The sequence below is a fragment of the Pelophylax lessonae genome (genome assembly GCF_965119305.1).
Source record: "Pelophylax lessonae genome assembly, chromosome: 4".
Classification (NCBI taxonomy): domain Eukaryota; kingdom Metazoa; phylum Chordata; class Amphibia; order Anura; family Ranidae; genus Pelophylax; species Pelophylax lessonae.
Genome location: NC_138771.1, coordinates 655,646,263 through 655,718,351, shown reverse-complemented (window position 1 = coordinate 655,718,351; position 72,089 = coordinate 655,646,263). Strand labels below are relative to the sequence as shown.

The 72,089-nt window shown below is 45.7% G+C and overlaps 1 protein-coding gene across 1 annotated transcript; it reads right to left on the bottom strand.

Moving 5' to 3' along the window:
* Window positions 1-24,930: 24,930 nt before the first annotated feature.
* Window positions 24,931-61,240, bottom strand: LOC309553053 (uncharacterized protein). Its single transcript, XM_082253951.1, is given in 4 exon segments — window positions 24,931-26,661; window positions 26,664-26,754; window positions 55,586-55,641; window positions 59,633-61,240. Coding segments are annotated over 4 exon segments (3,354 nt in total). The 5' UTR covers window positions 61,235-61,240; the 3' UTR covers window positions 24,931-25,056.
* Between the last annotated feature and the right edge of the window lie 10,849 nt (window positions 61,241-72,089).

Genomic DNA, 72,089 nt, shown 5'->3' with positions numbered 1-72,089 from the left:
CATCACAAGCCACGGCCCCCGACAGTTAGAATCACACCCCTAGGGACACACTTAACCCCTTGATCACCAATAAAGTTAACCCCTTCCCTGCCAGTGTCATTTTTACAGCAACAGAGCATATTTTTAGCACTGATTACTGTAGTAATGTCATTGGTACTCCCAAAAGTGTAAAAAAAATGTCAGTCAGGGGTCCGATCTGTCCGCCACAATGTCGCAGTCCCGCAAAAAAAAAAACGCAGATCGCCGCCATTACTCGTTAAAAAAAAAAACAATAAAAATGACAAAAATCTTTGCCGTAGTTAGTAAACGCAATAACTTTTGCGCAAACCGATCAAAATACACTGATTGCGATTTTTTTTTTTTTTTTTTTATAAATATGTAGCAGAAAACAAATTGGCCTAAAATTTTAAAAAAATTTGATTTTTACATTTTTTTTGAGAATTTCATATAAAAAAATGTGAAAAATATTGTTATTTTTTCAAAATTGTCGCTCTTTTTTTGTTTATAGAGCAAAAAATAAAAATCGCACAGGTGATCAAATACCACCAAAAGAAAGCTCTGTTTGTGGGGAAATAAAAGGACGTAAATTTTATTTTGTTACAGGGTCGCACGACCGCGCAATTGTCCGTTAAAGTCACGCAGTGCCGAATCGCAAAATAGGGCCTGGGTCTTTGAGCAGCCAAATCCTCCGGGGCTTAAGTGGTCAACTTACTGTAAGGCTCCATGTACACGGGACGCTGGAAATGGCCGTTTAGGAGCAGTTGGGCGTTTTTTTCAGAAGCCCCTGAACCCATCTACATTTTATCTTATCTGTCCATGTACACCGGGTCGTTTACAGTCATTTGCAGGCAGTTGCGTTCAGGGACTGTTTTTAGAACGCAATTATTTGCGTTCGAACGTGTGTTTCCCGGCGTTTCAAATGCACAAATGCGTCCGAACGCGATGACCCGCGTTTAGCGTTCGCGTTTTTCCATTTTAAAGGGGAATAATTTTTTTGACCGGGTACAAACGCGACCGAACGGACATTTCAAACGTCCTAAAAATTCCAGCATTCAAAGGGACTTTTTACAACGTCCCGTGTACATGGAGCCTAAGAGTCAAGAGTAACTTCAGGATAGGACATGGTCACATGACAGGTCACATGACAGGTCACATGACAGGTAACAATGATAAGAATGGACCTGGAAAATATAAAGAACAACCATAAACCAAGGAGATATATATACATGCATTGGACAAGGTTATAGTCAAAGATCCACATTACAATGAGATATTTAGAGAGGTAAAATATAACATGTTGGATGAGATGAATGAGTAAAATATAAACACTGTACATGTACAGACACACACAAACTTACTACAAATCTTCACAGAGGTGGAAGAGAATCTTCAATAAAAAAGGGTCCACAACACGGCCAACAATAACACCTTCAACTTTAGAAGAACTTAAACTATTTCACACATTTAACTTTGTTTCTGTGAAGGAAGACCTATAAAATAGAAATGTAGATATATTAGCACGGTTTACTGAAACTCGCATGGATTCATCTCAACTGGTTGGTTTAACTTGGAGCCAAGCATGCAAGGTTCAACCATACAAATAGGTCGGTGTAACTGGTAACAAAACTGGTGACAAACTGAATGAAAAACTGATTTATTTATGTCCATTCAACGATTTATCGTTGGAAATTCGGTCATTCCATGATGGAACGATCGTCTGCTCTCACCGCTGATTTTCAGTTTTTTCTAAAATGGGTTGGCCCGTTATTTCGGCTAGTGTATGGCCAGCATTAGATCCTCTCTGATGATTTATGTAAATAGTTTTCAGAAAATGATTTTGGTATTGGACTATGTATATATTGTATATATTCTGAACATGGATGTGTATTCCCGGAGAATTGTACTGTGGTTTTGTTTTTTACTTCTGTATACAATTTGTTGCTGGATTATTTTCAATAAAGGATCAGCAGAGTTCTCCAGCAGTGCAGAGTATTTCAGGAGAGGAGAGTTATAGAGGAAGGAGCAGAGTCCTCCAGCAGTGCAGAGTATTCCAGGAGAGAGGAGTTATAGAGGAAGGAGCAGAGTCCTCCAGCAGTGCAGAGTATTTCAGTAGAGGAGAGTTATAGAGGGAGGAGCAGAGTCCCCCAGCAGAGCAGAGTATTTCAGGAGAGAAGAGTTATAGAGGAAGGAGCAGAGTCATCCAGCAGTGCAGAGTATTTCAGGAGAGGAGAGTTATAGAGGAAGGAGCAGAGTCCCCCAGCAGTGCAGAGTATTTCAGGAGAGGAGAGTTATAGAGGAAGGAACAGAGTCCTCCAGCAGAGCAGAGTATTTCAGGAGAGGAGAGTTATAGAGGAAGGAGCAGAGTCCTCCAGCAGTGCAGAGTATTTCAGGAGAGGAGAGTTATAGAGGAAGGAGCAGAGTCCTCCAGCAGTGCAGAGTATTTCAGGAGAGGAGAGTTATAGAGGAAGGAGCAGAGTCCTCCAGCAGTGCAGAGTATTTCAGGAGAGGAGAGTTATAGAGGAAGGAGCAGAGTCCTCCAGCAGTGCAGAGTATTTCAGGAGAGGAGAGTTATAGAGGAAGGAGAAGAGTCCTCCAGCAGAGCAGAGTATTTCAGGAGAGGAGAGTTATAGAGGAAGGAGCAGAGTCCTCCAGCAGTGCAGAGTATTTGAGGAGAGGAGAGTTATAGAGGAAGGAGCAGAGTCCTCCAGCAGAGCAGAGTATTTCAGGAGAGGAGAGTTATAGAAGAAGGAGCAGAGTCTTCCAGCAGAGCAGAGTATATCAGGAGAGGAGAGTTATAGAGGAAGGAGCAGAGTCCTCCAGCAGAGCAGAGTATTTCAGGAAAGGAGAGTTATAGAGGAAGGAGCAGAGTCCTCCAGCAGTGCAGAGCATTTCAGGAGAGGAGAGTTATAGAGGAAGGAGCAGAGTCTTCCAGCAGAGCAGAGTATTTCAGGAGAGGAGAGTTATAGAGGAAGGAGCAGAGTCCTCCAGCAGTGCAGAGTATTTCAGGAGAGGAGAGTTATAGAGGAAGGAGCAGAGTCCTCCAGCAGTGCAGAGTATTTCAGGAGAGGAGAGTTATAGAGGAAGGAGCAGAGTCCTCCAGCAGTGCAGAGTATTTCAGGAGAGGAGAGTTATAGAGGAAGGAGAAGAGTCCTCCAGCAGAGCAGAGTATTTCAGGAGAGGAGAGTTATAGAGGAAGGAGCAGAGTCCTCCAGCAGTGCAGAGTATTTCAGGAGAGGAGAGTTATAGAGGAAGGAGAAGAGTCCTCCAGCAGAGCAGAGTATTTCAGGAGAGGAGAGTTATAGAGGAAGGAGCAGAGTCCTCCAGCAGTGCAGAGTATTTGAGGAGAGGAGAGTTATAGAGGAAGGAGCAGAGTCCTCCAGCAGAGCAGAGTATTTCAGGAGAGGAGAGTTATAGAAGAAGGAGCAGAGTCTTCCAGCAGAGCAGAGTATTTCAGGAGAGGAGAGTTATAGAGGAAGGAGCAGAGTCCTCCAGCAGAGCAGAGTATTTCAGGAAAGGAGAGTTATAGAGGAAGGAACAGAGTCCTCCAGCAGTGCAGAGCATTTCAGGAGAGGAGAGTTATAGAGGAAGGAGCAGAGTCTTCCAGCAGAGCAGAGTATTTCAGGAGAGGAGAGTTATAGAGGAAGGAGCAGAGTCCTCCAGCAGTGCAGAGTATTTCAGGAGAGGAGAGTTATAGAGGAAGGAGCAGAGTCCTCCAGCAGTGCAGAGTATTTCAGGAGAGGAGAGTTATAGAGGAAGGAGCAGAGTCCTCCAGCAGTGCAGAGTATTTCAGGAGAGGAGAGTTATAGAGGAAGGAGAAGAGTCCTCCAGCAGAGCAGAGTATTTCAGGAGAGGAGAGTTATAGAGGAAGGAGCAGAGTCCTCCAGCAGTGCAGAGTATTTGAGGAGAGGAGAGTTATAGAGAAAGGAGCCGATTCCTCCAGCAGTGCAGAGTACTTCAGGAGAGGAGAGTTAAAGAGAAAGGAGCCGATTCCTCCAGCAGTGCAGAGTACTTCAGGAGAGGAGAGTTATAGAGGGAGGAGCAGAGTCCTCCAGCAGTGCAGAGTATTTCAGGAGAGGAGAGTTATAGTAGAAGGAGCAGAGTCCTCCAGCAGTGCATTGTATTTCAGGAGAGGAGAGTTATAGAGGAAGGAGCAGAGTCCTCCAGCAGAGCAGAGTATTTCAGGAGAGGAGAGTTGGATAGAGGAAGGAGCAGAGTCCTCCAGCAGTGCAGAGTATTTCAGGAAAGGAGAGTTATAGAGGAAGGAGCAGAGTCCTCCAGCAGTGCAGAGCATTTCAGGAGAGGAGAGTTATAGAGGAAGGAGCAGAGTCTTCCAGCAGAGCAGAGTATTTCAGGAGAGGAGAGTTATAGAGGAAGGAGCAGAGTCCTCCAGCAGAGCAGAGTATTTCAGGAGAGGAGAGTTATAGAGGAAGGAGCAGAGTCCTCCAGCAGTGCAGAGTATTTCAGGAGAGGAGAGTTATAGAGGAAGGAGCAGAGTCCTCCAGCAGAGCAGAGTATTTCAGGAGAGGAGAGTTATAGAGGAAGGAGAAGAGTCCTCCAGCAGAGCAGAGTATTTCAGGAGAGGAGAGTTATAGAGGAAGGAGCAGAGTCCTCCAGCAGTGCAGAGTATTTGAGGAGAGGAGAGTTATAGAGAAAGGAGCCGATTCCTCCAGCAGTGCAGAGTACTTCAGGAGAGGAGAGTTATAGAGAAAGGAGCCGATTCCTCCAGCAGTGCAGAGTACTTCAGGAGAGGAGAGTTATAGAGGGAGGAGCAGAGTCCTCCAGCAGTGCAGAGTATTTCAGGAGAGGAGAGTTATAGATGAAGGAGCAGAGTCCTCCAGCAGAGCAGAGTATTTCAGGAGAGGAGAGTTATAGAGGAAGGAGCAGAGTCCTCCAGCAGAGCAGAGTATTTCAGGAGAGGAGAGTTGGATAGAGGAAGGAGCAGAGTCCTCCAGCAGTGCAGAGTATTTCAGGAAAGGAGAGTTATAGAGGAAGGAGCAGAGTCCTCCAGCAGTGCAGAGCATTTCAGGAGAGGAGAGTTATAGAGGAAGGAGAAGAGTCCTCCAGCAGAGCAGAGTATTTCAGGAGAGGAGAGTTATAGAGGAAGGAGCAGAGTCCTCCAGCAGTGCAGAGTATTTCAGGAGAGGAGAGTTATAGAGGAAGGAGAAGAGTCCTCCAGCAGAGCAGAGTATTTCAGGAGAGGAGAGTTATAGAGGAAGGAGCAGAGTCCTCCAGCAGTGCAGAGTATTTGAGGAGAGGAGAGTTATAGAGGAAGGAGCAGAGTCCTCCAGCAGAGCAGAGTATTTCAGGAGAGGAGAGTTATAGAAGAAGGAGCAGAGTCTTCCAGCAGAGCAGAGTATTTCAGGAGAGGAGAGTTATAGAGGAAGGAGCAGAGTCCTCCAGCAGAGCAGAGTATTTCAGGAAAGGAGAGTTATAGAGGAAGGAACAGAGTCCTCCAGCAGTGCAGAGCATTTCAGGAGAGGAGAGTTATAGAGGAAGGAGCAGAGTCTTCCAGCAGAGCAGAGTATTTCAGGAGAGGAGAGTTATAGAGGAAGGAGCAGAGTCCTCCAGCAGTGCAGAGTATTTCAGGAGAGGAGAGTTATAGAGGAAGGAGCAGAGTCCTCCAGCAGTGCAGAGTATTTCAGGAGAGGAGAGTTATAGAGGAAGGAGCAGAGTCCTCCAGCAGTGCAGAGTATTTCAGGAGAGGAGAGTTATAGAGGAAGGAGAAGAGTCCTCCAGCAGAGCAGAGTATTTCAGGAGAGGAGAGTTATAGAGGAAGGAGCAGAGTCCTCCAGCAGTGCAGAGTATTTGAGGAGAGGAGAGTTATAGAGAAAGGAGCCGATTCCTCCAGCAGTGCAGAGTACTTCAGGAGAGGAGAGTTAAAGAGAAAGGAGCCGATTCCTCCAGCAGTGCAGAGTACTTCAGGAGAGGAGAGTTATAGAGGGAGGAGCAGAGTCCTCCAGCAGTGCAGAGTATTTCAGGAGAGGAGAGTTATAGTAGAAGGAGCAGAGTCCTCCAGCAGTGCATTGTATTTCAGGAGAGGAGAGTTATAGAGGAAGGAGCAGAGTCCTCCAGCAGAGCAGAGTATTTCAGGAGAGGAGAGTTGGATAGAGGAAGGAGCAGAGTCCTCCAGCAGTGCAGAGTATTTCAGGAAAGGAGAGTTATAGAGGAAGGAGCAGAGTCCTCCAGCAGTGCAGAGCATTTCAGGAGAGGAGAGTTATAGAGGAAGGAGCAGAGTCTTCCAGCAGAGCAGAGTATTTCAGGAGAGGAGAGTTATAGAGGAAGGAGCAGAGTCCTCCAGCAGAGCAGAGTATTTCAGGAGAGGAGAGTTATAGAGGAAGGAGCAGAGTCCTCCAGCAGAGCAGAGTATTTCAGGAGAGGAGAGTTATAGAGGAAGGAGCAGAGTCCTCCAGCAGAGCAGAGTATTTCAGGAGAGGAGAGTTGGATAGAGGAAGGAGCAGAGTCCTCCAGCAGTGCAGAGTATTTCAGGAAAGGAGAGTTATAGAGGAAGGAGCAGAGTCCTCCAGCAGTGCAGAGCATTTCAGGAGAGGAGAGTTATAGAGGAAGGAGAAGAGTCCTCCAGCAGAGCAGAGTATTTCAGGAGAGGAGAGTTATAGAGGAAGGAGCAGAGTCCTCCAGCAGTGCAGAGTATTTCAGGAGAGGAGAGTTATAGAGGAAGGAGAAGAGTCCTCCAGCAGAGCAGAGTATTTCAGGAGAGGAGAGTTATAGAGGAAGGAGCAGAGTCCTCCAGCAGTGCAGAGTATTTGAGGAGAGGAGAGTTATAGAGGAAGGAGCAGAGTCCTCCAGCAGAGCAGAGTATTTCAGGAGAGGAGAGTTATAGAGGAAGGAGCAGAGTCCTCCAGCAGTGCAGAGTATTTCAGGAGAGGAGAGTTAAAGAGAAAGGAGCCGATTCCTCCAGCAGTGCAGAGTACTTCAGGAGAGGAGAGTTATAGAGGGAGGAGCAGAGTCCTCCAGCAGTGCAGAGTATTTCAGGAGAGGAGAGATATAGTAGAAGGAGCAGAGTCCTCCAGCAGTGCATTGTATTTCAGGAGAGGAGAGTTATAGAGGAAGGAGCAGAGTCCTCCAGCAGAGCAGAGTATTTCAGGAGAGGAGAGTTGGATAGAGGAAGGAGCAGAGTCCTCCAGCAGTGCAGAGTATTTCAGGAAAGGAGAGTTATAGAGGAAGGAGCAGAGTCCTCCAGCAGTGCAGAGCATTTCAGGAGAGGAGAGTTATAGAGGAAGGAGCAGAGTCTTCCAGCAGAGCAGAGTATTTCAGGAGAGGAGAGTTATAGAGGAAGGAGCAGAGTCCTCCAGCAGAGCAGAGTATTTCAGGAGAGGAGAGTTATAGAGGAAGGAGCAGAGTCCTCCAGCAGTGCAGAGTATTTCAGGAGAGGAGAGTTATAGAGGAAGGAGAAGAGTCCTCCAGCAGAGCAGAGTATTTCAGGAGAGGAGAGTTATAGAGGAAGGAGCAGAGTCCTCCAGCAGTGCAGAGTATTTGAGGAGAGGAGAGTTATAGAGAAAGGAGCCGATTCCTCCAGCAGTGCAGAGTACTTCAGGAGAGGAGAGTTATAGAGAAAGGAGCCGATTCCTCCAGCAGTGCAGAGTACTTCAGGAGAGGAGAGTTATAGAGGGAGGAGCAGAGTCCTCCAGCAGTGCAGAGTATTTCAGGAGAGGAGAGTTATAGATGAAGGAGCAGAGTCCTCCAGCAGAGCAGAGTATTTCAGGAGAGGAGAGTTATAGAGGAAGGAGCAGAGTCCTCCAGCAGAGCAGAGTATTTCAGGAGAGGAGAGTTATAGAAGAAGGAGCAGAGTCTTCCAGCAGAGCAGAGTATTTCAGGAGAGGAGAGTTATAGAAGAAGGAGCAGAGTCTTCCAGCAGAGCAGAGTATTTCAGGAGAGGAGAGTAATAGAGGAAGGAGCAGAGTCCTCCAGCAGTGCAGAGTATTTCAGGAGAGGAGAGTTATAGTAGAAGGAGCAGAGTCCTCCAGCAGTGCATTGTATTTCAGGAGAGGAGAGTTATAGAGGAAGGAGCAGAGTCCTCCAGCAGAGCAGAGTATTTCAGGAGAGGAGAGTTGGATAGAGGAAGGAGCAGAGTCCTCCAGCAGTGCAGAGTATTTCAGGAAAGGAGAGTTCTAGAGGAAGGAGCAGAGTCCTCCAGCAGTGCAGAGCATTTCAGGAGAGGAGAGTTATAGAGGAAGGAGCAGAGTCTTCCAGCAGAGCAGAGTATTTCAGGAGAGGAGAGTTATAAAGGAAGGAGCAGAGTCCTCCAGCAGAGCAGAGTATTTCAGGAGAGGAGAGTTATAGAGGAAGGAGCAGAGTCCTCCAGCAGAGCAGAGTATTTCAGGAGAGGAGAGTTATAGAGGAAGGAGCAGAGTCCTCCAGCAGTGCAGAGTATTTCAGGAGAGGAGAGTTATAGAGGAAGGAGAAGAGTCCTCCAGCAGAGCAGAGTATTTCAGGAGAGGAGAGTTATAGAGGAAGGAGCAGAGTCCTCCAGCAGTGCAGAGTATTTGAGGAGAGGAGAGTTATAGAGAAAGGAGCCGATTCCTCCAGCAGTGCAGAGTACTTCAGGAGAGGAGAGTTATAGAGAAAGGAGCCGATTCCTCCAGCAGTGCAGAGTACTTCAGGAGAGGAGAGTTATAGAGGGAGGAGCAGAGTCCTCCAGCAGTGCAGAGTATTTCAGGAGAGGAGAGTTATAGATGAAGGAGCAGAGTCCTCCAGCAGAGCAGAGTATTTCAGGAGAGGAGAGTTATAGAGGAAGGAGCAGAGTCCCCCAGCAGTGCAGAGTATTTCAGGAGAGGAGAGTTATAGAGGAAGGAGCAGAGTCCTCCAGCAGAGCAGAGTATTTCAGGAGAGGAGAGTTGGATAGAGGAAGGAGCAGAGTCCTCCAGCAGTGCAGAGTATTTCAGGAAAGGAGAGTTATAGAGGAAGGAGCAGAGTCCTCCAGCAGTGCAGAGCATTTCAGGAGAGGAGAGTTATAGAGGAAGGAGCAGAGTCCTCCAGCAGAGCAGAGTATTTCAGGAGAGGAGAGTTGGATAGAGGAAGGAGCAGAGTCCTCCAGCAGTGCAGAGTATTTCAGGAAAGGAGAGTTATAGAGGAAGGAGCAGAGTCCTCCAGCAGTGCAGAGCATTTCAGGAGAGGAGAGTTATAGAGGAAGGAGCAGATTCCTCCAGCAGTGCAGAGTATTTCAGGAGAGGAGAGTTATAGTAGAAGGAGTAGAGTCCTCCTGCAGTGCAGAGTATTTCAGGAGAGGAGAGTTTTAGAGGAAGGAGCAGAGTCATCCAGCAGTGCAGAGCATTTCAGGGGAGGAGAGTTATAGAGGAAGGAGCAGAGTCCTCCAGCAGGGCAGAGTATTTCAGGAGAGGAGAGTTATAGAGGAAGGAGCAGAGTCCTCCAGCAGAGCAGAGTATTTCAGGAGAGGAGAGTTACAGAGGGAGCAGCAGAGTCCTCCAGCAGGGCAGAGTATTTCAGGAGAGGAGAGTTATAGAGGAAGGAGCAGAGTCCTCCAGCAGTGCAGAGTATTTCAGGAGAGGAGAGTTATAGAGGAAGGAGCAGAGTCCTCCAGCAGTGCAGAGTATTTCAGGAGAGGAGAGTTATAGAGGAAGGAGAAGAGTCCTCCAGCAGAGCAGAGTATTTCAGGAGAGGAGAGTTATAGAGGAAGGAGCAGAGTCCTCCAGCAGTGCAGAGTATTTCAGGAGAGGAGAGTTATAGAGGAAGGAGAAGAGTCCTCCAGCAGAGCAGAGTATTTCAGGAGAGGAGAGTTATAGAGGAAGGAGCAGAGTCCTCCAGCAGTGCAGAGTATTTGAGGAGAGGAGAGTTATAGAGGAAGGAGCAGAGTCCTCCAGCAGAGCAGAGTATTTCAGGAGAGGAGAGTTATAGAAGAAGGAGCAGAGTCTTCCAGCAGAGCAGAGTATTTCAGGAGAGGAGAGTTATAGAGGAAGGAGCAGAGTCCTCCAGCAGAGCAGAGTATTTCAGGAAAGGAGAGTTATAGAGGAAGGAACAGAGTCCTCCAGCAGTGCAGAGCATTTCAGGAGAGGAGAGTTATAGAGGAAGGAGCAGAGTCTTCCAGCAGAGCAGAGTATTTCAGGAGAGGAGAGTTATAGAGGAAGGAGCAGAGTCCTCCAGCAGTGCAGAGTATTTCAGGAGAGGAGAGTTATAGAGGAAGGAGCAGAGTCCTCCAGCAGTGCAGAGTATTTCAGGAGAGGAGAGTTATAGAGGAAGGAGCAGAGTCCTCCAGCAGTGCAGAGTATTTCAGGAGAGGAGAGTTATAGAGGAAGGAGAAGAGTCCTCCAGCAGAGCAGAGTATTTCAGGAGAGGAGAGTTATAGAGGAAGGAGCAGAGTCCTCCAGCAGTGCAGAGTATTTGAGGAGAGGAGAGTTATAGAGAAAGGAGCCGATTCCTCCAGCAGTGCAGAGTACTTCAGGAGAGGAGAGTTAAAGAGAAAGGAGCCGATTCCTCCAGCAGTGCAGAGTACTTCAGGAGAGGAGAGTTATAGAGGGAGGAGCAGAGTCCTCCAGCAGTGCAGAGTATTTCAGGAGAGGAGAGTTATAGTAGAAGGAGCAGAGTCCTCCAGCAGTGCATTGTATTTCAGGAGAGGAGAGTTATAGAGGAAGGAGCAGAGTCCTCCAGCAGAGCAGAGTATTTCAGGAGAGGAGAGTTGGATAGAGGAAGGAGCAGAGTCCTCCAGCAGTGCAGAGTATTTCAGGAAAGGAGAGTTATAGAGGAAGGAGCAGAGTCCTCCAGCAGTGCAGAGCATTTCAGGAGAGGAGAGTTATAGAGGAAGGAGCAGAGTCTTCCAGCAGAGCAGAGTATTTCAGGAGAGGAGAGTTATAGAGGAAGGAGCAGAGTCCTCCAGCAGAGCAGAGTATTTCAGGAGAGGAGAGTTATAGAGGAAGGAGCAGAGTCCTCCAGCAGTGCAGAGTATTTCAGGAGAGGAGAGTTATAGAGGAAGGAGCAGAGTCCTCCAGCAGAGCAGAGTATTTCAGGAGAGGAGAGTTATAGAGGAAGGAGAAGAGTCCTCCAGCAGAGCAGAGTATTTCAGGAGAGGAGAGTTATAGAGGAAGGAGCAGAGTCCTCCAGCAGTGCAGAGTATTTGAGGAGAGGAGAGTTATAGAGAAAGGAGCCGATTCCTCCAGCAGTGCAGAGTACTTCAGGAGAGGAGAGTTATAGAGAAAGGAGCCGATTCCTCCAGCAGTGCAGAGTACTTCAGGAGAGGAGAGTTATAGAGGGAGGAGCAGAGTCCTCCAGCAGTGCAGAGTATTTCAGGAGAGGAGAGTTATAGATGAAGGAGCAGAGTCCTCCAGCAGAGCAGAGTATTTCAGGAGAGGAGAGTTATAGAGGAAGGAGCAGAGTCCTCCAGCAGAGCAGAGTATTTCAGGAGAGGAGAGTTGGATAGAGGAAGGAGCAGAGTCCTCCAGCAGTGCAGAGTATTTCAGGAAAGGAGAGTTATAGAGGAAGGAGCAGAGTCCTCCAGCAGTGCAGAGCATTTCAGGAGAGGAGAGTTATAGAGGAAGGAGAAGAGTCCTCCAGCAGAGCAGAGTATTTCAGGAGAGGAGAGTTATAGAGGAAGGAGCAGAGTCCTCCAGCAGTGCAGAGTATTTCAGGAGAGGAGAGTTATAGAGGAAGGAGAAGAGTCCTCCAGCAGAGCAGAGTATTTCAGGAGAGGAGAGTTATAGAGGAAGGAGCAGAGTCCTCCAGCAGTGCAGAGTATTTGAGGAGAGGAGAGTTATAGAGGAAGGAGCAGAGTCCTCCAGCAGAGCAGAGTATTTCAGGAGAGGAGAGTTATAGAAGAAGGAGCAGAGTCTTCCAGCAGAGCAGAGTATTTCAGGAGAGGAGAGTTATAGAGGAAGGAGCAGAGTCCTCCAGCAGAGCAGAGTATTTCAGGAAAGGAGAGTTATAGAGGAAGGAACAGAGTCCTCCAGCAGTGCAGAGCATTTCAGGAGAGGAGAGTTATAGAGGAAGGAGCAGAGTCTTCCAGCAGAGCAGAGTATTTCAGGAGAGGAGAGTTATAGAGGAAGGAGCAGAGTCCTCCAGCAGTGCAGAGTATTTCAGGAGAGGAGAGTTATAGAGGAAGGAGCAGAGTCCTCCAGCAGTGCAGAGTATTTCAGGAGAGGAGAGTTATAGAGGAAGGAGCAGAGTCCTCCAGCAGTGCAGAGTATTTCAGGAGAGGAGAGTTATAGAGGAAGGAGAAGAGTCCTCCAGCAGAGCAGAGTATTTCAGGAGAGGAGAGTTATAGAGGAAGGAGCCGAGTCCTCCAGCAGTGCAGAGTATTTGAGGAGAGGAGAGTTATAGAGAAAGGAGCCGATTCCTCCAGCAGTGCAGAGTACTTCAGGAGAGGAGAGTTAAAGAGAAAGGAGCCGATTCCTCCAGCAGTGCAGAGTACTTCAGGAGAGGAGAGTTATAGAGGGAGGAGCAGAGTCCTCCAGCAGTGCAGAGTATTTCAGGAGAGGAGAGTTATAGTAGAAGGAGCAGAGTCCTCCAGCAGTGCATTGTATTTCAGGAGAGGAGAGTTATAGAGGAAGGAGCAGAGTCCTCCAGCAGAGCAGAGTATTTCAGGAGAGGAGAGTTGGATAGAGGAAGGAGCAGAGTCCTCCAGCAGTGCAGAGTATTTCAGGAAAGGAGAGTTATAGAGGAAGGAGCAGAGTCCTCCAGCAGTGCAGAGCATTTCAGGAGAGGAGAGTTATAGAGGAAGGAGCAGAGTCTTCCAGCAGAGCAGAGTATTTCAGGAGAGGAGAGTTATAGAGGAAGGAGCAGAGTCCTCCAGCAGAGCAGAGTATTTCAGGAGAGGAGAGTTATAGAGGAAGGAGCAGAGTCCTCCAGCAGTGCAGAGTATTTGAGGAGAGGAGAGTTATAGAGAAAGGAGCCGATTCCTCCAGCAGTGCAGAGTACTTCAGGAGAGGAGAGTTATAGAGAAAGGAGCCGATTCCTCCAGCAGTGCAGAGTACTTCAGGAGAGGAGAGTTATAGAGGGAGGAGCAGAGTCCTCCAGCAGTGCAGAGTATTTCAGGAGAGGAGAGGTATAGATGAAGGAGCAGAGTCCTCCAGCAGAGCAGAGTATTTCAGGAGAGGAGAGTTATAGAGGAAGGAGCAGAGTCCTCCAGCAGAGCAGAGTATTTCAGGAGAGGAGAGTTGGATAGAGGAAGGAGCAGAGTCCTCCAGCAGTGCAGAGTATTTCAGGAAAGGAGAGTTATAGAGGAAGGAGCAGAGTCCTCCAGCAGTGCAGAGCATTTCAGGAGAGGAGAGTTATAGAGGAAGGAGCAGAGTCTTCCAGCAGAGCAGAGTATTTCAGGAGAGGAGAGTTATAGAGGAAGGAGCAGAGTCCTCCAGCAGAGCAGAGTATTTCAGGAGAGGAGAGTTATAGAAGAAGGAGCAGAGTCTTCCAGCAGAGCAGAGTATTTCAGGAGAGGAGAGTTATAGAAGAAGGAGCAGAGTCTTCCAGCAGAGCAGAGTATTTCAGGAGAGGAGAGTTATAGAGGAAGGAGCAGAGTCCTCCAGCAGTGCAGAGTATTTCAGGAGAGGAGAGTTATAGAGGAAGGAGCAGAGTCCTCCAGCAGTGCAGAGTATTTCAGGAGAGGAGAGTTATAGAGGAAGGAGAAGAGTCCTCCAGCAGAGCAGAGTATTTCAGGAGAGGAGAGTTATAGAGGAAGGAGCAGAGTCCTCCAGCAGTGCAGAGTATTTGAGGAGAGGAGAGTTATAGAGAAAGGAGCCGATTCCTCCAGCAGTGCAGAGTACTTCAGGAGAGGAGAGTTAAAGAGAAAGGAGCCGATTCCTCCAGCAGTGCAGAGTACTTCAGGAGAGGAGAGTTATAGAGGGAGGAGCAGAGTCCTCCAGCAGTGCAGAGTATTTCAGGAGAGGAGAGTTATAGTAGAAGGAGCAGAGTCCTCCAGCAGTGCATTGTATTTCAGGAGAGGAGAGTTATAGAGGAAGGAGCAGAGTCCTCCAGCAGAGCAGAGTATTTCAGGAGAGGAGAGTTGGATAGAGGAAGGAGCAGAGTCCTCCAGCAGTGCAGAGTATTTCAGGAAAGGAGAGTTCTAGAGGAAGGAGCAGAGTCCTCCAGCAGTGCAGAGCATTTCAGGAGAGGAGAGTTATAGAGGAAGGAGCAGAGTCTTCCAGCAGAGCAGAGTATTTCAGGAGAGGAGAGTTATAGAGGAAGGAGCAGAGTCCTCCAGCAGAGCAGAGTATTTCAGGAGAGGAGAGTTATAGAGGAAGGAGCAGAGTCCTCCAGCAGAGCAGAGTATTTCAGGAGAGGAGAGTTATAGAGGAAGGAGCAGAGTCCTCCAGCAGTGCAGAGTATTTCAGGAGAGGAGAGTTATAGAGGAAGGAGAAGAGTCCTCCAGCAGAGCAGAGTATTTCAGGAGAGGAGAGTTATAGAGGAAGGAGCAGAGTCCTCCAGCAGTGCAGAGTATTTGAGGAGAGGAGAGTTATAGAGAAAGGAGCCGATTCCTCCAGCAGTGCAGAGTACTTCAGGAGAGGAGAGTTATAGAGAAAGGAGCCGATTCCTCCAGCAGTGCAGAGTACTTCAGGAGAGGAGAGTTATAGAGGGAGGAGCAGAGTCCTCCAGCAGTGCAGAGTATTTCAGGAGAGGAGAGTTATAGATGAAGGAGCAGAGTCCTCCAGCAGAGCAGAGTATTTCAGGAGAGGAGAGTTATAGAGGAAGGAGCAGAGTCCCCCAGCAGTGCAGAGTATTTCAGGAGAGGAGAGTTATAGAGGAAGGAGCAGAGTCCTCCAGCAGAGCAGAGTATTTCAGGAGAGGAGAGTTGGATAGAGGAAGGAGCAGAGTCCTCCAGCAGTGCAGAGTATTTCAGGAAAGGAGAGTTATAGAGGAAGGAGCAGAGTCCTCCAGCAGTGCAGAGCATTTCAGGAGAGGAGAGTTATAGAGGAAGGAGCAGAGTCCTCCAGCAGAGCAGAGTATTTCAGGAGAGGAGAGTTATAGAGAAAGGAGCTGATTCCTCCAGCAGTGCAGAGTATTTCAGGAGAGGAGAGTTATAGTAGAAGGAGTAGAGTCCTCCTGCAGTGCAGAGTATTTCAGGAGAGGAGAGTTTTAGAGGAAGGAGCAGAGTCATCCAGCAGTGCAGAGTATTTCAGGAGAGGAGAGTTATAGAGGAAGGAGCAAAGTCATCCAGCAGTGCAGAGTATTTCAGGAGAGGAGAGTTATAGAGGAAGGAGCAGAGTCCTCCAGCAGAGCAGAGTATTTCAGGAGAGGAGAGTTATAGAGGAAGGAGCAGAGTCCTCCAGCAGTGCAGAGTATTTCAGGAGAGGAGAGTTATAGAGGAAGGAGCAGAGTCCTCCAGCAGTGCAGAGTATTTCAGGAGAGGAGAGTTATAGAACTCTGAACTTATATATATTCTCTCACATTGTGAGTTTATTGCACATATTTATTATATATTTATTTGTGTATATGAAGTGGAGAGTTGTTTTCACTGCACCATCTCATTATCTATTCACATCTGATTGATCGTGTATTATATCACCAATATATGGGTATTTATTTCATTTTCTTTATTATTTATGATTTTAGCACCGATTTAATTTATTTACCACTTTACGACCGCCCACTGCAGTTATACTGCGGCAGGCAGCCGCTCCTGCGCAAACCGCCGTAGGTATACGTCGGTCGCACACAGGCACTCGTCAGCGGGGACTCCGATTGCCGCCTGACACCCACGATCGCTCCCTGCTGAGAGAGAAGGACGGTCAGTTGTTGTAAACACAGCCGGCCGTTCTTCTCCCTGGAATGATCACAGAGCGCCTGTGATCCTTCTATATAGGATCACAGGTCTCTATGATCATTTCACAAGCCCCTCCCCCCACAGTTAGAAACACACCCCTGGGTACACATTTAACCCCTTGATCACCCATGTTAACCCCTTCCCTGCCAGTGTCATTATTACAGTAACATATTTTTAGCACTGATTACTGTAGTAATGTCACTGGTCCCCCCAAAAAGTGTCAAAAAATGTCAGTTAGGGGTCCAATCTGTCCACCGCAATGTCGCAGTCCCGCAAAAAATCGCAGATCACCGACATTATTAGTAAAAAAAAAAAAAAAACAATAAAGATGATATAAATCTTTCCCGTAGTTAGTAGACGCAATAACTTTTGCGCAAACCAATCAAAATACGCTTATTACTATTTTTTTTACCAAAAATATGTAGCAGAAAACAAATTGGCCTAAAATGTTAAAAAAATTTTGATTTTTACATTTTTTTTCGGGAATGTTATATAGCAGAATGTGAAAAATATTGTTTTTTTTTTCAGAATTGTCGCCCTTGTTTTATTTTTATAGCGCAAAAAATTAAAATCGCACAGGTGATCAAATACCAACAAAAGAAAGCTCTATTTGTTGGGGAAAAAGGACAGCAATTTTATTTGGGTACAGCGTCAAACGACCGCGTAATTGTCCATTAAAAGAACGCAGTGCCGAATCGCAAAATATGGCCTGGTCAGGAAGGGGGCAAATCCTTCTGGTCCAAAAGTGGTTAATACTCATTTTTGTGTATGTGGTGATTGGCTGCTATTACTTTGCTATACTACTATTTATATCCTATTATATTCTTACTTCGGTTAGCGCATTGGTTTATCCATCTATCTACACTCATATTATTAGGTGACAAAACCTGAGCAGAAGTAATAAGAAGTCATCCAGAGCCGACCTCTATCTCCCTCAGTGTTCTCATCTCCTCACACACCACTTCCTGGTCACACTGTGATGATGAAACCTGGGTGGAGCTTGATGATGTCATCACAGTGTGACCAGGAAGTGGTGTGTGAGGAGATGAGAAAACTGAGGGAGATAGAGGTCGACTCTGGATGACTTCTTATTCCTTCTTCTCAGGTTTTGTCACCTTTTATTGCTTCCAGGGGTACAAATCTGTTTATTTCATTCCTGTATGCAGAGCAGACCAGCGATGGAGTCCGGTGATAATTCATACAAATCGAGGGATGGGTCGGCTTCACAGGAACATCAATTTTTATTTTAATTGTGAGTTTTTTGGGGGGGGGGGGGTAAAGGAGGAAAGTCTCACTATTGTCCGTTATAAAGTCTATTGATGTTGCTGTGACAGTTTTATATATAAATACAGTACAGGGGTTAGACAAATAAATGGAAACACTCTATGATTTGTAGATGTGAATGTGACGACGTGTTTTGCGTTGAAAGCGGAAGTGATGTAACAATTATTTTTGCTTCCGCCGTGTGATGAGACCCCGAGCTAACAGATGGGATCATCCTTCACCTTAATGGCCTCTTTATCTCTCCCTACATCTCTGTTCATGGATTCTGACACATAGGTGTCCGATCTGTCCGCCGCAATGTCGCAGTCCCGCTAAAAATCGCAGATCGCCGCCATTACTAGTAAAAAAAAAAAAAAACAATAAAAATTACATAAATCAATCCCATAGTTTTAACTTTTGCGCAAACTAATCAAAATACGCTTATTGCGATTTTTTTTTTTATCAAAAATATGTAGCAGAAAACAAATTGGCCTAAAATGTTAAAACATTTTTGATTAACTTCCTGTTGGGTGTACACGGCTTCACAAGCACCCAAACGTATTGGGGTAAGCAGCCGACTTCCTGGGGATATATACTGCCTGAGAACGTCTCACAAACCACCTTCTAAAAACATTTTTATGTTTGTCTAAATTTCAAGCCATACTCTCAAATGATATATTTATTCCCCGTTTTCACATAAAACCTATATGGATCTTTAACATTATTATTAAAAAAAAATACTATTATTAAAAAAAACCCTCAATTTATTGAAAAAAAAAAGTTAAAAAATCAAACAGTGAAAACAATTGTTAAAAAGATTTGCATAAATGTATAATTATTTTTAATTTATGTCTATAGCCTGAAAACTACTATTATATAAAAATAAACGAATAAAACTAAGAAAATGGAAAAATAGGAGCACTGTGCATGGATTTTCACTGGATACATGCTTGTTATTTTTTTGGACAATTTTAAAAAATATATTTTTGTTGAATTTTCTTTTTCTTTTATTGAATTTTAGATTTGTGCACGGACTTTCACTGGACACTTGCTTGTTATATAATAATCTTTGAATTTACAGTATATATATATATATATATATATATATATATATATATATATATATATATATATATATTTTTGGATTTTTCACAAATGATTTTGGGGAATTGTTTTTTTTTTTTCTGTTCCGTTTCATTTTTGAAGATCGATATTTTGCACACAAGATTTTTTCACTATTCACTCACCTATTGCGTTGGTTCATTTATTTAAAGGGATATGTACATGTGAGTATATTTATTTGTTAGTTAATACTTCACTGTTTGCGCTGTGGTATTTACTTTATTTAAATTTTAGTGACATGGTGATGAAGAGCCGCATCAGTTTGTAGAATGAATAGACACAGAGTGCAGGGAGGACGATCGTCCATTGTTCTCCCAGTGTCTGGGTTTAGCTTTGTTCTTCAATTTTGACCATTTTGTTTGGACTACTTTGGTGTTGTTTTTCTGTGCCTTTAATTTGGACATCCACTGCCTTTTTTTTTTAGCTGAAGCTTTTGACCTTTGCACTTTATGAAGTCACCACATGTGGGTGGTGATGATGGGAGGAGTTTGAGGGTATATATGCTGTTTTGTGTCATTTCACTGTTGTCCTGAGGAAGACGAGCTTGTGCCTCATAGAAACATCATAATAAAGAGTGTTCACCTTTCCTGACCCGTGAGTGCCGCCTTATCTTTTCTATTTTATGGGCTTCATGTTTTGCTGAGACCATTTTATCTCAGCTATGTGTGCAGTGACAGCTACTGGAGTATATATAATATATACAGTATCATATAGAGTATCTCACAAAAGTGAGTACACCCCTCACATTTTTGTAAATATTTTATTCTATCTTTTCATGTGACAACACTGAAGAAATGACACTTTGCTACAATGTAAAGTAGTGAGTGTACAGCTTGTATAACAGTGTAAATTTGCTGTCCCCTCAAAATAACTCAACACACAGCCATGAATGTCTAAACGGCTGGCAACAAAAGTGAGTACACCCCTAAGTGAAAATGTTCATATTGGGCCCAATGTGTCGATATTTTGTGTGCCCACCATTATTTTCCAGCACTGCCTTAACCCTCTTGGGCATGGAGTTCACCAGAGCTTTACAGGTTGCCACTGGAGTCCTCTTCCACTCCTCTATGACGACATCGTGCAGCTGGTGGATGTTAGTCCACCAGCGGTCCTCCACCTTCCGTTTGAGGATGCTTTACTAGGATTTAGGTCTGGAGACATGCTTGACCAGTCCATCACCTTTACTCTCAGCTTCTTTAGCAAGGCAGTGGTCATCTTGGAGGTGTTTGGGGTCGTTTTCATGTTGGAATAGTGCCCTGCTGCCCAGTGTCCGAAGGGAGGGGATCATGCTCTGCTTCAGTATGCCACAGTACATGTTGTCATTCATGGTTCCCTCAATGAACTGTAGCTCCCCAGTGCCGGCAGCAATCAGACAACCTCTGGATATGACGCTGAGCACGTGCACTCAACTGCTTTGGTTGACCATGGCGAGGCCTGTTCTGAGTGGAACATGTCCTGTTAAACCGCTGTATGGTCTTGGCCACCATGCTTCAGCTCAGTTTCAGGGTCTTGGAAATCTTCCTATAGCCTAGGCCATCTTTATGTAGAGCAACAATTCTTTGAATCTTCGTAGAGCAACTTTTTTCAGATCCCCAGAGAGTTCTTTGCCATGAGGTGCCATGTTGAACTTCCAGTGACCAGTATGAGAGAGTGAGAGCGATAACCCCAAATTTAACACACCTGTTTCCCATTCACACCTGAGACCTTATAACACTAACGAGTCACATGACACCGGGGAGGGAAAATAGCTAATTGGGCCCAATGTGGACATTGTCACTTAGGGGTGTACTCACTTTTGTTGCCAGTGGTTTAGACATTAATGGCTGTGCGTTGAGTTATTTTGAGGGGACAGCAAATTTACACTGTTATACAAGCTGTTCACTCACTACTTTACATTGTAGCAAAGTGTCATTTCTTCAGTGTTGTCACATGAAAAGATAGAATAAAATATTTACAAAAATGTGAGGGGTGTACTCACTTCCGTGAGATATTGTATATTGTATCAGAATGACACAATGGTGGCAGCAGGTTGTAGAACAGTCTGTGATGGAAGTGTTGGCAGAGGTGGCAATCTATTCATTGGTAATAGGGGGAGGGGACTGAAGGTTTCATTTGTACCATCAATCTCTCGATGGGTGTAATAATATCATCATGCCACGCTCTCTCTTAGAAAGGACACCGGAGGATGGGCATGACAGCACTTGGATGGCAAACTGGGTCTAGTCAATCTACCTGTGCAGTCTGGAGATCCTAAAAAAAGCGTGTGTCATGGATGCGCCCTTTACATTTTTCAAACAAATAAAAACAAATACATGGATCCAATTAAAAATAATTAAAATGTTTTATTATAGAACCATAAACCATTATACTTTACTTTAAATCATCAAATCAGGGCCGGCCTTTGGGGTGTGCGAGCTGTGCGGCCACACAGGGCGCCATGGGCAACAGGGGCGCCATGCGGCCATCACAGCTCGCAGATGATCAGGCCGCACAGTGGGAGGTAAGCGGCGACCACGGCCTGGACAGGGTTAACACAGGCCACGGCCGCTGCTTACCTCCAGCTGTGCGGCTGTGCCTCGGTCTCCTATAGCTGCAGGGCTGAGCTGTGTATCTCACACTGCTCTGCCTCAGATCCGCCACCACTGACAGATCCCTCCTCTCCTCCTCCTCTCTGCAGGGACGCCAGAGGAGAGAGATTGTCAGCTCCTCCTCCTCCCCCCGTCCCTTCTCCTCCTGGATCTGCCCCGCCCCCACACTCCCCAGGGATGTGTGGGCGGGAAGTTTAAAGAAGAAAAGAAAAGCTGCAGACAGCGTGAGCCTCCATTCTGAGGTAAGTAAGCTCTCTCTCCTGCAACAAATGTAAGGGGGGGGGTTCTGTGTGGAGGGTCTCTGATGTAAAGGGGGCTCTGTGTGGGGGGGTTCTCTAATTCTCTGATGTAAGGGGGTCTCTGTGTGGGGGGTTCTCTGGTGTAAGGGGAGCTCTGTGTGGGGGGGCTCTCTGATTCTCTGATGTAAGGGGGTCTCTGTGTGGGGGGTTCTCTGATGTAAAGGGGGCTCTGTGTGGAGGGTCTCTGATGTAAAGGGGGCGCTGTGTGGGGGGGCTCTCTGATTCTCTGATGTAAGGGGGTCTCTGTGTGGGGGGTTCTCTGATGTAAGGGGAGCTCTGTGTGTGGGGGGGGGGTCTCTGATGTAAAAGGGCTCTGTTGTAAAGGGGGCTCTGTGTGGGGGTCTCTGATGTAAGGGGGGTCTCTGTGGGGGTCTCTGATGTAAGGGGGGGCTCTGTGAGTGTCTTTGATGTAAGGGGGGCTCTGTGAGGGTCTTTGATGTAAGGGGGGGGGGCTCTGTGAGAGTCTCTGATGTAAGGGGGGGCTCTGTGAGAGTCTCTGATGTAAGGGGGCGCTCTGTGAGGGTCTCTGATGTAAGGGGTGCCTCTGTGAGGGTCACTGATGTAAGGGGTGCCTCTGTGAGGGTCTCTGATGTAAGGGGTGCCTCTGTGAGGGTCTCTGATGTAAGGGGTGCCTCTGTGAGGGTCACTGATGTAAGGTGGGCCTCTGTGAGGGTCTCTGATGTAAGGGGCTCCATGGGGGGTCTTTGATGTAAGGGGGGGTCTCTAATGTAAGGGGGGCTAAATTATTAGTGATCATAAAAAAGAAGAGTCAAATGAAGTGCAAAAAAGGTGCATGGAAATGTGCAGGGGGGCGCCACAGGATTAGCTTGCACAGCCACCTGAACACCTAAGACCGGTCCTGCTGGCGATATGGGGGGGGGGGGGGGGGATCTTTGGGCTCATCCAAGACAAATATTCACCAATTCCAAAAAAACAATATCCACACTCAGATTTCTGAACTGACAATCAACTTTATTGATACAACACCAACTGCACAAACTCCTCCCTCTGACGGATTTCCTCCATATGGAACTTAGTTGTAGAGACTAGAGGTGTGGTTGCTCCTTCCTTGGAGTTGGTGAATGAATTCTGTTCCTGAACCTTTTCATTATATAATGATTATGTTCAGGTCTAGATACAAATGTAAAACTTTTTTTAATCCCAGGTACATATAAAATATTATTTATGAATATTTCACATTTCCCAAGTGCAGACAGCAGGTGGTGCTATTGGGTCAGTTCTCCAGCACTCCTCCAGTTATTGACTTAGGCTGGCCATACATGTTCAATTTTCTTGTACAATTTTCTGTGAGATTTTCCAAAATCCATATAATATGAAGTCAAAACTAAACAACACTTTCAATTGTATCCTATAAGGCAGGCCTTTGTACTACATAGTTAAAGGTAAATCTAAAGAAAATTGTACAGAAAATTGTAAGAAAATTGTATAATGTATGGCCAGCCTTATGTGCTGTGAAATCTGTAATTTGATCTCCCGCTATTCAGGCCACACACAGCTGGATGAGTCAGAGGAAGGTCACGCCCACCTCCCTGCCTCTAGTTTATACAGATTTGTGTGGAGGATCAATGAGAGAGAGACAACCCAAAAGTCAGCAGCTGCTGCTGGTCTGTCTAATAGGGAAGCCCAGAATTTCCAGTGACACCGTGTCGTGGAAGCGCCCTGTCATCAATGGATATATTTTTACCAGTGTATATATATATGTTATAGAAAAAAGTGACACAAAAGATTATTCATAAATGAGTAAATATTCCCAAAACCTTTTTTTAAAGCGACCTGAAACACATTATTGTTCTTTTTAAGCATTTTGTATTTCAGTAAAATGATAAAAAAAAAAAAAAAATCAAAAGACTCCCATGCTAAGACTTTAAAGGAAACATGTAATGAGGGAACTATGAAGAGGACAATGCTACACCCCTTCTGAAAATGCTGTTTGCCTGGCTGTCTCTGGTATTTTCTCAGTACTTTGAGACACTGACCTGGAACAATCATGCAGATCCAAAGTTCATTCAAAACTACCAATCTGAATACTTGTTCTGGGTCAATTACCTAGATAGTATGGAAGCCATGGGATCAGCATGGCAGCCAGGGAACTAGTATTTTTTGAAGAAGTAGTTCCCAAGGTTTGCTGCTATACTTCCTCCCTACATATCCCCTATAATACAATTGTGTAGGATGCAGACAGGTTAGTGTGTGATGATATATTAGAAGTATGTGTCTCCTTTTTATGTCCTGTACATCCTGGGGAAGGTGGGAGCTCTATGCTGCTCTGTACAGACACACACCGGGTTATACCGCTCCTCTTCCTCTGCCCCCCAACCTGCTCTATTGTCATCCTTCACCCCTCTGCAGATCCTCTCCCCTCCCCCGATCTCCAAGAGTCCTCCCAGTACAGATGGAGCTCATCACCCACCACCATCTATCAGACCTCACTTCTGTCCTTCCCAGTCCCCTCCCCCTAAATGGGGTCATGTGACCTCTCCTAGATGTAGAGGTGACCACATCCTATCCCATCACAATGACCGCACTGCATTCTCTGTACTGATGGATCATCTCCACCCTCTGTGTCTGATCATGGCTGCACATAGCGCCACCATCAGGAGGAGGGGCAGAACATAGGGGGAAGGGTGGTGGAAGGGAAATTGCTGATATAACATGGGAACTTCCTGTTTGGAGAATTAAAGTAGAACTAAAGGAAACATTTTTTTTTTAACCCCTCTTAGTATTTTATTACCATCTGTTTTCCATTGGGGAGACTTCCCTTCACTTCCTCTCCAATAGCCAAAACAGGAAGTGACGGGAAATCCCTCCAATCCCTGGTTGTCACCAAAACCAGTGTCCCCTTTAGAAGATTTCCCCTCTATTCCAGTTCTGGTATCAACTCAGAATTTGGGGATAACATTCACCAGGACAAATAGAGAGGGGGGCTCTGTCTAAATGGGATGGAGATAGCAATAAAAACCTGACAGGGGCTCCAATCCCTCTCCACTCTATTCAAAACTATAAAAAGATGTGCCTTTAGTTATATGATAGGATAGATAGATAGATAGATAGATAGATAGATAGATAGATAGATAGATAGATAGATAGATAGATAGATAGATAGATAGATAGATAGATAGATAGATAGATAGATAGATAGATAGATAGATAGATAGATAGATAGATAGATAGATAGATAGATAGATAGATAGATAGATAGATAGATAGATAGATAGATAGATAGATAGATAGATAGATAGATAGATAGATAAAATCCCCCTCGCTAGGAATTCACCAATGCCGTTTTTTTATAGGTGAGTACTGATACTTTGCTTTGCAATTCATGGCCATAGAAAATGAATGGGTGCAAATCACCCTGCAAAGAATTGCATGTAATATTAAACAGGAATACAGTGTGATTACTGTCCAAGTTGCATGCGGTTTCCCACACCGCTCCTGTGTGTACCCAGGCCTGTCATAGTGATTTCAGCCTGGGTTCACACAGGAGCAGTGCGGGAAACCTTATGCACTTTAGACAGAAATCGCACCGCGTTCCTGTTTAAATTGCATGGGATTCTTTGCAGTGTGATTTGCGGCCATTCATTTTGTATGGAAACAAATCGCACCACAAATTATCGGTTTCGGTATTGGAAGCATTTTCATGAGTAATAGTGAAAATTATCCGTATCGGTGCATCCCCGCCCCTCACTATAATTATACAGTTATTCCAGCCAATCACAGTGATCTGAGAGGGAGCAATGGAGATGTTTTATATAATATATTTATAATAGAAAACCCGGCAGGACCATTAACATATAATAGATGCTCTATCCCTTTAAAACAATCAATTAGTATAAAATAATTGCAATCATCATAGTAGAAATAAAAATGAAAAACAATCACATTAGAACTCAGTACAAGAAATAAGTGTATATCCCTTTAAGTATGAAGCCATATGAATGAAAGTTCATTAGTGAAGCCGAAAAAATTCTTTATCCAAGTAATGTGATGTGCCAAAATCTCTCCACTCCAGTGCTAACCTCATTGTATTCCACCCACCGAGTGCTCAGGCTTCCTTCCCCTTCTCATCCCCCCCACAGATCTTTATACAACCTCTCCCTACCCATATCCCAGCATGGAGGGGCTCAGTGAAGGTGGTGGTGAAGGTGTGGAGGTGTCGGATCGGGTCACACAGATCATAAAAGGAGATCCGCCCGGCCTCATAATCCAGATCTATCCTGACTCTGTTACTGGGGATATTGGTGGGTAAGGGGATCACTTTACTGTCATGTATCACCCCATAATGATCACCATTCCTGTACAATCCCCAGGACTTGTTATTATTTCCAATCACTGACTGCAGTCCTCCTCTCCTGTCTATACTGGGGTAACACATCCCGACTCCCCACCAATCTGATCCCCCGACATCCACTTCCCAGTAATGTCTCCCTGAGGAGAAACTCCGACTGCTCAACACCTGAGGATAAACCTGAAATCTCTCTGGTGTTTCTGGATTATTCTGCTTTCTATCTGAGCAGGATACAGTTTTCCTGTCATCTGATATATGTAGATAATTATTAGCTGTGTTTACATCCAGTAATATGTCTGCAGCTCCCTGTATATAGAAGTCTACATTTACCTCTGTTATTATATCAGATAATGTGTGTAATGTGTGTGATATCCCAGCCACATCCAGACCCCCTCCATCATGGAGGAGCTTCTCATGTCTCTCTCTGTCCTCATTATCTCCATCCTCAGTGTCACACAAGTCACCTGTGTCTGATTCCTGTAAGACAGTCAGTGGATCCGTCATGTTACACAGCTCCTCAATGTGACGCATCTTCCTGGACAGCTCCTCCTTCTTTATTTCCAGATCCCGGATGGAGATGGAGATCCACTCTGCCCGCCCGGAGATTTCCCTCAGGATTCTCTTCTCCAGGTCTTCCAGACGTCTCCTGAGATCTCTAAACAGGGCAGTGACTCTCTCGGTGTCACCAGCTGCTTTTTCTTCTACTTTCCTCCTGTGTTCCTGCAGACTCTGGACTCTTTCCTCCGTCTCCTCTCTCTTTGTCAGAAGTTTCTGCAGAACTTTCCTCAGCGTCTCCTTCTTCTTCTCAGAAGCCTCATCCAGTGACTCCATCTCATGTCCTTTATGTCCTCCAATCACACATAACATACAGATACAGGTATTATCCTCAGTGCAGTAATAGTGAAAGATCTTTTTATGGACGGAGCATTTCCTGCTCTCCATGGACAAGGTGGGGTCACATAAGATGTGTTCTGGGGACTTTTTGTGGACTCTTAGGTGTTTATCACACAGAGAAACCTCACAGTGTAGACAGGATCTAACAGCAGGTACAGGAGAGTCCACACAGTGAGAACAGAAGACCCCGGACTCCTCCTGATCAGGCTGAGCAGACAGGAAATTCCCCACTATGTTACGCAGTGTTATGTTCCTCTGCAGTGCAGGCCGATCCGGAAACTTCTCTCTGCATTCAGGACAGGAATATCCTCCAGACCCCTCCTGTGTATCCAGCACACGATCAACACAGACCCGGCAGAAGTTGTGTCCACATCTCAGGTTTACAGGATCTGTATAAATGTTCAGACAGACGGAACATTCCAGCTCCGCTCTCAGATCAGCAGACGCCATCGCTGACAGCAGAAGAGAGAAATGAAAGTAAAATTCTCTGACTCCGGGGAAGAATGCAGTTGGGAGGGGTGACCTCCTCCTACACAGGGTGAGGCTGGGCTGTGACTTCTACTTTATTCATAGGATTCGTTATATGGAGGGACACCAATATTGGAGGAATATCATCCATAACAATGTGCGTGTCTCAGGAAAATAGAGGTCACTTTGGTGAAAATTAGGGCCGGTGTCAACAAACTTCCGTGTAGAACTGATTTTCTCCCCATACAAGTGAATAGGAATGCAAAAACCAATACAAACTGTCACAGATTAACCTCTTGCCGACTGCCTGCTGTAGTTTTACTGTGGCAGGTTGGCTCTATTATGCGAAATGACGTATCTGTACATTGTTTCCTGTAATAGACAGTGGGGTGTGCGTGATGGCCAGAGGGGAGCCAATCAGTGGGTCAGGCAGATGCGATATTCGCCAACCACCCATGATCGCTCTCCATAGAGATAGAATGGCGGTCTGCTGATGTAAACAAGGCAGACCGCCGTTCTGTCACAGATGAACACAGAGATCCTATGTTCCTGCTATTTAGGAACATGGATCTCTGTGTTCATCTACTGAGTCCATCCCCACACAGTTAGAAAGCCCTTCCCTGCCATCAGGGCTGCCGCTAGAAATCCTGGGGCCCCATACGGCCTACCTGACAGTGCCTCCCCTTCCACCGAAAATATCAAAATTATATTATCACCCCCTCCCCCAATCCCTCTTCCTAGCAGAAATCCCTCCCAATCACCCCTCACAGTGCAACCCCCAAAATCCCTCCACAAATTCACAACCCCATCCCCGTAGGCCCGTACAGAGTGCAGGGGTCAGGCATGCATTACATACAGAGTGCAGGGGTCAGGCATGCATTACATACAGAGTGCAGGGGTCAGGAATGCATTACATACAAAGTGCAGGGGTCAGGAATGCATTAAGTACAGAGTGCAGGGGTCAGGAATACGTTCAGGAGAATGCTATATACAGAATGCAGGGTTCTGGAGTGCAATTTGCACAGGATTCAGGAGAGTGCTAGATAGGGAGTAGTGCCTTACTAAGCTGACCAAGATTTCCCATAGATGCAAATGTTAGACAGGGAGCAGTGCCATACCAAGTTGACCAAGATTCTCCATTGAGGACAATGTTAAAAATCGGGAGTAGTGCCATACCAAGCTGTCCATAGTAGCGAATGTACATAAATGCCTCTGTACTGCACCTCTTCCCAGCTGCTACAACCTCTGCAACACACACACCTCTCCTCTGCCCTTATCTTCCCCAAAGGTCCCCCATCTTCCACATGATTACCTTTCTAAAATACCTTTCTGTTGCTGGCTGCCATATCTTCCTTCTCCTTCTTCCCTATGCACGTGTTGCTTGACACAGGGGGCGGGTCTGAGTAGCAGTCCTGCCCATTACCGACATCACAGCATGAATTTGACAGGTGTAGTCTCTCATTGTGGCTGCATAGTGCACACCCAGCTGGTTTGTTAGCCAATCCCTGGCTGTTCTAAATGTTCCCACTGCTGCAGGTCCTTCTGAGCTAGAAGGTAACATTTATCACCAGAATTATGCCAGACAAAGCTTCTGTACAGCGGGACAGTCCTGCCCAGGTTGGGAGGTATGCTATCATCCTACCGATCTTCCTGCTGTCCGGGCCCCCCTATGTGCCGGGGCCCCATACAGGAGTACTGGCTGTACCCCCTGATGGCGGCCCTGCCTGCCAGTGTCATTAGTACAGTGACAGTGCATAACACTGATTACTGCAGTAATGTCACTGGTCCCCCCAAAGTGTCAGTTAGGTTTCCGATCTGTCTTCTGCAATGTCGCAGTCCCGATAAAAATCGCTGATCGCCGCCATTACTAGTAAATAAAAATAAATAAAAATGACATAAATCTTTCCCCTAGTTTGTGGATGCGATAACTTTTGCGCAAACCAATCAATATACACTTATTGAAATCTTTTTTTACCAAAAATATGAAGCAGAATAAATATTGGCCTAAATGGATGAAAACATTTGATTTTTAATTTTTTTTTTTTATTGGATGTTTTATAGCACAAAGTAAAAAATATTGTTTTGTTTTTCAGAATTGTCGCTCTTTTTTTGTTTTTAGCGCAAAAAATAAAAACCACAGAGGGAATCAAATACCACCAAAAGAAAGCTCTATTTGTGGGAAAAAAAACGTTTTTTTTATTTGGTTACAGTGTCGCACGACCGCGCAATTGTCAGTTAACCACTTGCCAACCGCCAGCCACAGATTTACTGCGACAGGCTGGCACGGCTGTGCTAACCGGTGTAGGGGTACGTCGGCTCATGGGAGCGGTACTGGGGGTGAGCGTACACCGGCCGCATGCGCCCGCCCCCACTAGGTAGCGGGGATGCCGATCCATGGGGCCGGTGGCATCGATTGCCCCTGGGCACCCCGCTGAGAGAGAACACCGGTCAGCTGTTGTTCTCTCTGAAATGATCGCAGAGCGCCTGTGATCCTTCTATAGAGGAACACAAAAGTTTCAAAAATATCAGTTAGGTGTCCAATCTGTCGGCCGCAATGTCGCAGTCCCGCTAAAAATCGCAGATCGCCGCCATTACTAGTAAAAAAAATTAATAAAGTGACATAAATCTTTTGCAATAACTTTTGCGCAAACTAATCAATATACGCTTATTGTGATTTTTTTTTTTTTTACAAAAAATATGTAGCAGAATACAAATTGGCCTAAAATGATGAAAAATTAGATTTTCACATTTTTTTATGGAATGTTATATAGCAGAAAGTGAAAAATATTGTTTGTTTTTTTCTTTGTATATAAAATCGTTAATAAATCTGCAGAGGTGATCAGCCTCCCATCACCCTGGGAGACCCAAGCGACCAGCCGGCACGTCCACTGACTGGCTGAAGACCTGAACAAAGCCGGATTCGGTTCTGATCGGGTTTGCGATGTAAAAACCCGGAAGCGATATCATGACATCACTTCCGGGTACTGGAGCCTTAAAGACGCCAAATGTAAAAAATATTACAGCATTCAAAACAATACTTTGAAATGAAGTGAAGGGGTTTGGGGTCTTTTAGACCCCCAATCCCTCCATAAAGAGTACCTGTCACTGCCTATTACTGTCACAAGAGATGTTTACATTCCTTGTGACAGCTATAAAAGTGATCAAGATTTTTTTTTTAAAGGGACAGTGTAAAAATAAAATTAATAAAAAAAATAAGGAGAAAAAAAATTGAAAGTGCCTCATCCCTCCGTGCACGCGCGCAGAAGTGAACGCCTTTGGAGAATTTTAAGTAGTTTGTCGCCATTCCACAAGTGTGCGCAATTTTAAAGCATGACATGTTAGGTATCTATTTACTCGGGGTAACATTATCGTTCACGTTATACAAAAAAATTGGGCTAACTTTCCTGTTTTTTTTTTTCATGAAAGTGCATTTCTTCCAAAGAAAATAGCATTTGAAAGACTGCTGCGTAAATACCCTGTGACAATAAAAATTGCAACATTTGCCATTTTATTCTCTAGGGCAGTGATGGCGAACCTTGGCACCCCAGATGTTTTGGAACTACATTTCCCATGATGCTCAACTACACTGCAGAGTGCATAAGCATCATGGGAAATGTAGTTCCAAAACATCTGGGGTGCCAAGGTTCGCCATCACTGCTCTAGGGTCTCTGCTAAATATATATGTTTGGGGGTTCTAAGTAATTTTCTAGCAAAAAATACTGAAGCAACACATGTCAGAAAAAGGCTTAGTCATGAAGGGGTTGGGCAGCCATATTGCACTGTCTTGTTAAAAACGAAACCTATAAATACTCTTTTTCATGTATCTATAGGCTAGTCACGTGACTCCCGACTGCTCTTCTCTCCTATCTAAGGGCTACAGCAGGAGGGGCTGAGCAGAGAGCATGATGGCGTTCACATGACCTCCCTGGCTGACGTCAGAGGGAGATCTTGACCCCACCCACTATAGCCCTGGATCGGAGTATTAGAGCGGCCGAGAGTCACATGACCGGCCTGAAGATGCATGAAAAAAATATATTTAGAAGCTTCATTTTTACCAAACACTTACATTATGGCTGCTTAAAAGAGAAGGGCTGGCAGGAGATCATAGTATAAGGTTACAAACCCTTTAAAGTCTCTGACACTGGGGAAGAATGCAGTCAAGTGTTTAATAATTAACAACTCGGGGCAAGGCTGACCTTGGACTCATGCTTGTAAGAGGGTGTAGGTGCAATTCACAGTTTGGCTACTAGGTGGTGTCCTCCCCATAGACAAATGGTCAGTTATGTTAGAAAGTAGGAGGAGTTTGGGTAGAGAGGCATGGAGATGAGGAGTGAGACTCTGGATATGGCTTCCATGAGACTTGGTGAGGCCCTTTCTACAGAAATGTAGTGTTTTCAGTGATTGGTATTCCCCAGCTGGGGTATACCTGAAGGGGTCCTGGTGCCCTAGATAGGAGGAAGATGAGGACAGGACATAGATTGCCTTTGTAAGTGCCACTGAAGTTGTCTACCTTGAACTTGTGAAAGTAAAACTTTAAAAAGTTATTGGCCTTGCCTCTTCTTGCTACCATTGATTTATCCATTGAACTGGTATCTGGCTCTGCCAGGGTGAAGTGCCAGGCATAGTATTGTACATGTGCTGGTTTATTTGCTTCCTCAGGGAGTGGGAACTTACACTAACGTGGAATTAGGGCCAGAGACCTGTTAGTGTTGTTCAGGAATGAAACTTTATGCTCACGTTCTTAATGTCCCGCCTACATACTGTATTCATATGATAAGTTATATGGAGCAACACAGATCATAAAAGGATCTCATACAGAGAAATGTGTCTGTCTGGGGAAAATAAAGACCATTGTGGGACAATTATTCTGTGGATTTGGAAACGTGCATTCTTCCTGTGAAATCCTCTTCACTAAAAGACGAAAATGACTAAGAAGAGAAGAGACATCTGCTCATCCTCCATCCTATTGCGGGAGTGCCCATACTGGCCATAAAATTCAGCTGATGTATGACATTGTTGGGTCTGCATTCATACTCTCCTCTCCCTATCACCAATAAAGAGGAAGGAACAGTGGCTGCAAATCTAACAGTTTCCAACAAGATGGAACACCTCTGTGTGCTGTAAGCCTCTGACGTTATAAGGTGTCCATTACTGTCCTCTAAGGATAATAGTGCCCATTCATCACAAGTGATTCAGACATGGGGATCATCATTTCCAAAAATCAGCCAAATAATGGTGAGCCCAAGATGAACTCCTTCTTTCCACGCCCGGTCCTTTACCCTTCAATGATCATATGAGGTGGTTTCTGATGTTTATGTTTATTGAGCACCTTAATGCTTATTTTTGTGACACTGCCGGAAATGCTGATTGTCTCAAAAATGCCAGAGACATCAGAAAATCTATTGATGGAATCTGAGTAAAGAGAATGGTTGCGTGTAAGGAAATGGGAAGGTGAAGTTTCCTCTGAACTTTTTTTATTTTCTGTATGTCCTCGCCTGCCCAGTATGGTATGGATACAATCGTCATGTTGTAGTGTTCCTGATTACCCCCACACCAGTGCCAGTGTCATCACAGCCAGCAACATTTTTGTAAACATTTTAAAAAATATATATTATTTTTTTTTTTTTGTTTAAATGTAAAAAACAAAAAGGACTAATTCACACAGGTTCTCTGTTATGTTTGTGCTCGCTAATAATGATTTTAGTGAAAATATTGTCTTGATATATTCAGGGGGGGGCGGAGGGCCTGCCAGATAGGTTGTACGGGGCCTGGCGATTTCTAACAGCAGCCCTGACCAGTAAGTTAGGCTTGCTTGGCTTATAGGAACAGTGACTGCTACAGGTGATGCTACACTAAGCTATACTACCTGACCATTTATACAGAGGCGACCATTACAGTACACTGTTTTCTATATAATGTTGGTTGGACTTTTGTGATACACAAAATACAATGTTCGATAGATAATAAGTCCAAACATTCAAAAAGTCACACGTGTTATCCCCACACTCAGGAGGAGTAACATAATGTGATTTGGGGTACTGTGTGTTTGAAATATATATATATATATATATATATATATATATATATATATATTAAATTGACAACTTTGCTTGAAAAAAAGCAATTTTTATTTCAGAATTTTCCAAAAACACGTTGGAAAAAAAATGAACTCTTTAATCACTTTACCACCGGAGGATTTTGCTGTCTTACGTCCAGGCCACTTTTTGCGATTCGGCGCTGTGTGACTTTAACTGACAATTGCGCGGTCGTGCGACACCTTACCCAAACGAAATTTACGTCCTTTTTTTCTCACAAACAGAGCTTTCTTTTGGTGGTATTTGATCACCTGTGCGATTTTTACTTTTTGCGCTATAAACAAAAAAAATCGTTTATTTTGAAAAAATAACAATATTTTTAAAAATTTTTTATATGAAATTCCCCCCAAAAATGATGTAAAAACCAATTTTTTTAAAAATTTTTGGCCAATTTGTTTTCTGCTACCCATGTTTGGTAAAAAAAATCACAATAAGCGTATTTTGATTGGTTTGCGCAAAAGTTATTGCGTTTACTAACAAAGGGAAAGATTTCTGTCATTTTTGGTGTTTTTTTTTTAACGCGTAATGGCGGCGATCTGCAATTTTTTTTGCGGTACTGCAACATTGCGGCGGACAGATCGGACCCTTGACTGACATTTTTGGGGGTACCAGTGACATTACTGCAGTAATCAGTGCTATAAATATGCACTGTTACTGTAAAAATGACACTGGCAGGGAAGGGGTTAATTTTATTGGAGAGGGAGGGGTTAATGTATGCCTGGTGCTTACTGACGTGTGGGGGGGGAGGTGACTGAGTGAGCCAGGGACAGATCGGATGTCCAGCTATGCTGAACACTCCGATCTGTCACTCCCTGTCACTTGGGATATCCGCCCGCTTGTGTTTACACAGGCGGGCGGATCTCCACACTAGATCCCCGACGATCGGGGAAGAGCGGCGGCGATCGCCACTGCTCCTCCCCTGGCCCGACTCCCGCTGTGACCGAAAACAGCGGGAGCGAGCCTCCGGCGGCGCGCAAGCGCCGCCCAGAAGGGGGAGTGTCTGACGACGTAGTACTACGTCGTCAGACGATAACGAGCCACTCTGCCGCAGTAATATTACTGTGGGCGGTGGTAAAGTGGTTAAAAGACTCACTATCCCTCTTACTGTCTACTGTCCTGGTGTTTCAGGGACTCCAATCCTGATACTCGGGAGGAATAGGAGAGGTGCAATTCCAAGTATGCCCATACTGTGTTTAAGAAATATCTTATTAATTGACAGCTGTGTGTAAAAAATAAATCTTCATTTTCCAAAAACCTGTGTAACAAAATATGAATTTCAAAAGACTCAATGTGCATCAAATGAAATGTGTTGGAGGGACTATTTTGCAAAATGTGGTCATTTTGTGGGTGTTTCTCCTGTCCTGGCACTTCAGGGCCTTGTGATAGGTAGCCAGGTAATCAAATGCATATTTTGTGCCTCTTGCAAGCCCTGAAGGTGCTCCTTGGATTTTGGCCCCTCTATGTATCAAGGCAAGAAAAAAAAGCCTCACACATGTGCTACCCCCATACTCAGTAGAAGTAGAAGAACATGTTTTGGGGTGTAATTGTAAGTATGCCCATAATGTGCATGAGAAATACCTTGTTAAAATTGCACCTACTTTGTGAAAAAAATTCAGTTTAATTTACTTTCTTCATTTAAAAAAAAATAATAATTACAAGTCGTCAAAGAAAATCACCATACTTCTAACAAAGGAGTGTCTTCTATCCAAAAGGTGTCATTTTAGAAGTGTTTGTACTGTCCTGGCATTTCATGGTTTCAAGAAATTATATAGTCAGTCAGTACGTCAAAATTGCAAGATTGATACATTTTTAAATATATATACCATAGCTTGAAGACTCTATAACTTTCACACAGTCTAAATAATATACAATGATTTTTCTAACAAGGAAATGTAGATATTGTGGCCCAAATTTATGAAGAATATTTGTGTAAAATATTATAGCAGAAACTAAGGGAAACAGTTTTTTTCCCCCAAATTTTTATTTTTTGTCTTTTACAGTATATAGTAAAATATAAAAACCGAGTGATAATTAAATACCACCAAAAAAAAACAGCTCCGTCTGTCTCAAAAATTATATAAAATTAATTTGGGCACTGTGTTGCATGACTGAGTGTTAGTTAAAGTATGACAGAGCTGAAAACTGAACAATGGCCTAGAATGAAAGGGGGTTGACCATGCACGCTTTCAAGTTGGTAAATACCACTTCCCATTTATTGGAATGTAGTAGAGGGATCCTGTCTTCCATTCACCTTCAGCTTCTGGATATATGTTTGATGTATCATTTGAGAATATTATATACAGTGGGTACGGAAAGTATTCAGACCCCCTTAAATTTTTCACTCTTTGTTATATTGCAGCCATTTGCTAAAATCATTTAAGTTCATTCTTCTTCCTCATGAATGTACACATAGCACCCCATACTGACAGAAAAACACAGAATTGTTGACATTGTTGCAGATTTATTAAAAAAGAAAAACTGAAATATCACATGGTCCTAAGTATTCAGACCCTTTGCTGTGACACTCATATATTTAACTCAGGTGCTTTCCATTTCTTCTGATCATCCTTGAGATGGTTCTACACCTTCATTTGAGTCCAGCTGTGTTTGATTATACTGATTGGACTTGATTAGGAAAGCCACACACCTGTCTATATAAGACCTTCCAGATCACAATGCATGTCAGAGCAAATGAGAATCATGAGGTCAAAGGAACTGCCTGAAGAGCTCAGAGACAGAATTGTGGCAAGGCACAGATCTGGCCAAGGTTACAAAAAGATTTCTGCTGCACTTAAGGTTCCTAAGAGCACAGTGGCCTCCATAATCCTCAAATGGAAGACGTTTGGGACGACCAGAACCCTTCCTAGAGCTGGCCGTCCGGCCAAACTGAGCTATCGGGGGAGAAGAGCCTTGGTGAGAGAGGTAAAGAAGAACCCAAAGATCACTGTGGCTGAGCTCCAGAGATGCAGTCAGGAGATGGGAGAAAGTTGTAGAAAGTCAACCATCACTGCAGCCCTCCACCAGTCGGGGCTTTATGGCAGAGTGGCCCGACGGAAGCCTCTCCTCAGTGTAAGACACATGAAAGCCCGCATGGAGTTTGCTAAAAAACACCTGAAGGACTCCAAGATGGTGAGAAATAAGATTCTCTGGTCTGATGAGACCAAAATAGAACTTTTTGGCCTTAATTCTAAGCGGTATGTGTGGAGAAAACCAGGCACTGCTCATCACCTGTCCAATACAGTCCCAACAGTGAAGCATGGTGGTGGCAGCATCATGCTGTGGGGTGTTTTTCAGCTGCAGGGACAGGTCGACTGGTTGCAATCGAGGGAAAGATGAATGCGGCCAAGTACAGGGATATCCTGGACAAAAACCTTCTCCAGAGTGCTCTGGACCTCAGACTTGTTTACCTTCCAACAAGACAATGACCCTAAGCACACAGCTAAAATAACGAAGGAGTGGCTTCACAACAACTCTGTGACTGTTCTTGAATGGCCCAGCTAGAGCCCTGACTTAAACCCAATTGAGCATCTCTGAAGAGACCTAAAAATGGCTGTCCACCAACGTTTACCATCCAACCTGACAGAACTGGAGAGGATCTGCAAGGAGGAATGGCAGAGGATCCCCAAATCCAGGTGTGAAAGACTTGTTGCATCTTTCCCAAAAAGACTCCTGGCTGTATTAGATCAAAAGGGAGCTTCTACTAAATACTGAGCAAAGGGTCTGAATACTTAGGACCATGTGATATTTCAGTTTTTCTTTTTTAACCACTTTACCACTAGAGCATTTTGCTGTCTTACGTCTGGGCCACTTTTTGTGCTTCGGCACTGTGCGACTTTAACTGACAATGGTGCGGTCATGCAATGTGGTACCCAAACGAAATTTACGTCCTTTTTTTCCCACAAACAGAGCTTTCTTTTGGTGGTATTTGATCACCTGTGCGATTTTTATTTTTTGCGAGATTAATAAAAAAAGAGCGAAAATTTTGCAAAAAAATGACATTTTCAACTTTGTCTTTTAAAAAATATCCAATATACTCAATTTATGTCATTTTTTTTGGCCAAAATATATTTAGCTACATGTCTTTGACAAAAAAAAATTCAATGAGCGTATTTTTATTGGTTTGTGCAAAAGTTATAGCGTCTACAAACTATGGTGTAAATACTGAAATTTTACGCAGCTTTAATTTCTGACTGCCTATCTCATTTCATGAAGTGCTAAAATGGCAGGGCAGTACAAGACCCCCCCCAAATTACCACTTTTTGGAAAGAAGACATCCTAAGGAATGTTTTGAGAGGCATGTTGAGCTCATTGAATATTTCATTTTTTTGTCACAGGTGTTTGAAAAATAACTAAAAAAAACATTTTTTTTTTTTTTACACAAAGTTGTCATTGAAATTATATATTGCTCACACATGCCATGGGTATATGTGTAATTACACCCCAAAATATATTCTGCTGCTTCTCCTAAGTACAGGGATACCACATATGTGAGACTTTTTGGGAGCCTAGCTGTGTACAGGACCTCGAAACCAATCACAACCATCATAATTTCAAAGGGCGTACATTTTTCATTGCATTTTCTCACTACCTATAACGGTTTAGGAGGCCCTGAAATGTCAAGATACCACAAAACCCCCCCAAATGACCCCATTTTGGAAAGTAGACACCCCAAGCTGTTTGCTGAGAGGCATGGTGAGTCCATGGAATATTTTATATTTTGCCACAAGTTTTGGGAAAATTAAAAATTTTTTTTTATTTTTTTTTTTTTAACACAAAGTTGTCACTAAAAGATACATTTCTCACACATGACATCGGTATATGTGGAATGACACCCCAAAATACATTCTGCCACTTCTCCTGAGTATGGGGATACCCCATGTGTGAGACTTTTTGGGAGCCTAGCTGTGTACGGGACCCCGATAATCAATCCCCATCTTTAGGTTTTCTAATGGCGTAAATTTTTGATTTTACTCCTCACTACCCATCACAGTTTCGGAGGCCCTGAAATTTCAAGATAGCACAAAACCCCCCCCAAATGACCCCATTTTGCAAAGTAGACACCCCAAGCTATTTGCTGAGAGGCATGGTGAGTCCATGGAATAGTTTATATTTTGCCACAAGTTCCGGGAAATATATTATTATTATTTTTATTTTTTTACACAAAGTTGTCACTAAATTATATATTTCTCACACATGCCATGGGTATATGTGAAATGACACCCCAAAAAACATTCTGCTGCTTCTCCTGAGTACAGGGATACCCCATGTGTGAAACTTTTTTACAGTCTAGCCGAGTACAGGTCCCCGAAAGCCAACCCCCACTTTCAGGCTTTCCAAGGGCGTAAATTGTTGATTTCACTCCTGACTACCTATCACAGTTTCGGAGGCCATGAAATGCCAAGACAGCACAACCCCCCCCCCCCCCAAATGACCCCTTTTCCGAAAGTAGACACCCTAAGCTATTTGCAGAGAGGCATGTTGGGTGTTTTGCAGATCTCACTTTTTGTCACAAAGTTTTGGAAATTGAAAAAAGAGGGAAAAAAATGCATTTTCCTGTTTTTTCTTCATTTTCCAAAAAAAATGAGAGCTGCAAAATACTCACCATGCCTCTCAGCAAATAGATTGGAGTGTCTACTTTGCAAAATGGGGTCATTTGGGGGGGGTTTTGTGCCATCTTGGCATTTCATGGCCTTCAAAAGTGTGATAGGTAGTAAGGAGTGAGATCAACAATTTACGCCCTTAGAAAGCCTGAAGGTGGGGAGTGGTTTTCCGGGTCCTGTACGCGGCTAAACTGCCAAAAAGTCTCACACACGGGGTATCCCTGTACTCAGGAGAAGCAGCAGAATGTATTTTGGGGTGTCATATCATTTACTGACAACTTTGTGTAAAAAAAACAAAAAAAAAAAAAACAAATGGTCATTTTCCTGAAACTTAGGGCAAAATGTAAAATACTCCATGGACTCAATATGCCTCTCAGCAAATAGCTTTGGGTGTCTACTTTCCAAAAAGGGGTCATTTGGGGGGTGTTTGAACAGTCCTGGCATTTTAAGCTCAATTTTAGCAACACATCACCCACTCTTCTAACCACTTGAAAACCAAGCCTTTTCTGTGACTTTTTGTTTACATGAAAAAATATTTTTTTTTACAAGAAAATTACTTTGAACCCCCAAACATTATATATTTTTTTAAAGCAGAGGCCCTACAGAACAAAATGGTGGATGTTGCAATTTTTTTTGTCACACGGTATTTGCGCACACATTTTCCAAACGCAATTTTTGCGTAAAAAAAACACTTTTTTTATATTTAATGCAGAAATACACTATATAATTCCAAATTGTTTGGTAAAATTTAAAAGATGCTCTTTTGCCGAGTTCATAGACACCTAACATGACATGCTTTAAAAAATGCGCACGCCCGTGCCATGGCAACAAACTACGTACGGTTTTAAAAGCCTTTAAAAGTCTTTACAGGTTACCACTTTGGACTTACAGAGGAGGTCTACTGCAAGAATTACTGTCCTCGACCTGGCGTTCGCGGCGATACCGCACATGCATGGTGCAATTGCAGTTTACATATGACACTAGACCAACGCTTGTGTGCGCATTTGCGCGCAAGCACAAGGGGACAGGGGGGCTTGATTTTTTTTTTTTTTTTTTTTATTTGCTTTTCTATGTTATTTTGACACCTTTTCTTTCATTTTTTTTTATCATTTTTATTGTTATCACGGTGAATTTAAATTTCCTCTATGATAGCAATCTGTAGTGACAGGTACTCTTTTTAAAAAAAATTGGGGTCTTTTAGACTCTAGATCTTTCCTCTGACCTTAACGCATCTGACCACACCAAAATTGGTGTGATAAAATACTTTCCCAATTTCCCAATGGCCCTGTTTATTTCTGGCGAAACAGAAGTCATGAAATGCTCGTAGCCTCCGGTATCTTAGGCCATAGAGATGATTGGAGCCATTCTAATCTCCAATTAGCTCTATGGTTAGATAATTGAACCACCGGCTGCACTCTCGGGTTAACCGGTGGGACAGGAGAGCCCGAGAAAAACCACGGAAGGCTGCGGAAGGCGGCGGTGGGGGGGGGGGGGGAGGCCCCTCCCACTGCATGTAAAAGCAGTCTAGCGGCCAATTACCTGCTAGGATTGCTTTTACATGTAAGCCAACAGCTGGCTGTAAAAAACGATACCAAGATGATGCCTAAATCTGCAGGCATCATCCTGGTATAACCACTCAAAGTCCAGCAACGTACCAGTACATTGCTGGTCCTTGTTTGGCATATAGGTTTTTTTTTTTCATGCAGCCTGTGGGCTGAACGGAAAAAAAGAGAACCTATCAGAAATCAGCACAGGAATAATGCGTAGTATTACTCATCATTAACCGCCCAAACAACCACCCACTGAATTTAATGATGGGTATACACGACACTATCCACGTATACCAAAATAGGATTTTAACTGCAGTGCTGAAATCAGAAAATCACCACAGCTGCTATCAGCAAAGGTATCCATATATGCTGAGCGCAAACACTGTTTGTGTCAGAATATATAAAATCAATGCGTGGTAGCCGACGAGTACCTGCAAGAGAAACAGGTCACAAAAGAATGAAAAACATACAAAGGACATTAAAAGTACATAGGAAGTGTAGAAGAACATATAAAATGACTGAGACGACAACTATTTTTGGCTTTTATGTATTTTTTTTTTTTTTCTTCAAACGTCGAGTTCCAGGTTTCAGGTTCGGGTCTCTCAAAATGACGATAGCCATCGAACATCTTTTGAGACCCTGTGTAAATGTGCCCTAAACTGTGCCGTGCTGTACCCTACGCTAATAATCCACTAGTGTGTGGTAGCGACGGAAACAGTCACCGTGGCAAAGACCAGGTCGGTCAGGACAGTCGGGACAATAATTCCGGGTGTCACGCCTAAATCCGCGCTTGCTGCAGACACGGCATCTTTTTTGGGGGTATCTTTGTTTAGGGGTACTCGGGAGGTATTGCGGAAAATGCCTCTCATGCAGCCGGCTCACTGCATCTGGTTGGGGAAGTTGGGCAGGAGCAACAGCTGGATACAGGAGGGCTCTGATTATCTGTTCTTGGAATTGAAAGAAGGATAATGTTCCGGCAGACGCTTTGTATAAGACAAAAGCGTTGTAAACAGCCAACTGAAATAGGTATACAGACACTTTTTTGTACCAGCGTCTGGCCTTACGGGCAATTAAGTACGGTCCCATCATCTGGTCGTTGAAGTCCACCCCTCCCATTTTACGGTTATAGTCGTGGACACAGAGGGGCTTCTCAACAACACCAGTGACCGTAGAAATTTGGACTGCCGTGTCTGGGTGAATGGAGGACAGCACGTAAACGTTTCGTTTGTCCCTCCACTTCACTGCAAGCAATTCATCGCACCTCAAGCAGGCTCTCTCCCCCGAGCTCAGTGGGGCATTCACTAGCCGTTGGGGGAAGCCCCGGCGATTAGATCGCACGGTGCCACAAGCGCCAATTTGCAATTGAAAGAGGTGTTTAAAAAGTGGCACACTTGAATAGAAATTGTCCACGTACAAGTGGTACCCCTTTCCGAATAAGGGTGACACCAAGTCCCAAACTATCTTGCCGCTGCTCCCTATGTAGCCTGGGCAGTCGGGGGGCTCCACAGTGCTATCTTTTCCCTCATAGACACGGAAATTAACTGTATAGCCTGTGGCCTTGTCACAAAGCTTATACAACTTGACCCCGTATCTGGCACGCTTGCTGGGGAGGTACTGTTTGATAGCAAGGCGACCAGTAAACTTAATCAGGGACTCGTCAACGCAGACATCTTGTTGGGGGGTAAACAAGGCTGCGAACCGCTGATTGAAGTGGTCTATGAGGGGCCGAATTTTGTGGAGCCGATCATATTCAGGGTCTCCCCGAGGACGACAGTTCATTGTTGTTGAAATGCATGAACCGAAATATTTGTTCGTATCGAATCCTGGACATAGCAGCAGAGAACACGTGCATTTGATGAATTGGGTCAGTGGACCAATATAACCGCAATTCATTCTTTCTTGTAATGCCCGTGTTGAAGGAAAGTTTTACGGAACCATGAACCAGACGTACAACAACAGATAAGTGAAAATAAGAAGGCTTTATTGAAAATCAAGCTGTAAAGCAAAAGTCCAAACGGATGGCGAAACCGAGGCAGAGTCCTTGCGAAGCCAGAGGTCAGGAACCAGGAGGGTAGTCAGACGAAGCCGGGATCAGGAACCAGCAGGGTAGTCAGATGAAGCCAGGATCAGGAACCAGCAGGGTAGTCAGACGAAGCCAGGATCAGGAACCAGCAGGGTAGTCAGACGAAGCCAGGATCAGGAACCAGAAGCAGCAGCAGTCTTAGAAGCATGTGAACACAGGAGGACCAAGCAAGGAACTGAAGCCACAGACCTCCTGTATATCAGTGTTAATTTTGGCAGAAAATTTCAATTAAGTTTTAGTCTTAGTCTTAGTACTAAAATGGCATTTTAGTTTTAGTCCCATTTTAGTCTTCTGCAAGTGTTTTAGTTTTAGTCGTATTTAGTCGACTAAAACTCCAGTATATTTTAGTCGACTAAAACGCCCTACATTTTAGTCGACTAAAACTCATTTTAGTCATCTATAATCAAATGGGTGTAGTTCAATTGTAATTTGTAATGCATTATTTAAGCATTTCTCTACAATTTCCAAACTCATTATATACTACTGCTGGTCCTGGAGTGAAAAATCTAATATGTTATTATTTATGCTTTGAGCATGCACCAGTGTTAATTTTTGGCAGCAAATTTCGATTTAGTTTTAGTTATAGTCTTTTGACTAAAATGCCATTTTAGTTTTAGTCGTATTTTAGTCTTAAGACTAAAATGCCATTTTAGTTTTAGTCGTATTTTAGTCATCTGAATTGTGTTAGTCGACGAAAACGTTTTAGTCAGTTTAAGTCGACGAAATTAACACTGCTGTATATATGAGCTAGGGAAGGAGGAGCCGCAGGGTGGGAGGCTACAAGAAACCCAGAAACCAAGATGGCCGCCAGCACATGTCAAACGAAGGAGAACAGCAAGAAGGTAAGACCATGACAGTACCTCCCCCTCAAGGGCCCCTCCTCCGCGGAGTAAAGAACGGTTTCTGAGGGTAGCGTGCGTGGAAGGCTCGGAGCAAGGCAGGAGCATGGACATCTGCGGAGGGAACCCAGGAACGCTCCTCTGGACCATAACCACGCCAATGAACCAAAAACTGCACCCGACCGCGGACCAGGCGTGAGTCCAGGATATTGCTCACCTCATACTCCTCATGATTGCCCACTTGGACCGGACGAGGCCGAGGAACCGAGGAAGTGAAACGATTACACACCAGTGGCTTCAACAGGGAGACATGAAACACGTTGGAGATCCGCATGCCAGGAGGAAGCGCAAGGGCATAGGCTACCGGGTTTACCCTGCGAAGCACTCGGAAGGGACCAACAAAGCGAGGGGCCAGCTTGGGAGTGGGCACTCGAAGGTTGAGGTTGCGGGTGGACAACCATACACGGTCTCCGGCCTGGTAGGAAGGAGCAGGCGCTCGTCTGCGATCAGCCTGGAGTCTCTGGCGCTGCGCAGAGACCTCAAGGGACTCCTGGATCTGTACCCAAGAAGCACCTTAGGACGGAAAGGTGATCCTCCACAGCCGGAATATCCTGGGGAGAGAATACCTCCGGTAACACGGTAGGTTGGAACCCATAATTGGCCATGAAGGGAGACGTCCCAGAGGAAGAGTTCACCGCCGTGTTCCTGGCAAACTCAGCCCAAGGCAGGAGGTCAACCCAATTGTCTTGGTGATCGGAGACATAGCAACGAAGGAATTGCTCCAAGGCCTGATTGGATCGTTCTGCGGCCCCATTGGACTGAGGGTGGTAGGCCGAGGAGAAGGAGAGATGAATCCCCAACTGGGAGCAAAAGGCACGCCAGAACCTGGACACAAACTGACACCCCCGATCCGACACAATCTCCTTGGGCAAACCGTGCAACCGGAAGACCTCCCTGGCAAAAATCGTGGCCAACTCCTGTGCAGAGGGTAACTTCTTGAGAGGAACACAGTGGCACATTTTGGAAAATCGATCCACAATCATGAGAATGACCGTATGGCCTCGGGATGCAGGGAGGTCCACAATGAAATCCATCCCCAGGTGTGACCATGGGCGCTCCCCGGTGGCTATGGGTTGCAGAAGGCCCAACGGAAGGTGCCGAGGGGACTTACTCTGGGCACAAACGGAGCATGCCGCTACATATGCGGCGATGTCGGAACGTAGGGAAGGCCACCAGAACAGACGTGAAACAGCCCAGGACAGCTGATTCTTTCCAGGATGCCCCGCGGTCTTGGAGTTATGGTAGGTTCGCAACAACCGAGTGCGCAACTCCTCAGGCACAAAACATCTGCCGTTGGGTCTCCCAGAGGGAGCACCAGATTGAGCCGCCAAAATCTGCTCACCCAGGGGAGAGGTCAGGCTGGTGCGAATGGCGGCCAGGATCTGATTCGGAGGTATGACCGAAGTCGGAATCGACTCCTCCCTGGACAGGTCGGAGTACTGCCGTGATAAGGCATCCGCCCTGATGTTCTTGGAACCGGGTAGGTAGGAGACCACGTAATTAAAACGTGACAAGAACAGAGCCCATCTGGCCTGACGTGGTGTCAATCTCTTGGCCTCAGAAAGGTAGGTCAGATTCTTGTGGTCCGTCAGGATGAGGACCGGAACCACCGAACCCTCGAGCAAGTGCCTCCATTCTTTAAGGGCCTGCACGATGGCCAATAACTCCCTGTCACCAATCTGATAGTTGCACTCCGCGGAAGACAGTTTCCGGGAGTAAAACCCACAAGGAAGCAGAGGACCCTCTGGTGTTCTACGCTGAGACAGAAGGGCGCCTACTCCCGTCTCAGACGCGTCCACCTCGAGGACAAAGGGCAACCCAGGGTTGGGATGCGACAGAATCGGAGCCGACACAAAGGCGGACTTTAGAGCCTCAAAAGCTCGGATGGCCTCGAGCGGCCAGACCTGGGAATTACTGCCCTTCCTGGTCAGATCCGTGAGAGGCTTGGCTAGCATGGAAAAGTCCCTGATGAACTTCCGATAATAATTGGCGAAGCCCAAAAAGCGCTGCAGGGAGCGAAGACCACTGGGCTGGGGCCACTGTAAGACAGCCGAAACCTTCTCAGGATCCATGGAGAACCCCTCAGCGGAAATGATGTAACCGAAAAAGGTTACCTGGGATCGGTGAAATTCGCATTTCTCAAGCTTACTGAACAGCTTGTTCTCTCGTAACCGTTGCAACACTCGTCTGACATCCAGAATGTGGGTCTCCATGGATTCAGAATATACCAAGATGTCATCCAAATAGACCACCACACACTGCTGCAACAGGTCACGGAAAACATCGTTAATGAATTCCTGAAAGACTGCGGGCGCATTGCACAACCCAAAGGGCATAACCAAGGATTCATAATGACCGGTCCTGGTGTTAAACGCGGTCTTCCACTCATCGCCCGCCTTGATCCTTACGAGGTTATATGCCGCCCTCAGGTCGAGTTTGGTAAAGACCGTGGCCCCTTTAAGGCGATCGAACAGCTCGGAAATCAAGGGTATCGGGTAAGCGTTCTTGATCGTGATGCGATTGAGACCCCTGTAATCGATGCAAGGCCTCAACTCACCGCCCTTCTTTTTCACAAAGAAAAATCCAGCCCCTGCTGGGGACGAGGATTTGGAGGAGTACGTGAAAGCGCCTCCTTCACGTACTCCTCCATGGCCTCATTCTCCACTACCGACAGTGGATAGACCTTGCCACGAGGAGGAACGGCACCAGGTTGTAACTCGATGGCACAATCGTATGGGCGGTGCGGAGGTAGGGCAACCGCGCGCACCTTATCGAATACATCCCGGTACTCCTCGTATTCAGGAGGCAACAGAGAGTCCGAGGAAGTACACAGCAACTTGACAGGCCCATGGATGCAACTAGCCCCACACTGCGGTGACCACGAGAGGATCTCGGCCGATCTCCAATCGAAAGTCGGATTATGCTTCTGGAGCCAGGGGTACCCCAAGACCACCGAGTAGTGTGGAGACGAAATAACCTGAAAGCAGACCGACTCTCTGTGAACGGCACCAATGGCTATCCCCACTGGAAGGGTCTCATGAGTCACGTGTTGCGGCAGAAGGGGTCTGCCGTCTATCGCCTCAAGAGCCAGTGGAGAACCTCGGGCCTGCAGAGGAATGGAATTGGCGGCAGCGAACACACTATCAATGAACAAACCACCAGCACCAGAGTCCACCAACGCCTGGGTCGTCACTGAGCCCCCGACCCAGGAGAGGACAACAGTGATCAGTGGTTTGTCAACACGGGAAACCGGGGACGAGGAGACTCCACCCAAGATCTGCCCCCGACAGGATCTCAGGTGCGAGCGTTTCCCGGACAGTTCGGACATGTCAACCGAAAATGCCCACCGAGACCACAGTACATGCATCGACCCTCGCGTCTTCGGAGTACCCTCTCCCCCTCGGACAGGCGAGCAAAGCCCAGCTGCATGGGTTCACCCCCAGCCAAGTCATCCCCAGGAGGTGTGGGAGGAGATAGAGGCACGGGTGGGACAGCAAAGGTAGGCGCCAATCTGTTAGGAGGCCTCCGCAGACTCTCCTTAAAGGAAGGTCTCTCCCTGAGTCTGGTGTCAATCAAAATCAAGAAAGAAATAAGAGACTCGAGCTCCACTGGTAGGTCCTTAGCTGCAACCTCATCCTTCAAGGCATCCGAGAGACCATGAGAGAAAGCAGCGACCAGAGCCTCATTATTCCAGCCCACCTCTGCTGCCAGGGTACGAAACTCAATGGCGTATTCAGCTACGGATCGTGAACCCTGTCTGATGGACATAAGGAGCTTTGCAGCAGAGGCAGCACGAGCCGGCACATCGAATACCCTCCGAAGGGAAGCAACAAAACCGGAAAACTCAGCAACCACCGGATTGTTGTTCTCCAATAAAGGGCTGGCCCAGGCCAAGGCCTTGTCCGAGAGCAGCGAAATTAAGAAGCCCACCTTTGATCTCTCAGTAGGAAAGGCATGTGGCAGCAACTCGAAATAAATGCCCACCTGGTTAAGGAAACCTCGGCACTGAGTTGGCTCTCCCCCAAAGCGCTGTGGAAGGGGGGCAGAACCGGTCATACCCCGAAACACCGCAGACGCAACAACAGGTGTCGGGGTAGACTCTGGCGCAACAACCGGAGCGGCAGTAGGAGCGGGCCCAGGAGCGACAACCGACCCATCGGCAACGGGAGCGAAATGAGCCGTGCGTTCAAGCAGGGTTTGCAACGCCACGGCGAACCGACCCAACAGGTGATCCTGCTGATCAAGTCTGGCAACCAGCGTGGGTAGCGAGGATGGCCCTGTACCGTCAGAATTCATGGCTTGGTCCTAATGTTACGGAACCATGAACCAGACGTACAACAACAGATAAGTGAAAATAAGAAGGCTTTATTGAAAATCAAGCTGTAAAGCAAAAGTCCAAATGGATGGCGAAACCGAGGCAGAGTCCTTGCGAAGCCAGAGGTCAGGAACCAGGAGGGTAGTCAGACGAAGCCGGGATCAGGAACCAGCAGGGTAGTCAGACGAAGCCAGGATCAGGAACCAGCAGGGTAGTCAGACGAAGCCAGGATCAGGAACCAGCAGGGTAGTCAGACGAAGCCAGGATCAGGAACCAGAAGCAGCAGCAGTCTTAGAAGCATGTGAACACAGGAGGACCAAGCAAGGAACTGAAGCCACAGACCTCCTGTATATATGAGCTAGGCATCCAGCTCCTCCCAGTGGGAAGGAGGAGCCGCAGGGTGGGAGGCTACAAGAAACCCAGAAACCAAGATGGCCGCCAGCACATGTCAAACGAAGGAGAACAGCAAGAAGGTAAGACCATGACAGAAAGGCCCAGATAGGTTTTAAACTCCTGAATCGTAATAGGATTCCAGGCAAATGGTCTGGCAAGGGGTGAATTTGGGTTGGCGGCGATAAATTGTTGAGCATACAAATTTGATTGGTCCACAATAGATCTGTAAAGATCTTCAGTGAAAAACAGCTCAAAAAAGTTTATGGGATTAAAACCAGCTGTTTCCACTTGGATTCCGGGTTGGGCGGTGAATGGGGGAAGTACTGGCGCTGTGGAATCTTTGGGCTGCCAATTAGGATATGCCAGCGCTTCAGGGAGGACACTATGGGCTCTACGGGCCTGTCTTTGGATACGCGGTGGCTGCGGGCTACGACTCGTGCTAGCCACCGCACCAGCTTCAACTGCACTCAGGTGACTCGCCACGTCACCAGGTGATACTGCAGTGCTGGTTGAAGGTCCAGGATGTACTAGGCCGCTCGTGCTTGCCAGTTCACGAGAAGTGTGAGCAGCACTAGTACTGGCACTCTGCTGCATACGAGAAACCCCCGTTTCTTGCAAGTCAACAACTCCAGAATGGGGTCGGGTACGCCTGACCCTAGCAGGGACCCCTCTGTCGGAGCTATCTGTCAGGGAGCCGCTGCTGTCATCTGGTTCGTATACTGACCCTGATTCTGCCGGTGAGGCTTCCCCATCGCTCTCACCTGACATGGTCATTATACTGTATATAGCTTCATCACTGAACGAACGTTTTGTCATTTTGGTAGCTAAATTTACCCGTACAGTGATGCGACTACTAGGTAATAAAAGCACCTGGTTGTCGAGGACTATTTGGTCGCTACAAAAAAAAACTGCTAGTGCTAACAGAGATCAGGCCTGACTCTGCTAACGCAGCGGTTTTGTGTGATTTGTGTTTTTTGGAAGTGTCAGTAATCTATTGATTACTGCACTTGCCTGGGTAAGGTGGTCTGGGCAAGGGGGCTAAATGCAGGTGCTAGCAGGAATCAGTGCTGATTGTCCAAACACTGCTTTTTGGGAACACTAAATTATGAGGACGCTAGTATAGTTCTGATCAGATCAGATATTGATCTGTTCAAACACTATACTAGTAACGGTGGTGTGTGTGTGTTAGTGTACTTGACTCTGACGCTAAGTACCGGTGGTGTAGTGGGACCCTGACGCTAACTAGCTAGCCTAAGTTGTGTCAACCGTGACGCTAATACAGTGATCGGTAATCACTGTATATAGTGAACACTGTGACAGGGAAGTGAAGGGGTTAAACTGGGGGAGATCAAGGGGTTTAAACCTTTATAGAGGATAGATGGCGGGTGGCCTAAACCTATTCGGGCCTAGCGCAAGCGCAAATTAGGGTCACAAGTGACACTAAATACAGTGATCAGTAGTTATCTGATTTACTGTATATATTAGTGCACTGTGTTATAGAGAGTGAAGGGGTTAACTGGGGAAGATCAAGGGGTTAAACCTTTATAAGGGATAGATGGCGGGTGGCCTAAACCTATTTGGGCTTAGCGCAAGCGCAAATTAGGGTCACAAGTGACACTAAATACAGTGATCAGTAGTTATCTGTTTTACTGTTTCTATTAGTGCACTGTGTTATAGAGAGTGAAGGGGTTAACTGGGAAAGATCAAGGGGTTAAAAGTTTTTTAGGGGATAGGTGGCGGGTGCCCTAACCCTGTCTGGGCTTAGCGCAAGCGCAAATTAGGGTCACTAGTGACACTAAATACAGTGATCAGTATTTACCTATATACTGTATTTAGTGCACAGAGTAATAGGGTGTAAAAGGGTTAACTGTGGGTGATCAAGGGGTTAAAACTTTATTAGGGGATAGGTGGCGGGTATCCTAACCCTATTTGGGCCTAACGCAGGCGCAAACTACGCTCACAAGTGACACTTATACAGTGATCAGTAAAATATCTGTATACCACTGTATATAGTGTTCACTGTGAGGGGTTTTGGGGGTGATCAGGGGGTGATCAGAGGTGATGAAGGGGTTAAATGTACCTATGTGAGGTGTGTCAGTGTAGTGTTGGTGGAACTCACGTTTTTGCTGTGTCTCTGTCTTCTCCTGGAACCGAAAGGACTCCAGGAGGGACAGTGACATCACTTCCCCTGTCTGTGTTTACATTACACAGACAGGGGAGAGTTAACCATTGGCTGGGACCGATCGCCAGACACTGACCAAAAATCATTGGTCAGTATCTGGTGATTGATCGGTTCCCAACCGAATCCTATTAGAATCGGGACCCGCGGCGCGCGGGAGCGCGCTCTGGGAGCCGAGAACGCGCCGACGTAGGTCTACGTGACCAGACGGGATCGTGCCACTTTGCCGCAGTACTATTACAGTACTTAGCGGTAATGTGGTTAATAAATCTGCAACAATGTCAACAATTCTGTGTTTTTCTGTCAGTATGGGGTGCTATGTGTACATTCATGAGGAAGAAGAATGAACTTAAATGATTTTAGCAAATGGCTGCAATATAACAAAGAGTGAAAAATTTAAGGGGGTCTGAATACTTTCCGTACCCACTGTGTATATATATATATATATATATATATATATATATATATATATATATATATATATATACACATACATACACAGTATATGATTAGCTTCACCCATTTCTATGTCCAACTCTAGTATTTGTAATCTATGGTATACAGGTGGCTGTTTGTTGAGGTTATCGGTCATAGTGGTACATGTCTAATGTTTTGATTTTATTTTTTGTTTCTTAAATGATAATCAGCTAATAAAGATATATTTTTTGTTATTATGTTTATCCTGATATTTATACTGTTCGATTTGTTTTGATTGAATTTTTTAGAAAATATCCAAAGCTTTTTTTTTGTCATTTTTTTACTTTGGAATCTGAGTTTGTTTCTCCTTTTTTCTTCTCTTTTTTATGTCCCCATATATATATTTTTAGGAAGCTATGTACAGTACCCCACATGCTCCCCCACCAGTCATGATCTGCCTGAATTGTATTGAGAAGCACAGAGATCCATTGATGATGCCTCTGAGTCTACATTAAGGTATGTAATGAAACCAGAAAGATTTTATTTAAACATTTTGGTAATATGTTGATGAAGTAGTTGGGAGGCAAAATACAGTATAAGCAACTAAAACTTAAAGGCCTCACATGTATGCCCCAATGAGGTGTGCAAACCTATACTTCCATTATTAGCACCTTCTTAACCCACTGGAATTTGTTCTGACCATGAAAGTGATAGATAGTTGTGTCTGTCCCCAAGCCCCCCAAGGCAAAGTTCCTCCATCATTCACTGGTACATACCTAAGCCATGACTTCATTGATAACATGTATGTATAAACCCATCTGGCAGTGTCAGTTTGTCAATAGGATACAAGAACAACCCATGAATCTGATCTGATCAGTAATTCCAGAAATGGTAATCAAAGAAGTAAATCATGGAGGCCTACATACAATGTACCAACCCACCAGATAGATGTTTATGAAAGAGATAATGGGGGGTGTGCTGCAATTTAGTAATAGATGGGTAAACTTTCCATGGACTTCACATGCCTAATAACTAAGTGTAGCACTGTCCCTGTAGGGCTTGCTGTGTGTTGACTTCTTGGGTTCCCCTCTGATTGCCTGCAGACAGTCACTAGGGGAATTTTTCACACATCCATCCTTACTCCCAGTTGCTCATTACTCAATAAACAGTCCAGGGGATTTGGTTTTATATTTATTGTGGAACTTGGATGAGAAAAGGGAATAGTAGGATACTCCAACTGAACTATTCACAGCAGATGAGGACAACTCTCACTCGGCCTCACCAGATTATTTTTTTGGAAGCAGACACACTGCTTTAACCATACTGCCACTTGTATGGGAGAATTAAGTCTTCTTGCTCTCTTCAGCAGCAGACTTAATGCAACTACTTTCTCTTCAGGACACTCTCTAGCATCCCCTTGACTGACACCCATCCACTGACTCCTCTAGAGGGATGGCCCTCTCAGGACAGGCAACATGACACAGATCAGTACTCACTGTAGGTAGATTCAGATCATTTCCACTGTTTCCCTTTCAGTCTTCTATGCAGGGCAACTTGGTTCAGCTCCTCTCTGACTCAGGCCCTCAGGTCAACCACCCGAGGCCACATGACAACTTCTACAGAGGAGGGACAGCCGCTCCCTCCTTCCATGACCCCACTCTCCAGCTGAAAGACCCCAACTACATGTGGCCCTGGTATTTATACAGTATCCCAGCATGCACTGAGGCACTTTACTCTGCTGGAACAATGCCTGTGCCCTCACTCGTCAGGTTTTCTACCACTGTCCAATATGCCTCCCTATTGGATCAGTGTGAAACATTTCAGACAAGCTGAGCTGCACCTGAGCACCATGAGCAGACCCTACCAATGGATACCGATCCCTGGTAGGCAGAGAGCAATATAAATTTACCTGAAAATCTTCCTGGTAAACAGAAAGACCCAAAAACTATACTCTCTCTTCTAGCTCCTAACTAGGAGGGTGCTACATAAGGAACAAAAAATGTTCCATCCAAGGCAGAGCTCCTCATAAATCATAGATGCAGATTGGCGAGACTGATGGGACATATTGGATATTGGATGTTGTCACTACTATCATATGTGTATCCATATACAGATAAAATATATATTTTTCTTGCTGTAATAGCTTTTATTTGGACACTTACCTCCAAACCATCTCTCTTAATTTATGGATATTATCTGTAAAAATCACAGTCGCTATATTACACTGTCCTCATCCACATCCTTCCCTTAGAATGGCTCAGATAACTTTGTATCTTTCCTATGAACATTGATTGTCCCGTAGACCAAGCTATACTGTATGTCATACTGAGATCTGTAGATGTATAGTGAAGTCTTGTCCCCATATACAGCAGATACTCTTTATGGTGATATACATGGATCCAGCTCTAATGGAAGCTCATATCTATCAGAGGATCCAATGTATTACTTGTGATTTGTCCCTAATGCCTCGTACACACGTACCGATCGTCGGCCGAACGATTGGCCGTCTTTTGTCCAGGGCTGTCGTGTCTGTTGAAAACTGCAAAAGACTGCACACGAATTTTGTCGGCCAACAACAGCCGACTGCAGAAGTGATGTCATGTGATGGTTAACTTTCCTTGTCTTTTTTCTTTTCTGAGCATGCCCAGTCTTGCTAATCTGCTGTCTGTCGGCCGAAATCTGTACTGACTGGCGAACAATCGGCCGTTCTGGTGTTGGCCAACAAAAATTTTAATGCTTGCACGACAGATTCTGTTCGGCCGAAAATGCGCTGTCGGCTCTCGGAAGCATCATACTAACAAGCCTACAATCGGCCGATCGGTCGTCGGCCAAATATTTACGGCCGACAATCGGTACGTGTGTACGGGGCATTAGAGACCATAATGTCAAAGATAAAATAGTGTGTGCTCCTTGTTATTATGTCAGTTTTGATCTTAAAATGTAAGGAAAATATCAATTTAACCTTTGCTTCATTAGCTAATCACTCAACCTTGGTTGGAGTCAAGTCATTGCTAAACAGGCTCGGATCTATTGCCAATGGATGGATTCCTTGTTGGTATTAGGAATCGGTGACTGAAACATACTCACTTTTATTAACATCACCCTCCTGACCCTTGTGACAATTTACACCACTGGGATCTCTAGGAAAGGACACCGGAGGATGGATATGACAGCACCTGGACTGCTGACTGGGCCAGTGAGGTCAGACATGTCATATCTAAATAAAACTGTCTGAGCTGAGTGGAATAAAACTTCAATGGGACCATGTTACATCTACTGAGGATCACACCGACCTCAACACTGAAGATGAGAAGAGAACTTTGACACTCTATAATCTATGTCACCAGACCATTCATTCTAAGAACAATCTTTACATACAATTATATACACGTTAAATGCATTCCATTAATGTTGGTAAAATCCACCCTTGTGTAGACCCTGAGCCCTGAGACTGCTGCTGGGTGTCTCCATCTTGGATTTATTTGATCTCAGCAGACTCAAGTTCAACGCTATAGTATTCCTCATCCCTCCTCCCCCGGCAGCTTCATAAAACATTTCCTGAAGTGTTCAGCTGTAATATGACATATGGAAGTGTAACTTTTATCACCCAGAGAACAGCAGGGGCCCCATTCATCTGAAACCTTTATAACACTGAGGGCCACAAATGAGGAGCGAGAGGAATGTATGTAGGCCAAACTTAGACCATTGGTCCAGTCTGCAGACCAAACAACTTCTTTGTGTTTAAAATATTTTTATATAGAAAACTCTTCTATTTTCTGTTAAATGATGGAAGTGAGAGCGGGGGGGGGGGGTGGATCTTCCAATTCTATTATATTCTGTAGGAAGACATTCCCCTTTCCTGTCTCAGGAATTCGGGAGGTGAACACACAGCGTACATGGAGCTCCTGATGTTATATCTCCGCTCTTATACAGACACTAACACAGTGTTAATTTCGTCGACTAAAACTGACTAAAACGTTTTCGTCGACTAACATAATTCAGATGACTAAAATACGACTAAAACTAAAATGGCATTTTAGTCTTGAGACTAAAATACGACTAAAACTAAAAGGGCATTTTAGTCTTGAGACTAAAATACGACTAAAACTAAAATGGCATTTTAGTCAAAAGACTAATAACTAGTACTAAATGGAAATTTGCTGCCAAAATTAACACTGGTGCATGCTCAAAGCTTAGTACCATAAATAACATATTAGATTTTTCACTCCAGGACCAGCAGTAGTATATAATGAGTTTGAAAATTGTAGAGAAATGCTTAAATAATGCATTACAAATTACAATTGAACTACACCCATTTGATTATAGATGACTAAAATTAGTTTTAGTCGACTAAAATGTAGGGCATTTAGTCGACTAAAATATACTGGAGTTTTAGTCGACTAAATACGACTAAAACTAAAACACTTGCAGAAGACTAAATTGGGACTAAAACTAAAATGCCATTTTAGTCCTGAGACTAAGACTAAAACTAAATTGAAATTTGCTGCCAAAATTAACACTGCACTAACACTGGAAGAACACCGGGGACTCCACACATAACAGGATGGAGACAAACTAAGTTATAATCCGGGCTGGTGGGGGCAATGTACTACCGATGGGCTCTCTATATCCAACAATGTCCTCCATATATGAATCAGACTTAGAGGGAATGTAGTGTTGTTGTTCAGATGTTCTTTGGTCTATGATAATGTTTAGGACTATAAATTAATGCTTTAAAATATGTTTTTATTTCTTTTTATTTATATCAATAAGAAGTATTGTGATATGTGTATATTTGACATTTACCCAGTGCAGCCAGCAGGTGGTGATATTGAGTCAGTTCTCCAACTGCCTCATTGTTCTCTGTCCGGTGAAGATCGCAATTTGATTTCCTGCTATTCAGACCAAATCTGGATGAGTCAGAGGAAGGACACCCCCCTCTACCTGTCTCTGTTCCACCTCCTCCTTGTCTCTGTATGGGGGAACAATTAGAGAGAGACAGTCCACAAGTGATCAGCTAGTGCTGGGCTGTCTTATCGGAAAGCCAAGAATTCATGGAAGAGATCTGTATTAAATGTTTATTTATAAAATGAAAATTTCATACAAGTAATAAGAAAAGTGACATAAAAGATAATTTTATTGATTTGTAAATATTCCAAAATATGCCATACTTCCTCCATACAGATCCCTATAATACAATTGTGTAGGGTGCAGACAGGTTAGTGTGTGATGATATATTAGCAGTATGTGTCTCCTTTTTATGTCCTGTACATCCTGGGGAAGGTGAGAGCTCTATGCTGCTCTGTACAGACAGGGCCCCCATCAGAGGCAGCCCATACACATGTAGGGAGCCCCGGGCATCCTGAAGGGCCCAGGCATTCCAAGGGGCTCACCTGCTGGGCCCCAGCCAATGAGACTGAGTTGTTGCTGCTGTAGTAACTAGCAATTGCTAAAACAGGGTGGCCACGGAGTACGTAAATGCAGCTCACTTAATTCCAGCTGCAGGGGGAAGGCGGAGTGATATCACCTGCACTCCTCATCTCCGTACAGACCAGATGCTGGTTTGGGCACCACGCCAGTCGCAGCTCAGCCATGTGTAAGCATGCAGAACTACTCAGTGCTCACTGTGGATTGGTCTGGAGACAAGTTGTTAGACATCACTATGGTAAATTGAATAACAATGTTGCTGGATATGGGCCTTTGCTGTGACTGTCTCTTTGTTGGATTGGGCTGTTTCTTTGGGGAGTCTCTTTGCTATATTTGGATGTTTCCTTCCTGAATATGTAGGAATGTCACTTTGCTGTGTTGGGCTGTCTCTTTGCTGAATATATGGGGATGTATCTTTGCTTCCCAGTCCCTTCCCCCCAGATGGAGGTCATGTGACCTCTCCTACCTGACCTCCTCTCATGGTGATCAGTGGTTGTACATACACCAACGCATGAGCTGACCCACTGGGGATATGCCAAGCTGGGTCCACTCACTCTGGTAAGCCTCTTTAAACTTTTGGCTTCACTTTTAGGCCTCATGCACATGGGACATTTTTACAGCGGCTGCTTTTTTTGGCAACTGATGTTTTTTTCTGCAGCCAATAAAACCCCAGCATGTTCTCCTATGTCTCCCCCAGCATGTTCTCCTATGTCTCCCCAGCATGTTCTCCTATGTTTCCCCGGCATGTTCTCCTATATCTCCCCCAGCATGTTCTCCTATGTTTCCCCCAGCATGTTCTCCTATGTCTCCCCAGCATGTTCTCCTATGTCTCCCCGGCATGTTCTCCTATGTCTCCCCGGCATGTTCTCCTATGTTTCCCCCAGCATGTTCTCCTATGTCTCCCCGGCATGTTCTCCTATGTCTCCCCGGCATGTTCTCCTATGTCTCCCCGGCATGTTCTCCTATGTTTCCACAGCATGTAAACCTATGTCTCCACAGCATGTTCTCCTATGTCTCCCCCAGCATGTTCTCCTATGTCACCCCCCAGCATGTTCTCCTATGTCTCCCCGGCATGTTCTCCTATGTCTCCCCGGCATGTTCTCCTATGTCTCCCCCAGCATGTTCTTCTATGTCTCCCCAGCATGTTCTTCTAGGTCTCCATGCACACACAGGCTGTTATCAGCAGTTTTTGGCAGGGGCATTTTCTGGCTGAAAAAAAAAAAAAAAAAAATGAAAACTAGTGGGTTTTGAGTGGCGTTTTTCAGCTGTAAAAACGCTCAAATGTCAAACGCTGATAAATGCAAAATAATGCTGCTAACTGGCGTTTTTTGACGTTTTTTATTCCATTGCTTTTTTTAAGCCTGGGTCCTGTTTGGAGGTGTCATTCATGGAACACAGTGGGGTAACATTGATGCATGCTGAACACTGCATGTGATTTGCACCAAAAATGCACCGCATTCCTGTGCACATTACATGTCATGTCTGTGCGATGCGATTTGAGCCATGTATTTTGTATGGCTCAAATTGCATCACGTTTGCACAAAAATGTTGTAAGACCCTTTTTTCTCCACACCTAATCACATTGCAGGGGTATGAACACCCATGCGATGCGATTCTGGCAAGCGCACTGCATTTTGCAATCTGTTTCGGGGTATCGTTCATGGAACATTAAGCCCCTTTGACATTTTGCCAATTTGGCATGCGATTTTTCATGATGAATCGCATTTCAAATCGGAGCCTATTACCAGCAATGGCACCCGTTCACACTGAGGGCGTGTTAAAAAAAATTTAGCTGAACGCGCAGGATTTCAAACTCGCATATCAGTGCGACTTCAGGGGCGATTTGACAGACATCTGTACGGGTTCATGCACAGATGTCTATGGAAATCGCCCTGAAGTCGCCCAAAAGTAGCGCAGAAACGACTTTTGGGAATCGGTGCAAAGTCATGGTTGCACCAATTCAGACAGTGAAGTTGCCGGCAATAGGCTTTGATTTGGCATGTGATTTGACATGTCAAATCTGCCCAATGTAAACGGGGGCTTAATGTTCCATGAACGACACCCCCAAACAGATTGCAAAATGCAGTGAGCTTGACAGAATCGCATCGCATGGGCGTTCACACCCATATGATGGGATTTTGATGCGGGAAAAAAAGGGTCCACATTTGCACCAAAAAGGTTGTAGGACCCTTTTTTCGCTGCACCTAAATCTTATCACATGGGTGTGAACACTCATGCCATGCAATTCTGGCAAGCATTGCATTGTGGGAAAGTCAGAGGTACTAAAATAGCAGAGAGGTGATTTTTAGGTAAAAACGCCAATGCAAAAAAAGTAAAAAAAAATGCTAAAAAACTCACTACAAAGCTACTGGCGTTTTTATAACATCCAGTGTGCAGGAGGCCTTACTGTGCCAATAAGAACTTTTCATTCTTTTTATCATTTTTTGGACATTTTTCACTTTTGAGCCATTCCAAATTTGTTTTATATAATCTCACTATTGATTCAGTTCCTCTAATTTCCCTTATTAGGTTCATCGTTATTAGTGGATGTTATTCACATTTAGCTCCGCACATTTTGTTTATATTGTTTAATATTTGCACTAGTTCAAGTGTTGTGCTGGCTGCTGATTGGTTTGGACATCAAGCGCGGTAATTACTTTTTATTCTTATCCCATCACAATGACTGCACTGCATTCTCTGTACTGATGGATCATCTCCACCCTCTGTGTCTGATCATGGCTGCACATAGCGCCACCATCAGGAGGAGGGGCAGAACATAGGGGGAAGGGTGGGGGAAGGGACATTCCTGATATAACATGGTAACTTACTGTTTGGGGAGACTTCCCTTCACTTCCTCTCCAATAGCTGCAAAAGGAAGTGACAGGAAATCCCTCCAATCCCTGGTTGCCACCAACACTAGTGTCCATCAACAGTTTTGGCAAACCAGCAAATCCATTGGAGGATTTCCCCTCTATTCCAGTTCTGGTATTAACTCGGAATTGGGGATTTTCTTTCACTTTAGGGTGATAACATTCACCAGGACAAATAGAGAGGGGGGGCTCTCTCTAAATTGGATAGAGACAGCAGTAAAAACCTGACAGGGGCTCTAATCCCTCTCCACTCTATTCAAAACTATAAAAAGATGTGCCTTTAGTTATATGATAGATAGATAGATAGATAGATAGATAGATAGATAGATAGATAGATAGATAGATAGATAACATTCCCCTCGCAAGAGATACATCAATGCCGTTTTTTTATCGGTGAGTCTTAGTATTGATACTTTGCTTTGCAATTTGTGTCCATAGAAAATGAATGGCCGCAAATCGCACTGCAAAGAATCCCATGCAATTTAAACAGGAACGCGGTGCGATTTCTGTCTAAAGCGCATAAGGTTTCCCGCACTGCTCCTGTGTGTACCCAGGCCTGTCGTAGTGATTTCAGCCTGGGTTCACACAGGAGCAGTGCGGGAAACCTTATGCGCTTTAGACAGAAATCGCACCGCGTTCCTGTTTAAATTGCATGGGATTCTTTGCAGTGCGATTTGCGGCCATTCATTTTGTATGGACACAAATCGCACCACAAATTATTGGTTTCGGTATAGGGAGCATTTTTACGAGTACTAATGAAAATAATCCGTATCGGTGCATCCCCGCCCCTCAGTATAATTATACAGTTATTTCAGCCAATCACAGTGATCTGAGAGGGAGTGATGAAGATGTTTTATATAATATATTTATAATAGAAAACCCGGCAGGACCATTAACATATAATAGGTGCTCTATCCCTTTAAAACAATCAATTAGTATAAAATATTTGCAATCATCATAGTAGAAATAAAAATTGAAAACAATCACATTAGAACTCAGTACAAGAAATAAGTGTATATCCCTTTAAGTATGAAGCCATATGAATGAAAGTTCATTAGTGAAGCCGAAACAATTCTTTATCCAAGTAATGTGATGTGCCAAAATCTCTCCACTCCAGTGTTAACCTCATTGTATTCCACTGACCGAGTGCTCAGGCTTCCTTCCCCTTCTCATCCCCCCCCCCCCCCCACACATCTTTATACAACCTCTCCCTACAAATAACCCAGCATGGAGGGGCTCAGTGAAGGTGGTGGTGATGGTGTGGAGGTGTCGGATCGGGTCACACAGATCATAAAAGGAGATCCGCCCGGCCTCATAATCCAGATCTATCCTGACTCTGTTATTGGAGATATTGGGGGGTAAGCGGATCTCTTTACTGTCATGTCTCACCACATACTGATCACCATACCTGTGCAATCCCCAGGACTTGTTATTCCATCCAATCACTGACTGCTCTCCTCTCCTGTCTATACTGGGGTAACACATCCCGACTATCCACCCATCTGATCCCCCGACATCCACTTCCCAGTAATGTCTCCCTGAGGAGAAACTCCGACTGCTCAACACCTGAGGATAATTCTGAAATCTCTCTGGTGTTTCTGGACGATTCTGGTTTCTATCTGACCTGGATACAGTTTTCCTGTCATCTGATATATGTAGAATATTATGGGCTGTGTTTACATCCAGTAATATGTCTGAATCTCCCTGTATATAGGAGTCTACATTTACCTCTGTTATTATATCAGATAATGTGTGTAATGTGTGTGATATCCCAGCCACATCCAGACCCCCTCCATCATGGAGGAGCTTCTCATGTCTCTCTCTGTCCTCATTATCTCCATCCTCAGTATCACACAAGTCACCTGTGTCTGATTCCTGTAAGACAGTCAGTGGATCCGTCATGTTACACAGCTCCTCAATGTGACGCATCTTCCTGGACAGCTCCTCCTTCTTTATTTCCAGATCCCGGATGGAGATGGAGATCCGCTCTGCGCACCCGGAGATCTCCCTCAGGACTCTCTTCTCCAGGTCTTCCAGACGTCTCCTGAGATCTCTAAACAGGGCAGTGATTCTCTCGGTGTCACCAGCTGCTTTTTCTTCTACTTTCCTCCTGTGTTCCTGCAGACTCTGGACTCTTTCCTCCGTCTCCTCTCTCTTTGTCAGAAGTTTCTGCAGAACATTTCTCAGTGTCTCCTTCTTCTTCTTAGAAGCCTCATCCAGCATCTCCACCTGGTGTCCTCGATGTTCTCCAGCCAAACTGCAGGACACACAGATACAGGTATCATCATCAGTGCAGTAATACTCCAGGATCTTCTTATGGACGGAGCATTTCCTGCTCTCCATGGACAAGGTGGGGTCACATAAGATGTGTTCTGGGGACTTTTTGTGGACTCTCAGGTGTTTATCACACAGAGAAACCTCACAGAGCAGACAGGATCTAACAGCAGGTACAGGAGAGTCCACACAGTGAGTACAGAAGACCCCGGACTCCTCCTGATCTGGCTGAGCAGACAGGAAATTCTCCACTATGTTACGCAGTGTTATGTTCCTCTGCAGTGCAGGCCGATCCGGAAACTTCTCTCTGCATTCAGGACAGGAATATCCTCCAGACCCCCCCTGTGTATCCAGCACACGATCAATACAGACCCGGCAGAAGTTGTGTCCACATCTCAGCATTACAGGCTCTGTATAAATGTTCAGACAGACAGAACATTCCAGCTCAGCTCTTAGATCAGCAGACGCCATCGCTGACAGCAGAAGAGAGAAATGAAAGTAAAATTCTCTGACTCCGGGGAAGAATGCAGTTGGGAGGGGTGACCTCCTCCTACACAGGGTGAGGCTGGGCTGTGACTTCTACTTTATTCATAGGATTCCTTATATGGAGGGACACCAATATTGGAGGAATCTCATCCATAACAATGTGCGTGTCTCACAGGGGCGGGCTGGGCCGGGGGGGGGGGCAGGGTGGCAATTTCCCCCTGGGCCGATCTGATCCCCCCCCCAGAAAAGGCTGCTCAGTTTCTTCATTAAAGTTCACTATCAGTATGCATTTATTGTGACTGGTTTGGCCGCCCCGGAGACCCGGTTGCTACATCACCATCCGCTTGGCGTCTAGCAACCAGTGACGTCACGGACGGTCTCCAGAGAAGGAAAGCGAGGAGTGGAGAGGACCCATCATGCAAAGCGGATCATCCTCCGTGCCGATTACTGGCTCCAGCTGCCTCTGGCTCCTCCCTCCATCTTCCACTGTCAGGCCACTGCAGAAGAGAAGAAGAAGAGGTGCATGCTTACAATGGCAGTTTACTTGCCAATTGCCATTGCCACTGTGGGAACAGGAACAGCAGCATTCGTTGCTTCTAATTACATACACTGGCCAGTGGTGTATGCAGTTAGAAGCTCCATTCCTGGTTTCTGTCTCTCCCCCAGTCCCCCTTCCCCCGTAGTGTCCTCCTGCACTCGCTGTTTGATCTCTGATCTCCGTTCCCCCCTCTGATCATCAGTGCCCTGCAATAAGAGAATCGGGAGGCGGAGCACACTGCAGGAAGGGAGAGAGGTGAGCTGAGTTTGTTCTAGGAGAAGTCTGGAGGTAAGCTGCAAAGTTTCTGCTAGGAGGATTTATTTTGCAGTGAAGGGTCCTGTGTGTGTGTGTATGTATGTGTGTGTGTCAGTGCAAATAAAACAGCGCAAAAAGGTTGTGAATAATGATGGGAGTAATAAATAAATAAATAAATTATTGAAATCTTAAGAGCCGGTTCACACTGCCGCGACCATAAGTCGCCCCATGTCGGAGCGACTTTTTACCGCGATTTTACCGTTACTTTACCGCGACTTGTGAATTATTTTGCGCGACTTATATGACAGACGACTTTGTATTTGGCCAATCAGAATATGATGTGTTGTGACCTAATTCCCCTTTTCTGTTTGTTTTTTTACTCATTTCCTCATTGCCCACCAGTGCCACGTATCAGTGTCCACCAGTGCCACTGCCCACCAGTGCTACGTATGTGTCCACCTGTGCCACTGCCCACCAGTGCCACGTATCAGTGTCCACCAGTGCCACTGCCCACCAGTGCTACGTATGTGTCCACCAGTGCCACTGCCCACCAGTGCAACGTATCAGTGTCCACCAGTGCCACTGCCCACCAGTGCCACGTATGTGTCTACCAGTGCCACTGCCCACCAGTGCCACGAATCAGTGTCCACCAGTGCCACGAATCAGTGTCCACCAGTGTCACATATCAGTGTCCACCAGTGCCACATATCAGTGTCACGAATCAGTGTCCACCAGTGCAACGTATCAGTGCCACGTATCAGTGTCCACCAGTGCCACATATCAGTGCCATGTATCAGTGCCACAAATCAGTGTCCACCTGTGCCACATATCAGTGTCCACCTGTGCCACGAATCAGTGTCCATCAGTGCCATGTATCAGTGCCACTAATCAGTGAACACCAGTGCCACGTATCAGTGGCACGTATCAGTGCCATGTATCAGTGCCACGAATCAGTGTCCACCAGTGCCACGTATCAGTGCCACGTATCAGTGTCCACCAGTGCCACGTATCAGTGCCACGAATCAGTGTCCACCAGTGCCACGTATCAGTGCTACGAATCAGTGTCCACCAGTGCCACGAATCAGTGTCCACCAGTGCCACTCATCTGTGTCCACCAGTGCCACTCACACAGACCAAGCAGAGATAATAGAATATATATACCATTACATATATATATATATATATATATATATAATATACATACACCATATAGGCATGGCTGCAATGTGGGGAATGCCTGGCTAATCTCTTTCTTCTTCCTGGAAAGTCTGATAACAAGTCGCCTTAATATGAGATAAGGATCCGACTTGGAGGTGACTCCCATTGAAGTCTATTGACACAAGTCTATTGCCCACCAGTGCCACGTATGTGTCCACCAGTGCCACTGCCCACCAGTGCCACGTATGTGTCCACCAGTGCCACTGCCCACCAGTGCCACGAATCAGTGTCCACTAGTGCCACGTATCAGTGCCACGAATCAGTGTCCACCAGTGCAATGTATGAGTGCCACGTATCAGTGTCCACCAGTGCCACGTATCAGTGCCATGTATCAGTGCCACGAATCAGTGTCCACCAGTGCCACATATCAGTGTCCACCAGTGCCACGAATCAGTGTCCATCAGTGCCACGTATCAGTGCCACTAATCAGTGAACACCAGTGGCACGTATCAGTGCCATGTATCAGTGCCACGAATCAGTGTCCACCAGTGCCACGTATCAGTGCCACGTATCAGTGTCCACCAGTGCCACGTATCAGTGCCACGAATCAGTGTCCACCAGTGCCACGTATCAGTGCCACGAATCAGTGTCCACCAGTGCCACGTATCAGTGCCACGTATCAGTGCCACGAATCAGTGTCCACCAGTGCCACTCACACAGACCAAGCAGAGATAATAGAATATATATACCATTACATATATATATAATATACATACACCATATAGGCATGGCTGCAATGTGGGGAATGCCTGGCTAATCTTTCTTCTTCCTGGAAAGTCTGATAACAAGTCGCCTTAATATGAGATAAGGATCCGACTTGGAGGCGACTCCCATTGAAGTCTATTGACACAAGTCGGATACAAGTCGTCTCAAAGTAGTACAGGACCCTTTTCTGAAGTTGGAGCGACTTCAGTAGTGCCAATTAAGACGGCTCTCATTCATTTACATTGCATTTGTTATGACAAGCGATTTGGGGCGACTTAAGGGCACACAATTCGCCTGACAAGTCGTGCTAGTGTGAATGGAGTGTTAAGTGTACGGTGCAACATGTGCAATATTTTGTGGAATTCTAAATCATATAAATAATACCATAAATATGTAGAAAAAGAATTAGCAATATTAAATAAATATACAGGCATACCCCGTTTTAAGTACACTCACTTTACATACACTCGCGAGTACAGGCACAGCCTGGTCAGCTTGGCATGGCACTACTCCCTGTTTTTAACATTGGTGCCTATGGGAAAATCTTGGTCAGTTTGACATGGCACTGCTCCCAAACCATAAGTGACAGGGATACCAAACGTAGGGAGCACCAAGAGGGGACCCAGGACTACACCATATCCTATTTGTGGCCAGCCAGCTTGCCAAGGTAATCTACCATATCATAGGATCCCCTTAACATGCTCCCCAAGCTTGGTGTCCTTGTCAGCAGTGCCATGTCAAGCAGACCAAGATTTCCTATGGAGCTAGTGTATTTACATGCATTGAGAAATGAAAAGATGTATTGCTTCACTTTAAGTACATTTTAACACTTTAAGTACGTTTTACATACATGCTCTGGTCCCATTGTGTACTTAAAAGTGAGGTATGCCTGTATAGTGAAAGTTCCGCATAACATTTCATATAAAATCACAAAAAAGGTGCTTCAGCAAGTAGCCAGTGAAAGAAAGTCCACAAAAGTGCTGAGGAATCTGTGCAAAACCATGCCAGCGATGTGATGTGGTGAAAATCCACTCCCATAGGATGTTCCACTGTGTGTGTGTGTGTCTAATATAGCAGCCCCCCCCCCCCCCCCCAGAGCTGACAGACATTTCCCAAACTGACACACAGCCCTATCTATACCGACAAACTCCAATTACTATGTCCAGTTAATGTGAATTTAATTTATGACCATCCTTTTTAACCCTGTGTCAACCAAACTCTGTACAATCAAAAACTCACCACCTAACTAAACACTCTATAGGTCCTTCCACACAGGCGTTTTGTCCGGCGGACTCTGTTTTGCTCAGCAGGGATTGATCCGTTGATCCCTGCCAAGCAGGCGAATGACAGGTCAGTCTCTGCTCACTGTGCAGAGATGGACCTGTCGGATCCCCGCTGTCCTCTATGGGAGATTGGATGATAATGGACCGCCTGTCCATCTTCATCATATCCAATCCTCCAGATGGATGGAAAATAGGATTTCATGGACAGGATCGGATAGCAGCGGGTGTCAGCGGACATGTCACCACTGACATCCACTGCTCCATAGGGGTACATGGAGTGTCCGATTAGGTCCGCCTGAAAAACTGACAAGCGGACCTGATCGGAAAGCCCTACTGTCATACCCTCCACACTCCTCTCCTGTACATACCGCCCACTGTCATACCCTCCACACTCCTCTCCTGTACATACTGCCCACTGTCATACCCTCCACACTCCTCTCCTGTACATACTGCTCACTGTCATCCCCTCCACACTCCTCTCTTGTACATACAGCCCACTATCATACCCTCCACACTCCTCTCCTGTACACACTGCCCACTGTCATACCCTCCACACTCCTCTCCTGTACATACTGCTCACTGTCATCCCCTCCACACTCCTCTCCTGTACACACTGCCCACTGTCATACCCTCCACACTCCTCTCCTGTACACACTGCCCACTGTCATACCCTCCACACTCCTCTCCTGTACATACTGCTCACTGTCATCCCCTCCACACTCCTCTCCTGTACACACTGCCCACTGTCATACCCTCCACACTCCTCTCCTGTACATACTGCTCACTGTCATACCCTCCACACTCCTCTCCTGTACATACTGCTCACTGTCATACCCTCCACACTCCTCTCCTGTACATACTGCCCTATGTCATACCCTCCACACTCCTCTCCAATACATACTGCTCACTGTCATCCCCTCCACACTCCTCTCCTGTACACACTGCTCACTGTCATACCCTCCACACTCCTCTCCTGTACATACTGCTCACTGTCATACCCTCCACACTCCTCTCCTGTACATACTGCTCACTGTCATACCCTCCACACTCCTCTCCTGTACATACTGCCCTATGTCATACCCTCCACACTCCTCTCCTGTACATACTGCTCACTGTCATCCCCTCCACACTCCTCTCCTGTACACACTGCTCACTGTCATACCCTCCACACTCCTCTCCTGTACATACTGCTCACTGTCATACCCTCCACACTCCTCTCCTGTACATACTGCTCACTGTCATACCCTCCACACTCCTCTCCTGTACATACTGCCCTATGTCATACCCTCCACACTCCTCTCCAATACATACTGTCCACTGTCATACCCTCCACACTCCTCTCCTGTGCATACTGTCCACTGTCATACCCTCCACAGTCCTCTCCTGTGCATACTGTCCACTGTCATACCCTCCACACTCCTCTCCTGTACATACTGCCCACTGTCATACCCTCCACACTCCTCTCCTGTGCATACTGTCCACTGTCATACCCTCCACAGTCCTCTCCTGTGCATACTGTCCACTGTCATACCCTCCACACTCCTCTCCTGTACATACTGCCCACTGTCATACCCTCCACACTCCTCTCCTATACATACTGTCCACTGTCATACCCTCCACACTCCTCTCCTGTACATACTGTCCACTGTCATACCCTCCACACTCCTTTCCTGTACATACTGCCCACTGTCATACCCTCCACAGTCCTCTCCTGTACATACTGCCCACTGTCATACCCTCCACACTCCTCTCCTGTACATACTGCCCACTGTCATACCCTCCACAGTCCTCTCCTGTACATACTGTCCACTGTCATACCCTCCACACTCCTCTCCTGTACATACTGTCCACTGTCATACCCTCCACACTCCTCTCCTGTACATACTGTCCACTGTCATACCCTCCACACTCCTCTCCTGTACATACTGCCCACTGTCATACCCTCCACACTCCTCTCCTGTACATACTGCCCACTGTCATACCCTACACACTCCTCTCCTATACATGCTACCTACTGTCATACCCTCCACACTCCTCTCCTGTACATACTGCCCACTGTCATACCCTCCACACTCCTTTCCTGTACATACTGCCCACTGTCATACCCTCCACAGTCCTCTCCTGTACATACTGCCCACTGTCATACCCTCCACACTCCTCTCCTGTACATGCCGCCCACTGTCATACCCTCCACACTCCTCTCTTGTACATACTGCCCACTGTCATACCCTCCACAGTCCTCTCCTGTACATACTGCCCACTGTCATACCCTCCACACTCCTCTCCTGTACATACCGCCCACTGTCATACCCTCCACACTCCTCTCCTGTACATACTGCCCACTGTCATACCCTCCACAGTCCTCTCCTGTACATACTGCCCACTGTCATATCCTCCACAGTCCTCTCCTGTACATACTGCCCACTGTCATACCCTCCACACTCCTCTCCTGTACATACCGCCCACTGTCATACCCTCCACACTCCTCTCCTGTACATACTGTCCACTGTCATACCCTCTACACTCCTCTCCTGTACATACTGCTCACTGTCATACCCTCCATAGTCCTCTCCTGTCCATACTGCCCACTGTCATACTGCTCACTATCATACCCTCCACACTCTTCTGTCATACCCTCCACACTCTTCTCCTGTACATACTGCCCACTGTCATACCCTCCACACTCCTCTCCTATACATACTGTCCACTGTCATACCCTCCACACTCCTCTCCTGTACATACTGCCCACTGTCATATCCTCCACATTCCTCCACACTCCTCTCCTGTACATACTGCCCACTGTCATACCCTCCACACTCCTCTCCTGTACATACCGCCCACTGTCATACCCTCCACACTCCTCTCCTGTACATACTGCCCACTGTCATACCCTCCACACTCCTCTCCTGTACATACTGCCCACTGTCATACCCTCCACACTCCTCTCCTGAACATACCGCCCACTGTCATACCATCCACACTCCTCTCCTATACATACTGTCCACTGTCATACCCTCCACACTCCTCTCCTGTACATACTGCTCACTGTCATACCCTCCACAGTCCTCTCCTGTACATACTGTCCACTGTCATACCCTCCACAATCCTCTCCTGTACATACTGTCCACTGTCATACCCTCCACACTCCTCTCCTGTACATACTGCTCACTATCATACCCTCCACACTCCTCTCCTTTACATACTGTTCTCTGCCATCCCCTCCACACTCCTCTCCTGTACATACTGCCCACTGTCATACCCTCCACACTCCTCTCCTATACATACTGTCCACTGTCATACCCTCCACAGTCCTCTCCTGTACATACTGTCCACTGTCATACCCTCCACACTCCTGTCCTGTACATACCGCCCACTGTCATACCCTCCACACTCCTCTCCTATACATACTGTCCACTGTCATACCCTCCACAGTCCTCTCCTGTACATACTGCCCACTGTCATACCCTCCACACTCCTCTCCTGTACATACTGCCCACTGTCATACCCTCCACACTCCTCTCCTGTACATACTGCCCACTGTCATACCCTACACACTCCTCTCCTATACATGCTACCTACTGTCATACCCTCCACACTCCTCTCCTGTACATACTGCCCACTGTCATACCCTACACACTCCTCTCCTATACATACTGCCCTATGTCATACCCTCCACACTCCTCTCCTATACATACTGCTAACTGTCATACCCTCCACACTCCTCTCCTATACATGCTACCTACTGTCATACCCTCCACACTTGTCTCCTGTACATACTGCCCACTGTCATACCCTCCACACTCCTCTCCTGTACATACTGCCCACTGTCATACCTCCACACTCCTCTCCTGCACACAATACCCAACAGCATACCCTCCTTAGCATGTGTCCTTAGTCCCTTTCTCTGCATCAAATGTGAGACTTCAGGGGTCTGTTTAGACCCCTGTTATCTCACCAAACTCCCTGCCCCCACCAGCGTTGTGAAAAATAAAGTATAAAATCATTAAATTAAAATGAAAAAATAAAAATGGAAAATAATAATTGTAAAAAAAAGAAAAAAATCACACCAAAATGTGGTATAATTTATCCACACCCACTGTGTGCCGCAATGCACTATGCACACCACAGGTCACCATCTCCCTGCTAAGTGTCCCAGGGCAGTACTTTTCCCAGGAGCCCATGATGCTGGTAAGGTGGCACTAACCTCATTTCTTTATTGGGTCTCCAGCTTTAAGTCTTCTGCCTGTCTGCACGTTCATGAGCTTCATGCCCTTCCACGTAGGCCTAATGCATTAATGTTGCATCATATTAGCAGCCATCTTTAAACCTGGGGGCCCCATGATCTCCTATTGCCCGGGGGCCCCATGAGTTGTCAGTCCGCGCCTGCCTGAAGACAAATTCCTTGTTTGGTGAACATGCTGGCCATACATTCCAAAGCTAGAGAATCAATGACCGGCAGCTCTGTGTACAGATCTCAGAGCACCTCCAAGGAAATGTACATCTATTGAGGTTCATTGCACAGATGAGAACACCAGTCTGTCTGCGTTCTGATCCATATATTGGGCTCACAAATGTACAGTACATTCTGGGAGGTGTTTGGAGTTCCATGCAGGCTGCCACCTGTCATTGATTTCAGCTGGTGAGCTGCATAGAACATCTGTGCACCCCACGAAGGTGTATGGATTGGATGTATGAATCAGTGTGGAGGGTATGATGGAGAGTATGGTGCATGGATGTATGGATCAGTGTGGAGGGTATGGTGTAGAGTATGGTGCACGGATGTATGGATCAGCTTGGAGGGTATGGTGGAGAGTATGGTGCACGGATGCATGGATCAGTGTGGAGGGTATGGTGGAGAGTATGGTGCACGGATGTATGGATTGGTGTGGAGGGTATGGTGGAGAGTATGGTGCACGGATGTATGGATCGGTGTGGAGGGTATGGTGGAGAGTATGGTGCACGGATGTATGGATCGGGGTGGAGGGTATGGGGGAAAGTATGGTGCACGGATGTATGGATCGGTGTGGAGAGTATGGTGCATGGATCGGTGTGGAGAGTATGGTGCATGGATGTATGGATTGGTGTGGAGAGTATGGTGCACGGATGTATGGATCAGTGTGGAGGGTATGGTGTAGAGTATGGTGCACGGATGTATGGATCAGCTTGGAGGGTATGGTGGAGAGTATGGTGCACGGATGCATGGATCAGTGTGGAGGGTATGGTGGAGAGTATGGTGCACGGATGTATGGATTGGTGTGGAGGGTATGGTGGAGAGTATGGTGCACGGATGTATGGATCGGGGTGGAGGGTATGGGGGAAAGTATGGTGCACGGATGTATGGATTGGTGTGGAGAGTATGGTGCATGGATCGGTGTGGAGAGTATGGTGCATGGATGTATGGATTGGTGTGGAGAGTATGGTGCACGGATGTATGGATCAGTGTGGAGGGTATGGGGGAGAGTATGGTGCACGGATGTATGGATTGGTGTGGAGAGTATGGTGCATGGATGTATGGATCGGTGTGGAGAGTATGGTGCAAGGATGTATGGATTGGTGTGGAGGGTATGGTGGAGAGTATGGTGCACGGATGTATGGATCAGTGTGGAGGGTATGGGGGAGAGTATGGTGCACGGATGTATGGATTGGTGTGGAGAGTATGGTGCACGGATGTATGGATCAGTGTGGAGGGTATGGGGGAGAGTATGGTGCACGGATGTATGGATTGGTGTGGAGAGTATGGTGCATGGATGTATGGATCGGTGTGGAGAGTATGGTGCAAGGATGTATGGATTGGTGTGGAGGGTATGGTGGAGAGTATGGTGCACGGATGTATGGATCAGTGTGGAGGGTATGGGGGAGAGTATGGTGCACGGATGTATGGATTGGTGTGGAGAGTATGATGGAGAGTATGGTGCACGGATGTATGGATTGGTGTGGAGTGTCAAAGGATGTATGAATGAGGTGTGTTAGTCTGACTCGTTAATATGTAATTGCAAGGGACCACATTCCATTGGAAAGTGGGCATGAGCTGAAATGTATTATGAAATATAATATTTCAGTAAGGCACATTGATACACTCTTTCAGGGTATGATGGAGAGTATGGTGTACGGATGTATGGATCGGTGTGGATGGTGTGGTGGAGAGTATGGTGCACGGATGCATGGATCAGTGTGGAGAGTATGGTGGAGAATATGGTGCACGGATGTATGGATTGGTGTGGAGGGTATGGTGGAGAGTATGGTGCACGGATGTATGGATTGGTGTGGAGGATATGATGGAGAGTATGGTGCACAGATGTATGGATCGGTGTGGATGGTATGGTGGAGAGTATGGTGCACGGATGTATGGATCAGTGTGGAGAGTATGGTGGAGAGTATGGTGCACGGATGTATGGATCGGTGTGGAGGGTATGATGGAGAGTATGGTGCATGGATGTATGAATAGGTGTGGAGGGTATGGTGGAGAGTTTTTTTGTTAAACCTCCTTTGTTGCTATTAAAATTAAATGATGATACCACATTGTATCAAATTTGTCTTACTATATAACATCAATATCTGTTTTAAAACAAGGTGTGCATGCATGGTGAGTTGATTTGGTGGTTCATTGGGCCACTTGACTGGACTTGCCCCCCAGGCATAAGGCTGCCAGCCTTCCTCTGGTGTCCCAGGAAAATAGAGGTCACTTTGGTAAAAATTAGGGCCGGTGTTCTCCCCATACAAGTGAATAGGAATGCAAAAACCGATTAAAACTGTCACAGATTAACCTCTTGCTGACCGCCTGCCGTAGTTTTACTGCGGCAGGTTGGCTCTATTACACAAAATGACGTACCTGTATGTTGTT